Source organism: Haliotis rubra, unplaced genomic scaffold (genome assembly GCF_003918875.1).
Source record: "Haliotis rubra isolate DU_JTF1 unplaced genomic scaffold, ASM391887v1 Scf382, whole genome shotgun sequence".
Taxonomy (NCBI): domain Eukaryota; kingdom Metazoa; phylum Mollusca; class Gastropoda; order Lepetellida; family Haliotidae; genus Haliotis; species Haliotis rubra.
Genome location: NW_025767060.1, coordinates 973,992 through 1,046,080, shown reverse-complemented (window position 1 = coordinate 1,046,080; position 72,089 = coordinate 973,992). Strand labels below are relative to the sequence as shown.

Sequence of the window (72,089 nt, the reverse complement as noted above, 5' to 3'; positions counted from 1 at the left end):
TCCCTTCCTGGTAGACGAGAATGAGTGCATCAGATCCATCCTGTCGGAATCCCTTCCAGACGGATATGTATGGCAATTAGGACCTATCCTGTCCGGAATCCCTTCCTGTTAGACAGAGCATGATTACTAGGGACTCATCCTCTTGTCGGAATCTCCTCCCAGATTTGAGAATGAGGTACTGAGGATCTATCCTGTCGGAATCCCTCCCAGCGAGCATGATACTGAACTATCCATGACAGAATGCACCACCATCCTAGCCATTATACTGGGACTCCATCCTCTGGAATCCTCCTGCACAGAGTGGCACGCACCAACCCTGAAATCCCATCATACAAAATCATCCCCACCTGTCCTCCCAGCAGCCATTCATGAGTGCATCCTCTGTCTCAGAATGAGGCACCATCCTGTCCTCCCACAGTGATTATAAATCAAACCCTTCCATGCACTGAGTACCATTCCTCCATGTCCCATCCTGCCGGAATCCCCTAATGCAGATTATATGCACTGTGACCTATCCCAAGCCTCCCGTTGTATACGAGCATGAGGTAATGTGGACCTATCCTGTCGAACTCCCTTCCTGGCAGACGTGAGCATGAGGCAATGGGGATCCATCTCTGTCGAACTCCTCTCCTGGTAGACCTATAGCAGAGTACTGTGACCCTGTCCTGACGGGAATCCCTTCCTTGGTAGACGAGAGAGAGTACTGGGGCTTCATCCTGTCAGGAATACCCTCCTGGTAGACGAGAATGAGGTACTGAGGGATCTATCCTGTCGGAATCCTTCTTGGTAGACGAGAGAATGAGGTACTGGGGACCTATCCTGTCAGGAACCTTCCTGGTAGACGAGGAGGAATGATGTACTGAGGGACCTATCCTCGCTCTAGCTTCCTGGTAGACGAGAATGAGGCATTGGGGACTCTATCTCGTCGGAATCCCTTCCTGGTAGACGAGTATGAGGTATTGGGGACCTATCCTGTCCGGAGATCCTCCTGAGAGTAGCAGCAGTATGAGGGTGCTAGGGATCTCATCTTGTCGGAATCCTTCCTGGTAGACGAGAGAATGAGGTAATTGGGATCCATCCTGTTTGGAATCCCTCCTGGTAGGTGAGTATGAGGTATTGCCTGGGGACCTATCCTTGTCGGAATCCTTTCTTGGTAGACGAGAGAATGAGGAATGGGAATTGGTCCTGTCGGAATCCTCCTGGTTGACGAGAATGAGGTACTGGGGACCTATCCTAATGGAATCCCTTTCTTGGTAGACGAGTATGAGGTGTAATGAGGGACTCTATCCTGTCAGAAATCCTTCTTGGTAGACGAGGCCAGTACGAGGGGTCTATCTCTGTTTGGAATTTCCTTCCTGGTAGGCTAGACAGAGGTACTGGGGACTTATCTGTCGGAATCCCTTCCTGGTAGACGAGAATGAGGTGCACAGGGACCTATCATCTGTCGGAATCCCCTTCCTGGTAGACGAGAGTATGAGGTACTAGGGACCTATCTTGTCCGGAATCCCTTCCTGGTAGACAAGAAATGAGGTACTGGGGACTCATCCTCAGGGATCTCTTCCTGGTAGGCAGGATGAGGTACTGGGGACCTATCTTGTCGGAATCCCTTCTTGGTAGATGAGAGAGAATGAGGTAATGGGGACCTATCCTGTCGGAATCCCCTCCTGGTAGACGAGTGAGGTACTGAGGGATCCCTATCTGTCGGAATCCCTCCTGGGTGAGCATGAGGTAATGGGGACCTATCTTGTCTAGTCCCTTCCTGGTATATATAGAGAGTGAGGTAATGGGATCCTGTCGGAATCCCCTCCTGGTAGACGATTATGATAGTGATGGGGACCTATCCTGTCGGAATCCCTCCTGGTAGATGTTTATGAGAGTACTGTAATGGACCTATCATGTCTAAATCCTTTCCTGGTAGACGAGAGATGAGGTACTGGGGACCTATCCTGTCGGAATCCTCTGGTAGACGGTTATGAGGCCAATGACGAGGACCTTATCCTGGTCAGAATCCCTTCCTGCAGACGAGAATGAGGTACTGGGGACCTATCCTGTCGGGAATCCTTCCTGGTAGACGAGTATGAGGTACTGGGACCCTATCCTGTCGGAATCCCTTCCTGGTAGATGAGAATGAGTGCTGGGACCTATCCTGTCAGAATCCCTTCCTGGTGGAGACAGAGGTGAGGTACTGGGGACCTATCTGTCGGAATCCCCTAATGGTAGATAGTATGAGGTACTGGGGACCTATCCTGTCCTGGAATCCTTCCTGTTAGACGAGTAGAATGAGGCAATGGGGACCTATCCTGTCGGGAAGTCCCATCCTGGTGCCGCAGGTGAGTATGAGGTAATGGGGACCTATCTTCGGAATCCCTTCCTGGTAGACCCGAGGTATGAGACTGCGGACCCATCCTGTCGGAATCCTTCCAGTGTAGACGAGTATGAGGTACTGGGGGCCCTATCCTGTCCAGGAATCCCCTCCTGGTAGACGAGAATGAGGTACTGGGGACCTATCCTGTCGAAATCCCTTCCTGGTAGACGAGAGAATGAGGTACTGGGGACCTATCCTGTCCGAATCCCTCCTGGTGCCGATTATGAGGTGGGGACCTATCCTGACGGAATACCCTCCAGGTAGACGGCGAGAATGAGAATACTGAGGACCCATCCTGTCGGAATACCCTCCTGGCTAGACGGAATGATTTATACACTGGGGACCCATCCTGGCTCTGAATCCTTCCACGGTAGACGAGAATGAGTACTGAGGACCTATCACCAGTCCAGGAATCCTTCCTGGCAGACGAGTATGAGGTACTGGGACCCTATCCTGTCGGAATCCCCTCCTGGTAGGTGAGTATGAGTACTGGGGACCTATCCTGTCGGAATCCCTTCCTGGTAGACGAGGATGATGAGGTACTGGGGCCCCTGCCCTGTCGGAACCCTTCCTGGTAGACGAGAAGATGAGGTACTGGGGACCTATACTGTCCGGAATCCCCTCTGGTTGACGAGTATGAGGTACTGGGGGCCTATCCTGACGGAATATCCATCAGGTAGGCGAAAATGAGGTACTGGGGACCTATCCTGTCGGAATCCCCTGCCTGGTAGACGAGGATGAGGTACTGGGGACCTATCCTGTCGGAATCCCCTCCTGGTAGACGAGGATGAGGTACTGGGGGCCTACCCTGTCGGAATCCCTTCCTGGTAGACGAGAATGTAGGTACTGGGGACCTATCATGTCCGGAATCCTTTCTTGGTAGACGGAAAGATGAGGTAATGGGGACCTATCCTGTCGGAATCCCTTCCTGGTTGACGAGAGGTGAGGTGCTATGAGGGACCTATCCTGTCCGGAATCCCCCAGACGAGGAAGGTGAGGTAATGGGGACCTATCCTGTCCAGGAATCCCCTCCAGGTAGACAGAATGAGGTACTGGGGACCTATCATGTCGGAATGCTTTTCTTGGTAGACGAGAGGAATGAGGTACTGGGGACTTATCCTGTCCGGAATCCCTTCCTGGTAGACGAGAATGAGGTACTGGGGACCTATCCTGTCGGAATCCTTCCTGGTAGACGAGAATGAGGTACTGGGGACCTATCCTGTCGGAATCCTTCCTGGTAGACAGTATGAGGTACTGGGGACCTATCCTGTCGGAATCCCTTCCTGGTAGACGAGAGTATGATTACTAGGGACTTATCTTGTCGGAATCTCTTTCTGGTAGAACGAGGAATGAGGTACTGAGGGACCTATCCTGTCAGGAATCCCTTCCTGGTAGACGAGAGTATGAGGTACTGGGGACCTATCTCGTCGTGAATCGCTTCCTGGTAGACGAGTATGAGGTACTGGGGGCCTATCCTGTCGGAATCCCCTCCTGTTAGACGAGAATGAGGTCCTGGGGACCTATGCTGTCGGAATCCCCTCCTGGTAGACGAGTGTGAGGTAATGGGGACCTATTCTGTTGAAATCCCTTCCTGGTAGACGAGAGAATGAGGTAATGGGGACCTATCCTGTCGGAATCCCCTCCTGGTAGACGATTATGAGGTACTGGGGACCTATCCTGACGGAATACCCTCCAGGTAGACGAGAATGAGGTACTGGGGACCTATCCTGTCGTAATCCCCTCCTTATAGACGAGGATGAGGTACTGGGGACCTATCCTGTTGAAATCTCTTCCTGGTAGACGAGAGAATGAGGTACTGGGGACCTATCCTGTCGGAATCCCTTCCTGGTAGACGAGTATGAGGTACTGGGGACCTATCTCGTCGGAATCCTTCCCACTGTTGGGCAGACAGTATGAGGTACTGGGGGGCCTATCCTGTCGGAATCCCCTCTGGTAGACGAGAATGAGGTACTGGGGACCCCTATCCTGTCGGAATCCTCTCCTGGTAGACGAGTGTGAGGTACTGAGGGACCTATCCTGTTGAAATCCCTTCCTGGTAGACGAGAGAATGAGGTAATAGGGACCTATCCTGTCGGAATCCCCTCTGGTAGACGAATTATGAGGTAATGGGGACCTATCTGACGGAATACCCTCCCGGTTGACGGTAGACGAGGCAATGAGGCATACTGAGGGACCTATCATGTGACGGAATCCCATCCTGGTAGACGATTATGAGGTAATGGGGACCTATCTGACGGAATACCCTCAGGTAGACGAGAGGACGAGAATGATACTGAGGACCTATCCTGACGGAATACCCTCCAGGTAGACGAGAATGAGGTACTGGGGACCTATCCTGTCGGAATCCCCTCCTGGCAGACAGAGTATGAGGTACTGGGGACCTATCCTGTCGAGTCCCACTCCTGGTAGGTGAGTATGAGGTACTGGGAACCTATCCTGTCGGAATCCCTTCCTGGTGAGACGAGAGAATGAGGTACTGCAGGACCTATCCTGTCAGGAATCCTCCTGGTAGACGATTATAAGTAATGGGGACCTATCCTGACGCGGAATACCCTCCAGGTAGACGAGAATGAGGTACTAGGGGACCTATCCTGACGGAATACCCTCCAGGTGAGAACAAGGAATGAGGTACTGGGACCTATCCTGTCGGAGATCCTCACTGGCAGACAGTATGAGGTACTGGGGACCTATCCTGACGAATATACTCCAGGTAGGCGAAAATGAGGTAATGGGGACCTATCCTGACGGAATACCCTCCAGGTAGGCGGGAATGAGGTACTGGGGACCTATCCTGTCGGAATCCCCTCCAGGTACACGAGTATGAGGTACTGGGGACCTATCCTGTCGGAATCCCCTCCTGGTAGACGAGTGTGAGGTACTGGGGACCTATCCTGTCGAAATCCCCTCCTGGTAGACGAGAATGAGGTACTGGGGACCTATCCTGTCGGAATCCCCTCCTGGTAGACGAGTATGAGGTAATGGGGACCTATCCTGACGGAATACCCTCCTGGTAGACGAGAATGAGGTACTGGGGACCTATCCTGTCGGAATCCCCTCCTGGTAGACGAGAATGAGGTACTGGGGACCTATCCTGACGGAATCCCTCCAGGTAGACGAGAATGAGGTACTGGGGACCTATCCTGTCGGAATCCCCTCCTGGTAGACGAGAATGAGGTACTGGGGACCTATCCTGACGGAATACCCTCCAGGTAGACGAGAATGAGGTACTGGGGACCTATCCTGTCGGAATCCCCTCCTGGTAGACGAGAATGAGGTACTGGGGACCTATCCTGTCGGAATCCCCTCCTGGTAGACGAGTATGAGGTACTGGGGACCTATCCTGTCGGAATCCCCTCCTGGTAGGTGAGTATGAGGTACTGGGGACCTATCCTGTCGGAATCCCTTCCTGGTAGACGAGAGAATGAGGTACTGGGGACCTATCCTGTCGGAATCCCTTCCTGGTAGACGAGTATGAGGTACTGGGGACCTATCCTGTCGGAATCCCTCCTGGTAGACGAGAATGAGGTACTGGTACTGGGACCTATCCTGATAATGTGTCCAATAGCGCCAACTCCACACCTGGTAGGCGAGAACAAGGTCACTGGCCATTATCCCCCCTGAATAACCCTCCTGGTAGGCGAGAAATTAAGTCATGGGACTTTTCCATCCTGGTACCCATTTTCCTGCTGGACGAATGAGACACTTTTGAACAAACCTGTCAAATGCCTTCCTGGTACATGTCATCATGTGCTTGTTGTGGGGCAGGACTCAAGTCCTAGAAATCCCTCCTGGAGTCAAACTGCCAGGTACGGGGACCTATCCAAGTCGGAATCCCCTCCTGGTAGGTGAGTATATGATCACTACTGAACACCTATCCTTGCTTAAGGTCGGAATCCCTCCTGGTAGACAGGGAATGAGGTACTGGGGACCTATCCTGTCAGAAATCCCTTCCTGGTAGACGAGAGATATGAGGTAATGGGGACCTATCCTGACGGAATCCCCTCCTGGTAGACGAGAATGAGGTACTGGGGACCTATCCTGTTGGAATCCCCACCAGGTAGACGAGTATGAGGTACTGGGGACCTATCATGACGGAATCCCCACCAGGTAGACGAGTATGAGGTACTGGGGACCTATCATGACGGAATCCCCACCAGGTAGACGAGTATGAGGTACTGGGGACCTATCCTGTCGGAATCCCCTCCTGGTAGACGAGAATGAGGTACTGGGGACCTATCCTGTCGGAATCCCCACCTGGTAGACGAGTATGAGGTACTGGGGACCTATCTCGTCGGAATCCCTTCCTGGTAGACGAGTATGAGGTACTGGGGACCTATCCTGTCGGAATCCCTTCCTGGTAGACGAGTATGAGGTACTGGGGACCTATCTTGTCGGAATCCCTTCCTGGTAGACGAGTATGAGGTACTGGGGACCTATCCTGTCGGAATCCCCTCCTGGTAGACGAGTATGAGGTACTGGGGACCTATCCTGTCGGAATCCCTTCCTGGTAGACGAGAGTATGAGGTACTGGGGACCTATCCTGTCGGAATCCCTTCCTGGTAGACGAGAGTATGAGGTACTGGGGACCTATCATGACGGAATCCCCACCTGGTAGACGAGTATGAGGTACTGGGGACCTATCATGACGGAATCCCCTCCTGGTAGACGAGTATGAGGTACTGGGGACCTATCCTGTCGGAATCCCTTCCTGGTAGACGAGTATGAGGTACTGGGGACCTATCATGACGGAATCCCTTCCTGGTAGACGAGTATGAGGTACTGGGGACCTATCCTGTCGGAATCCCTTCCTGGTAGACGAGAATGAGGTACTGGGGACCTATCCTGTCGGAATCCCTTCCTGGTAGACGAGTATGAGGTACTGGGGACCTATCATGTCGGAATCCCCACCTGGTAGACAGTATGAGAGGTACTGGGGACCTATCATGTTGGAATCCCTTCCTGGTAGACGAGAATGAGGTACTGGGGACCCATCCTGTCGGAATCCCCACCAGGTAGACGAGTATGAGGTACTGGGGACCTATCCTGACGGAATCCCCTTCCTGGTAGACGAGAATGAGGTACTGGGGACCTATCCTCGTCGGAATCCTGTGGAACTGGGACCCCTGTCCCTTCCTGGTAGACGAGTATGAGGTACTGGGGACCTATCATGTCGGAATCCCCTTCCTGGTAGACGAGTATGAGGTACTGGGGACCTATCCTGTGGAATCCCCACCAGGTAGACGAGTATGAGGTACTGGGGACCTATCATGACGGAATCCCCTCCAGGTAGACGAGTATGATGAGGTACTGGGGACCTATCCTGTCGGAATCCCTTCCTGGTAGACGAGAATGAGGTACTGGGGACCTATCTCTGTCGGAATCCCTTCCTGGTAGACGAGAATGAGGTACTGGGGACCTATCCTGTCGGAATCCCTTCCTGGTAGACGAGTATGAGGTACTGGGGACCTATCTCGTCGGAATCCCTTCCTGGTAGACGAGTATGAGGTACTGGGGACCTATCCTGTCGGAATCCCTTCCTGGTAGACGAGAATGAGGTACTGGGGACCTATCCTGTCGGAATCCCCACCAGGTAGACGAGTATGAGGTACTGGGGACCTATCCTGTCGGAATCCCTCTCCTGGTAGACGAGAATGATGTACTGGGGACCTATCCTGTAGGAATCCCCACCAGGTAGACGAGTATGAGGTACTGGGGACCTATCATGACGGAATCCCCACCTGGTAGACGAGTATGAGGTACTGGGGACCTATCATGACGGAATCCCCACCAGGTAGACGAGAATGAGGTACTGGGGACCTATCATGACGGAATCCCCTCCTGATAGACGAGACTGATGTACTGGGGACCTATCATGACGGAATCCCCTTCTGATAGACGAGTATCGGCTACAATTTTGAAACAACGGTTACTAAAAAGGATTGTTGCATTCGCAATATACCAGACAATATTATCTCGGATCTTAGACATTAAGTGCATATTATTTGTAAAGTGCATTTTCGAAATACAGACTTATTCCAATCTATTCACCCTTTTAAATACCAGGGCGGTGGGGTAGCCTTGTGGTTAAAGCGTTCGTTCGTCACGCCGAAGACCCGGGTTCGATTCCCCACATGGGTACAATCTGTGAAGCCCATTTCTGGTGCTGGAATATTGTTAAAAGCAGCGTAAAACTAAACTCATTCACTCACTCTTTTAAATACCAATCTTCATAACAAACATACCAACAGAAGGTCTGGACGGGAGGTTGAGTATATGACAAATATAGTGGTAACAGATAACAGGCAAAAGAATCTGATTCATGGGCAGAACGACCACAACAATACGAAAGTTTAAATGAGCAACTTTGGTAGCATATATATTTATTTTAACCGAAATTTCTCGTTATTTCAATTATATTCTTGTTTTGATTTTTTCTCGAAAGTTAAATCATTTTTATCTCTACTAAAACCATATTATTGTAAATTTGATTGTTTTCTCGTTATTTCTAGTTTATTTCAAACTATAAACAACCAGAAAATAACGGAGTAACGAGAAAAAAATCGTTTGTGAAAAACGCTTGAAAGAAGAAGAAAATAATCACAGTAACGTTAAAAAAATGGCGATATTTACAAACAATAACAAAGAAAAAAACAACCCATGAAATAATAAGAAAATAGTTGAAATTACGAAATAGTTGTCGGAGAATAGACAACAAATTCGAAATTTCGAGTAAATAATTAAAACATCGCGAATAAAATCGAGGCAACGAGGAATATACTTGGAAAAAAATGAAATTACGAAAATATATACGAAGTAAAACAAAAGAAACTGGTAATATTGCAATAATAGATAGTGTTTTTTTTATAAAATAACTGAAATTGCGGATTAGGGAATTTAGATTTATGGCACGAATATGCTTTCATACTACGTCATCGGAACACCGAGTTCACCTCTTGTCACGGACGTCACAAGAAATAACCCGTTGGCACCGACAATCCCACAGCAATCTCCTACCCAGTCCTACTCCAACTGTATATGGGTTACACAGTGTATATCTGTTGCATATCGATTGTCTTTGGTAACACAATGTATTTCAGGCATAAAATCGGCTCGATATTCATAATGATTATTTTTCGAATACTAACCCGTACTCGACAGTCTGTATGCCATGCATACATGTGAAAATATTTGTTTGAATGCATTTGCTGAGTAAACCTTCCTGCAGCCTTTTTTTATTGATCTGATTCTATTTCAAAGAGCACCTGTCAACTTGAGGGTATTTTGATTGACAGATTACATAGCTTACACCCCCTTGGACAATCATGGGAGCCAATGCGTATATTGCCCACAGGTTAATATATAAAATAGTAAAACGTTTTAAAGTCAGAACCACAAGCTCGTCCCCACCGTCTGCACAGGTGAGGCATTTCTTTATACAGGGTTAGGTGTTCTTAATTAGCAAACAGGAACTAAAGGTTTTATCCATGTCATTCTACAACACTGATTTTTAATTATGTATTTGCAATGTATTTATATAACGCACATATCCACGCAACTAGTACATGCTCAAGGCGCTGGTGTTTTTTCAATCAGTAAAGGGATCTATGAAGGCCCGCAGCAGTTGGGTAGCCTCAGTCACTGATTCTAAACCGTTAAGGGGCGGTGGGGGTAGCCTAGTGTTTAAAGCGTTCCTTCGTCTCGCCGAAGACCTGGGTTCGATTCCCAACATGGGTACAACGTGTCTGGCCACTTACTGGTGTCATCAGGTGTAATATTTCTGGAATATTGCTAAAAGCAGCGTAAAACCATACTCATTCACTCACTGAGGGACCGAAGTGTACCCCTGCGAGTAAGCCTTCGTTGGTCGGGTTTGTTTTTTTACAACGATGACACTTTTCGCAAATAGAAGTGTGCTAAGACTTACCCATAACCATACATAATCACTGACTGACTGAGTTTGGTTTTTACGCCGCTTTTAGCAATAATCCAGCAATATCACGGCGGGGGACACCAGAAATGGGCTTCACACATTGTGCCCATGTGGGGATTCGAACCCGGGTATTCGGCGTGACGAGCCAACGCTTTAACCACTAGACTACTCCACCGCCCCACATAATCACTACTAAAAGCAGAATCCTGTGTATAGCCCCGAAAATAGCATGTGTTTATAATTCACTATCAAATACTGGCAATACCAGATGATGAAGGAGAGCACATTTTGCCCTTTCGACGGCACCCTTCACAGGCACTTAACCCGCCGTGATATTGCTGGAATATTGCTATAAGCGGCGTAAAACCAAACTCACTCACTCATAGGCACTTAAAAAACGGAAGTCCATTGTTAACCTTAAAAGTACACAGAAGCTGTTGGTGCAAGTCAGAAATTACAGGGAGTTACATGGGACACTCTGTCCTTGGTCCACCAGAAGAACTTTCGGTACAGTTACGAAAAGTCCATAAGGTTGTATGACAAGACTTTCCCTGTATGTCGAGCAATATATTAACGGGTTCAGCCTTTCGTGGTTACATGTCAGAGCTTTCGAGGTGTAATCGAGACAACATCTGAAACAGCATCACACGACACATGCTCAAATGTTGCTTGATAAGGCAAAAGGCCTCCCAAAAGCTTTCAAGACGTTTAATCGTAGACATTTACAGAATTGATATATGTTTTATATACAGTGCCATTTCCGATGTATGTATGTATGTATGTATGTATGTATGTATGTATGTATGTATGTATGTATGTATGTGTATGTATGTATGTATGTATGTATGTATGTATGTATGTGTGTATGTATGTATGTATGTATGTATGTATGTATGTATGTATGTATGTATGTATGTATGTATGTATGTATGTATGTATGTATGTATGTATGTATGTATGTATGTATGTATGTATGTATGTATGTATGTATGTATGTATGTATGTATGTGTGTGTATGTATGTATGTATGTAGGTAGGTATGTGTGTGTGTATGTATGTAAGTGAGGTGAGGTGAGGTGAAATTGGGGTTAACGTCGTGCTTGAGAATATTTCGCTCATATGACGACGTGCATGCGTGTGTATGTGTATGTGCGGCTGCTTGTACTAGCCCAGGCTGAAGCTGGTTTTATAGTGCTAGCCCACTGAGATACCATGCCGCAGTGAAGCATGAATACCCCACTCAGACACTTTATACTGACTCCGAGCCGACCAGTCCCTGATGTACCCATAATGCCGAGCGCCAGGCAGGGACCAACAAGTACCATATTTTAACGTCTTTTGGTATGACGCGGTCGGGGATCGAACCCGCGACCTTCCGCTCTCCGGGCGGACGCTCCAACCACTACACCACGGAGGCGGTCGTATGTATGTAAGTATGTATGTATGTATGTGTGTGTGTGTGTGTATGTATGATGTATGTATGTATGTATGTATGTATGTATGTATGTATGTATGTATGTATGTATGTATGTATGTATGTATGTATGTATGTATGTATGTATGTATGTATGTATGTATGTATGTATGTATGTATGCATGCATGTTTCTATGTATGTATGTATGTATGTATGTATGTGTGTGTGTGCGTCTGCGTGTGCGTACGTGCGTGCGTGCATTAATGTATGAAGCCAACTGCGTGAAAGAATTTTTATCGACCCCTTCATATCATTGGAGTCTGTTTCGTCGTATAATCGCGACTGGTTATTGTCTGACCATGACGGTATATAATCACTTTATTTTGACAGTTACTCCTAAGAATGAAGGCTGTTCTCCTCGTTTTACTGGCCGTCGCCGTGACAACAAACGCTCAAATAGGGCTCTTTAACCGGTATAATCGCTTTGGCGGCCTTTTAGGACGTGGAGGAGCCCGTGGCTTTGGAAACTTTGGCAGATTCAACAACTTGGGTAATTTCGGTTTCCTTGGCTTCCCAGGAACCGGGTCAGTAGCGGGCTTCGGATTCGGCTTTCCAACAACTGGTAGGACCGTCAACGGTTTCAATAATTTCCAGCCGGGTCTGAGTGGTTTCCAAGGATTTCCAACCTTCTCCGGTTTCACCGGTTCCAACAACGGATTCACCGGTTTCAACAACGGACTCAATGGATTCAACGGGCTGGCCGGACTGAACGGATTCAGCGGGCTGAACGGACTGAACGGATTCAGCGGACTGAACGGGCTGAATGGACTGAACGGATTCAGCGGATTCAACGGGCTGAACGGATTCACCGGATTTAACGATCTGAACGGATTCAACGGGGTGAACGGACTCAACGGACTCAACGGACTCAACGGAGTTAACGGATTCAGTGGGTTCACCGGATTGAACGGATTCAGCGGATTTCCAAACAATGGTTTTACATTCCCAGCGGCAACCAGTACCGGAAGTGGATCAGGAACAGGAGACAGCGTCACTGGGTAGAAGTGGTTGGACAGAGGTGACCTTTGCTTTATCGTTGGTATCGTTGGCATAACGTTGGTTGGTTGGTTGGTTGGTTGTTTTTACGCCGCACTCAGCAATATTCTAGCGTTATGGCGGCGGTCTGTAAATAATCTCGAGACGAATCCAGTGATCAACATCATGAGCATCGTTCTACGCAATTGGGATACGATGACATGTGTCAACCAAGTCAGCGAGCCTAACCCATACATGGGTTACTGAAGATCAATATTCTAACCCGGACCTTCACGGTATGGCATAAGTTGATCTGGTCTAAGCTCGATGCACACAAGCACAGATATTGGATCTGTTGGCATTATCCAGAAACAGTTCTTGACGTTGCTTGAATTAGCTGTTGGGCATTGAATGTCTCTCGGGGCGGTGGGGTAGTCTAGTGGCTAAAGCGTTGGCTCGTCACGCCGAAGGCCCGGGTTCGAATCCCCACATGGGTACAATGTGTGAAGCCCATTTCTGGTGTCCCCCGCCGTGATGTTGCTGGAATATTGCTAAAAGCGGCGTAAAACCAAACTCTGTCAGTCAGTCAGTCAGTGAATGTCTCTCAACAAATTTACAAACATTTTCATTATAATTTTTACCGTGTAAATAGATATTGATAAATGACGATCCAAATGATTTTAAGGCTGTATTTTTTATAAAAGTCTTTGAATGACATTCAGTGATACACATAAGGAAGACATTTATGGATGTCAACTTTCATTTTAAGGCAGTTTTCTTTCATTATCAAAGTCTTTGAATGGCATTCAGAAGTGATAGACATAAAGGGGAAATTTATGAATGCCAACTTAAATATGAAAAACACGACGTTTTGGAGTAAATCCTACTCCTTCCTTCATCGGGTGAATGAATATTTTTATTTCTCTTGAAGGTTTTCCTCTCCTGGATGTTCTTGGCAGTGCTCTGTAGATCGTCAGACTGGCTTTGATGTAGGGTCGGAGAAAGAAAATAAACCTTTTCAAGAATGATACGTTTTTGTCGTTTTTTACATTCTCGGATACAGTGCCCTTTTGAAGACCAATGAAACCTCTGGTTGTCTTGAGAGGAGACTACTTAGGTGTATCGGGTGGCCAGGTTCGGTGAATCAGTTGGTTGTATGTCATTATTCTTCGGAACGGTCATAATATCAACATATCGGCTTGAAACAGCTGAACTAGTATTGACTATGTCGTGAAACCCACTGATTCTAAAGGGGCGGTGGGGTAGTCTAGTGGTTAAAGCGTTGGCGCGTCACGCCGAAGACCCGGGTTCGAATCCCCACATGGGTACAATGAGTGAAGCCCAATTCTGGTGTGCCCCGCCGTGATATTGCTGGAATATTGCTAAAAGCGGCGTAAAACCAAACTCAGTCAGTCAGTCAGTCACTGATTCTAAAACGTTCAGGGGCGATTGGGTACCTTAGTGGTTAAGGTGTTTTGTTCGTTACGTTAAAGCAGCTAAGCATCTGAAGAGAGTTGTTTCCCTTAGGCGTTTCCGGTTCCTATAATGATTTGTTTGATATCCACACACCCCTGAATTAAGATACTTAGTTTCACAGCATCATACAATAGTGATTGGTTTCACCTATTGCCAACATGACGCTGAAATGCTGTTAAAGGCGGTGGCGAAACACATCGCAAAGACAAAGAGTAACGGGTGGCAGATTCATTCTTCTTCCAGCAATTAGCAGAGCGATGAACACACGGAAAAAGAAAAAAGTCAAATCTAGCTTCAAACACACGAATAGGAAGATATGTAATGCCAATTCTATTCATATACCGATCCAAAGAAGGAATCAAGAAAGTTTCGGGGAATAGCTTTTATGAAACTGTCTTTGTTTGTTGTTTAACGCCGCACTCAGCAACATTCCAGCTACATGACGGCGGTCCGGACCAGACAATTCAGTGATCAATATCATGAGCATCGATCTATGCAATTGGGATACGAAGACATGTGTCAACCAAGTCAGTGAGCCTGACCACTGATCCCGTTAGTCGCTTTTTACGACAAGAATGGGCTGTTGACGACCAATTCTAAACCTTATCTTCATTCTTCCCTACAAATATATTCTCCAAAATGTTTATGATCCGTAGCATTTTCTCAGTATACACTAGTATACTAGCAGAGAGAAATGCTAGTGCACAAGCAAACATATGCACTAGTATACAAGCAGAGAGACATACTAGTATACAAGCAGAGAGACATACTAGAAAACAAGCAAAGAGACGCACTAGTATACAAGCAGAGAGACAGACTAGTATACAAGCAAAGAGACGCACTAGTACACAAGTAGAGAGACATACTAGTACACAAGCAGAGAGACATACTAGTACACAAGCAAAGAGACATAGTAGTATACAAGCAGAGAGACGCAGACACTAGTATACAAGCAGAGAGACATACTAGTATACAAGCAGAGAGACAGACTAGTATACAAGCAAGAGACGCACTAGTATACAAGCAGAGAGACATACTAGTACACAAGCAGAGAGACATACTAGTATACAAGCAAAGAGAGACATACTAGTATACAAGCAAAGAGACGCACAATAAGCTAGTAGAGACATACTAATATACAAGCAGAGAGACATACTAGTATACAAGCAGAGAGACATACTAGTATACAAGCAGAGAGACATACTAGTATACAAGCAGAGAGACATACTAGTATACAAGCAGAGAGACATACTAGTATACAAGCAGAGAGACATACTAGTATACAAGCAGAGAGACAGACTAGTATACAAGCAGAGAGACAGACTAGTATACAAGCAGAGCAGATATGCTCTACATACTAGTATACAAGCAGAGAGACATACTAGTATACAAGCAGAGACAGACTAGTATACAAGCAGAGAGACATACTAGTATGCAAGCAGAGAGACATACCAGTATACAAGCAAACAGACTAGTATACAAGCAGAGAGACAGACTAGTATACAAGCAGAGAGACATACTAGTATACAAGCAGAGAGACAGACTAGTATACAAGCAGAGAGACATACTAGTATACAAGCAGAGAGACAGACTAGTATACAGAGACAGAATAGTATACAAACAGAGAAACACACTAGCATGCAAGCATAGATACATAGCAGTAGAGACATACTAGTATACAAGCAGAGAGACATCATAGTATACAAGCAGAGAGACATACTAGTATATAAGCAGAGAGACATACTAGTATACAAGCAGTGAGACACACTAGTATACAAGCAGAGAGACATACTAGTATACAAGCAGAGAGACATACTAGTATACAAGCAAAGAGACATACTAGTATACAAGAAGAGAGACATACTAGTATATAAGCTGTGAGACACACTAGTATACACGCAGAGAGATATACTAGTATACAAGCAGAGAGACATACTAGTACACAAGGAAAGAGACGCACTAGTACACAAGCAGAGAGACAGACTAATATACAAGCAGAGAGACAGACTAGTATACAAGCAGAGAGACAGACTAGTATACAAGCAGAGAGACAGACTAGTATACAAGCAGAGAGACATACTAGTATACAAGCAAATAGACAGACTAGTATACAAGCAGAGAGACAGACTAGTATACAAGCAGAGAGACAGACTAGTATACAAGCAGTGAGACAGACTAGTATACAAGCAGAGAGACATACTAGTATACAAGCAGAGAGACATCATAGTATACAAGGAGAGAGACATACTAGTATATAAGTAGAGAGACATACTAGTATACAAGCTGTGAGACACACTAGTATACAAGCAGAGAGATATACTAGTATACAAGCAGAGAGACATACTAGTATACAAGCAAAGAGACATACTAGTATACAAGAAGAGAGACATACTAGTATATAAGCTGTGAGACACACTAGTATACACGCAGAGAGATATACTAGTATACAAGCAGAGAGACATACTAGTACACAAGGAAAGAGACGCACTAGTACACAAGCAGAGAGACAGACTAATATACAAGCAGAGAGACAGACTAGTATACAAGCAGAGAGACAGACTAGTATACAAGCAGAGAGACAGACTAGTATACAAGCAGAGAGACATACTAGTATACAAGCAAATAGACAGACTAGTATACAAGCAGAGAGACAGACTAGTATACAAGCAGAGAGAGAGACTAGTATACAAGCAGAGAGACATACTAGTATACACGCAGAGAGACATACTAGTATACAAGCAGAGAGACAGACTAGTACAGAAGCAAAGAGACACACTAGTATACAAGCAGAGAGACAGACTAGTACACAAGCAAAGAGACAGACTAGTACACAAGCAGAGAGACATACTAGTATACAAGCAGAGAGACATACTAGTATACACGCAGAGAGACATACTAGTATACAAGCAGAGAGACAGACTAGTACGTTAGCAAAGAGACGCACTAGTACACAAGCAGAGAGACATACTAGTATACAAGCAGAGAGACAGACTAGTACAGAAGCAAAGAGACGCACTAGTATACAAGCAGAGAGACAGACTAGTACACAAGCAAAGAGACAGACTAGTACACAAGCAGAGAGACATACTAGTATACAAGCAGAGAGACATACTAGTATACAAGCAAGGAGACGCACTAGTACACAAACAGAGAGACATACTAGTATACAAGCAGAGAGACATACTAGTACACAAGGAAAGAGACACACTAGTATACAAGCAGAGAGACAGACTAGTATACAGGCAGAGAGACATACTAGTATACAAGCAGAGAGAGAGACTAGTATACAAGCAGAGCGACATACCAGTATGCAAGCAGAGAGACAGAATAGTATACAAACAGAGAAACACACTAGCATGCAAGCATAGATACATACCAGTATGCAATCAGAGAGACAGACTAGTACACAAGCAGAGAGACATACTAGTATACAAGCAGAGAGACAGACTAGTATACAAGCAGAGAGACAGACTAGTATACAAGCAGAGAGACAGACTAGTACACAAGCAAAGAGACAGACTAGTATACAAGCAGAGAGACATACTAGTATACAAGCAAAGAGACGCACTAGTACACAAACAGAGAGACATACTAGTATCCAAGCAGAGAGACATACTAGTACACAAGGAAAGAGACGCACTAGTACACAAGCAGAGAGACATACTAGTATACAAGCAGAGAGACAGACTAGTATACAAGCAGAGAGACAGACTAGTATACAAGCAGAGAGACAGACTAGTATACAAGCAGAGCGACATACCAGTATGCAAGCAGAGAGACAGAATAGTATACAAACAGAGAAACACACTAGCATGCAAGCATAGATACATACCAGTATGCAATCAGAGAGACAGACTAGTATACAAGCAGAGAGGCATACTAGTATACAAGCAGAGAGACAGACTAATATACAAGCAGAGCGACATACCAGTATGCAAGCAGAAAGACAGACTAGTATACAAGCAGAGTGACATACTAGTATACAAGCAGAGAGAGAGACTAGTATACAAGCAGAGAGACAGACTAGTATACAAGCAGAGCGACATACCAGTATGCAAGCAGAGAGACATACTAGTATGCAAGCAGAGAGTCATACGAGTGGATGTCCAGGCTGAAGGGACCTGCGCAAATACTTCGCGTTATCGACACAACCGGAAATCTATAACTGAAATATGAATTGGCAAGGACCAGACTTACACCTGGTGTCATCGTTGTTGATAGTCGCGATATATAACACCCACATACCTGGTAATAATTGTGAGGGGTAATTGTTGTGCTATTACACGTCAATGACCATGTTTGAACATGGAGTTGGTGACGGACATTATTTATTATACATTGTCGTCACAGCGAGTGACGTTATAATGTTAGCAAACACAATGGAATGCAAGCACATAGACATTGCAGTAACACACATAACAATTGCAAGTGTAATCGAAGTTTGCCGCCACTCACAAATCAGCAACGCTAGCATGCCATTTGTAGGTCTAATGCTTGAAGCAGTTGCACGATCCCTAGTCAGTTGTTGTGTGGTGCCCATTTCTGGTGTCCCTCGCCGTGATATTGCTGGAATTTTGCTAAAAGCGGCGTAAAACCATACTCACTCTCTCACTATTCAGTAGTCGCCAGACTATACCCAGTCTGCGAATCCGTGTGTAACAGACTGGTACTAGTGCAGATCGCCCAAAGTTTGGGACTCCACATGTTAAGTGACATCTAGATAACACAAATCGGGTTACGGCATCTCCAAAACAGATTTGTGGCTGCAACCTCCACTACCAGACAGTTGTTCAGGGGTGGTGGTGGAATTGGGTTAAACGTCGTGCTTGAGAATATTTCGCTCATATGACGACGTGCATGCGTGTGTAGGTGTATGTGCGGCTGCTTGTACTAGCCCAGACTTGAGCTGGTTTTATAGTGCTAGCCTACTGAGATACCATGCCGCAGTGAAGCATGAATACCCCACTCAGACACATTATACTGACTCAGAGCCGACCAGTCCTTGTTGTACCCATTAATGCCGAGCGCCAGGCAGGGACCAACAAGTACCATATTTTAACGTCTTTTGGTATGACGCAGTCGGGGATCGAACCCGCGACCTTCCGCACTCCGGGCGGACGCTCTAACCACTACACCACGGAGGCGGTCTGTTCAGGGGTGATGTATCAGCACAGAGTATTCGGAATCGAGCTCAGTTGCCATAAACAGGGACTCCATGGCGCCGTGAATCTGCAGACATCCCAGAATCAGTGTAACAGGATTGTCTTTAGTGACAGGTCCCGCTTCACAATGCGCTATGCCGACGGAAGGGTACGGGGGTGGTTGGTTGGTTGGTTGGTTTGTTGTTTAACGCCGCCCTCAACAATATTCCAGCTATATGGAGGCGATGTGTAAATAGTCTGGACCGGACTACAAAGACTACTCAGGGTCAACAGCATGAGCATCGATCTACAATTGGGATACGATGACATGTGTCAACCAAGTCAGCGAGTCTGACCACCCGCCTCTTATGACAAGCGTTGGTTGCCGAAGACCGATTCTGTTCCGGATCTTCACGGGTTCTCAACTTCACGAGGGGTTGTGTTCGTGAGGCTGACAGATTTGGAGGAGGAAGCCTAATGATAAAACATACGACTTTCAGTAATAACACATGGCTCTGTGAAACAAACAAAAGGTGTCATCCACCAACTTCTAGAATGCCGATCAAACAAGTTGAAATGGTAATGGTTTGGGGAAATGTTTGTACCTGTGGTAGATCTCACTTGATTGTCTTACTGGCCTACAGTACCGGGACAAAGTTAGGATCCAATTCCTTCTGCTATTCATGCAGCTGTCCTGACATTTTATCTTGACAATGCTACGCCCCATACTTCAGTTCTGACGGCGACAAGGGCCGGTGGGGTAGCCAAGTTGATAAGCGTTCGGTCATAAGGCCGAAGACCCGGGTTCGATTCCCATTTGTGAGACCCATTTGAGGTATTGCACGCTTGGTTGACACACGTCATCGGTTCCCAATTGCTCAGATCGATGTTCATGTTGTTGATCACTAGATACCTGGAATATTGCTGAGTGCGGCGTAAAACTAAACTCGCTCACTCGCTCACTCACTCACTGATCTTTATGTTCCCCAGACTGACTGACTGACTGACTGACTGACTGACTGACTGACTGAGTTTGGTTTTACGCCGCTTTTAGCAATATTCCAGCAACATCACGGCGGGGGACACCAGAAATGGGCTTCACACATTGTACCTATGTGGGGATTCGAACCCGGGTCTTCGGCGTGACGAGCCAACGCTTTAACCATTAGGCTACATCACCGCCCCGTTCCCCAGACATTAGCCCGACTGATTTCAGATGAGCTGGGAAGACGAGTGCAACAAGTGAATCAACCCTTGACGTTGCAAGAACTTGGGCTAGCACTCGTTGTCCAAAAATGACTACTCCGGTTAGTGTGCTCCGACATGTTCTCTTCCATGTTCTACACACTCGTTATCGGTTTCTTCTCTTCCATGTCTTCACACTCGTTATCGGTTTCTTCTCTTCCATGTCTTCACACTCGTTATCGGTTTCTTCTCTTCCATGTCTTCACACTCGTGATCAGTTTCTCCTCTTCCATGTCTTCACACTCGTTATCGGTTTCTTCTCTTACATGTCTTCACACTCGTTATCGGTTTCTTCTCTTCCATGTCTTCACACTCGTTATCAGTTTCTTCTCTTCCATGTCTTCACACTCGTTATCAGTTTCTTCTCTTACATGTCTTCACACTCGTTATCGGTTTCTTCTCTTCCATGTCTTCACACTCGTTATCAATTTCTTCTTCCATGTCACTCGTTATCAGTTTCTTCTCTTCCATGTCTTCACGCTCGTTATCTTTCTTCTCTCCATGTCTCATCTCGTTATCAGTTTCTTCTCTTACATGTCTTCACACTCGTTATCGGTTTCTTCTCTTCCATGTCTTCACACTCGTTATCAGTTTCTTCTCTTCCATGTCTTCACACTCGTTATCAGTTTCTTCTCTTCCATGTCTTCACACTCGTTATCAGTTTCTTCTCTTCCATGTCTTCACACTCGTTATCAGTTTCTTCTCTTCCATGTCTTCACACTCGTTATCAGTTTCTCTCTTCCATGTCTTCACACTGTTATCAGTTTCTTCACTTCACGCTCGTTATCAGTTTCTTCTCTTCCATGTCCTCACACTCGTTATCAGTTTCTTCTCTTACATGTCTTCACACTCGTTATCAGTTTCTTCTCTTCCATGTCTTCACACTCGTTATCGGTTTCTTCTCTTCCATGTCTTCACACTCGTTATCAGTTTCTTCTCTTCCATGTCTTCACACTCGTTATCAGTTTCTTCTCTTACATGTCTTCACACTCGTTATCGGTTTCTTCTCTTCCATGTCTTCACACTCGTTATCAGTTTCGTCTCTTCCATGTCTTCACACTCGTTATCGGTTTCTTCTCTTCCATGTCTTCACACCTCGTTATCGGTTTCTTCTCTTCCATGTCTTCACACTCGTTATCAGTTTCTTCTCTTCCATGTCTTCTTCCATGTCTTCACACTCGTTATCAGTTTCTTCTCTTCCATGTCTTCACACTCGTTATCGGTTTCTTCTCTTCCATGTCTTCACACTCGTTATCAGTTTCTTCTCTTCCATGTCTTCACACTCGTTATCAGTTTCTTCTCTTCCATGTCTTCACACTCGTTATCAGTTTCTTCTCTTCCATGTCTTCACACTCGTTATCAGTTTCTTCTCTTCCATGTCTTCACACTCGTTATCAGTTTCTTCTCTTCCATGTCCTCACACTCGTTATCAGTTTCTTCTCTTCCATGTCTTCACACTCGTTATCGTTATCGTTTCTTCTCTTCCATGTCTTCACACTCGTTATCAGTTTCTTCTCTTCCATGTCTTCACACTCGTTATCAGTTTCTTCTCTTACATGTCTTCACACTCGTTATCGGTTTCTTCTCTTCCATGTCTTCACACTCGTTATCAGTTTCTTCTTCTCTTCCATGTCTTCACTTCACGCTCGTTATCAGTTTCTTCTCTTCCATGTCTTCACACTCGTTATCAGTTTCTTCTCTTACATGTCTTCACACTCGTTATCAGTTTCTTCTCTTCCATGTCTTCACACTCGTTATCAGTTTCTTCTCTTCCATGTCTTCACACTCGTTATCAGTTTCTTCTCTTCCATGTCTTCACACTCGTTATCAGTTTCTTCTCTTCCATGTCTTCACACTCGTTATCAGTTTCTTCTCTTCCATGTCTTCACACTCGTTATCGTTGTCAGTTTCTTCTCTTCCATGTCTTCACACTCGTTATCAGTTTCTTCTCTTCCATGTCTTCACACTCGTTATCAGTTTCTTCTCTTCGAATGGTGGTTTCACTGAAATGGTATAGTTGGAAAGGTCATGGATCGTCTGTATTGTCACCTGATATGCAGTATGCTACACATATATGTTCTTGATAATGCACACACTACTTCATTGTGGGATTCAATTTAACAAATATTACGTTTTTTAAACTTTTATCAGAGATATCTAATTTTGGAAAAGGTGTACAAGATGTTATTCGGATTGTTTCCAGTAAACACTTGGGACACGTTTATATTGTGCAACGTGACCTAGATTCCGTATTGCTGAGATTTGAAAAGGGTTTTTACGTCACACTATCATGGCTTCGTCTCAGATGTGACATGATTGATGGCTGGACATATTCTTTACCTTCAAGGAGAAAATAGATGATGCTTCAGGCACAGGACTGGGTGGGATTAGAGGTGTTGCAAATTCTGTATCCCGGGTGTTATTGCGTAACATATGGCTTTAAGGAAATGTATTCTCGCCCTAATCTTATTTCACTTCAATTTAGCGTCAGAAATTATATGTTTTTGTTTCAGCATATATATATATATATATATATGGAGTTGGTTGACACGAGTGGCCTTTTGCCGTTATGAATTTTCGGCGATCCATTCATATAATTGTTAGTGTAAATGGGGGAGTCCAGTGGATTAAGCGTTCGCTCGTTATGGGTACATGTATGAACCTTATTTTTAATGTGTTCCCAGTCTTGATGTAATTTGTAACATCGGTCGTAAAAGCATAGTCACTGGCTCATACATTTTCTGTTTTGTCTCTTTGGAATCTGTTCCAACAGATAATCAAAAAATGATTATTGTTTATAGCGTTGACATTACATAGTGCTGTTATAATGATGAAATGAGGTAAAGTCCGTTTGCATATAGCTAATGCTGTGGATTTTAGATACACTCTTCAAATAAATAAAGAAACGCATAAGCTATTGTTAGAAGAATTTATTGCGTTTGCTTAAGAGCAATTATTTCATGTAATTTCAGGGGCGGTGGGGTAGTCTAGTGGTTAAAGCGTTCGCTCGTCACGCCGAAGACCCGGGTTCGATTCCCCACATGGGTACAATAGGTGAATTCCATTTCTGGTGTCCCCGATGTGATATTGCTGGAATATTGCTAAAAGCGGAGTAAAACTAAAACTCACTCTCTCACTCATGGAGTTTCAATGGTAAAATGGTGAAAATCCACGCGTCTATAGACAAAGAGTTCGCCAACACAACAGTAGCCTGTTTTGTTGTGTTTCTGTTTACTTGAGTCTACAAGATGGCCTCAAAGTCCATACTTTGTGTGACGAGCACTGTTAGCAATAACTGCTCGGCTTTGCATGTTTTCGTGGTGACGTTTTGGCGAAGATTTCTTCAAACGCTTCTAAGACAAGGGAAAACGTTAGTTAAAATTACTGCATTTTGGCGCTGAAGTTGTTTACAATCACACACAGATGACGTTTAGGAAAGAAATAGTATATTTGTATTGTTTTTGCCACAGCTACATGCGTCAAATAATCTCAAAACCACCTATGCGTTTCTTTTTTTGTGTGAAGAATGTATATTGAAGACTTAATTTTAACCAAACCTTCAGAGTAACCCTATAAATTAACATTAATGTTAAATTTGAAAAGTATTGTAAAATGTGACTCTCCAACCACATTGTCCTTAATGTTACTTGGAAATCCAGATATGACTATTCAACAGAAAGAATATGTTTTCAAATGTGTACAAACTTTAGTGTATCAATCAATGATCACATAAGTTGTGTCCCTTCCTCTATTCTCTCTTTAACATGCCTATACATTCTCTCCATTCCTTCCTAAGACAGGACCTGTGAAGGTCCAGGTTAGAATATTGATCTTCAGTAACCCATTCTTGTCGTAAGAGGCGAGAAACGGGATCGGGTGGTCAGGCTCGCTGACTTAGTTGACACATGTCATCGGTTCCCAGTTACGCAGATCGTTGCTCATGATGTTGATCTCTGGATTGTCTGGTCCAGACTCGATTATTTACAGTCCGCTGCCATATAGCTGGAATATTGTTGGGTGCGGCGTAAAACTAAACTCACTCACTCAGTCTTAAGATAGATAATATTGACAATGCATGTATGTAAAGATCAGGGAGGGGGGTATATTAAGTTGGATAACTTGTCCCCAATCCCTTTTCACAGTGAATAAAGTATATATGTTGAAATCAAATGTACCCTTTCAAGTGCACTGAAACAGAAATTGAAGGTGCAAAATATATTTCTTTTATTAAAGAATGTCCAGCACAGATAGGTTAAAAAAACATTCCCACACCTGAGGGTAGAGCAACAGGGATGTTGCGATTGATCACGCTATTTCCATCGCCTGTCAAAATGACCGTATAAACCTCAGGAAAAAGGAAGAGTTTCCAGATCTTGTAGCAGATTCTTATCTGATGTTCAAGATTGCCGGAAATCTGTGAGTAAAAAATTGCCTTTTAAATTTTTTAAATTACTATTTTTTGGTTTCGTAATCTCAACCATTAACGAGTGTTGAGGAAATGAAATGACATACACATATTTGTGGTCATTGACCTCAAGGCGGTCTTGCTTGTCTTTTTAGGAATTGCATAAGTTTAATATCTTTATAAAGATTTAAAGTGCCAAGATGTTTAGATACGAGGGGCTATCAAAACGTGTTAATCTCCTGATAACAGTTTTAAAATTTACTCTTTTTAAAATACAAATATATACTTGTACACCAAGTTTCGATATGATCAGAAATGAAATAAGTAAAGTATACAATATCGAGAGAACACATGCCATCTCTTCTTGTAATTTTACCAAATTTGTTGGATTCTGGTCTGATTGTCACCAACTGTTTGATTAATACTAACGTACAACCGACCCATTTTCCTACAATGTCATTTGTTATAATATGCTTGCCATACTCTGTATACAGATGCATGGTTATATTTGACTGTTTTTTGATGTCATGGTTTTGTACCTAAAAAATGATTTATAAAAAACCCCAAACATATGTGCATGATAAAAATTACTGTATGATATTGAAGAATGGTTTATATCTTTCACATAACCGTAATATTGACATGCACATGTCGCTAGTTTCCGGTCACGTGACATCTAATCACATGTACCCCTACTGGAACGGGAGAAATGGATAAGCTTGAGTACAGAGGAGTACAAAGGTTTTGGTCCTCGAGGGCCACCGTCGAGGCACTGTGAAGAGCGATTGACAGCAGCACGAGTACTGAGTCCCATTGGGTACTCGTACTGCTGTCAATCGCTCTTCAATGTGACCTGTGAAGGTCCGGGTTAGAATATTGATCTTCAGTAACCCATGTTTGTCGTAAGAGGCAACTAACGGGATCAGGTGGTCAGGCTCGTTGACTTGGTTGACACATGTCATGGTATCCCAATTGCGCAGATCGATGCTCATGCTGCTGATCACTGGATTGTCTGGTCGAGACTGGATTATCTACATACCGCCGCCATGTAGCTGGAATATTGCTGAGTGCGGTGTAAAACTAAAGTCACTCGCTCTTCGCCGTTTCGTGTAGTGAGTGAGTAAGTTTACCAATATCCCAGCAACAGGGATGGGCTTCACACACTGGGGAATCGAACCTGGGCCTTCAGCGTGACGAGCGAACGATTTAACCAGTAGGCTTCCCCGCCGCCCCACACTTTGTGCATTACCTATAGAGAGGTCCATTTATATAGTTATCACTGTTATTTTTCCTTCTACGCTCAATGGAATCTGTTTGGGCGGATAATCGAGACTGGCTATTCTCTGGCGTTGACGTGTCATATTCACATTATATCATTTTAGAATGAACGCTTGTATGCCCAACGAATGTTTCTAACACATTTTAGATTAAATATTTGGATACTTTCATGTTCTTTAGAAATAACAGTAATTGAAGGAATGCTAACAGCCTAAATCGAATGCACATTAAAACGGCAAGCTATACCCTATGCATTGACATAACAAGCAGACTCGAATGTTGCGTCATCCATAGAAGTATAGTTATTTATAATTTCAGTTATCAGAAACGTTTTGTGATGATTAATACTGATGTATATAGTATCATGGGTCATCCTTACTACTACGACTGTGAGTGAGTGAGGAGTGAGTTTACTTTTACGCCGCTTTAAGCAATATACCAGCAACATCACGATGGGAGACACCAGAAATGGGCTTCACACATTGTACCCATGTGGGGAATCAAACCCGGGTCTCCGGCTGGACGAGCGAACGCTTTAACACCACTACGCTACCCCAGCCGCCCCACAGTGCCTTACAGTGGTCATAGCTAAGATTGCATTGTGAAACAGAGCCTAAATTTTCGAAGCTCTCTTAGCGCTAACATAGTCGTAAGTTAATTTTAATGTATACCACTTACGACTATCTTAGCGCTAAGAGAGCTTCCAAAATCTAGGCCCAGGGCTCTAGTTTCAATATTCATTTGATTGTTTTGAATTTTCATTTAAATTTTCTAGTTTAGATTTTCATCACAACCGTGCAACATTAAAAGTGGCTTTAACCGAACTCCTTTTACAATTTCAGCTCAGCCATGAAGACAGTCCAAATCCTCCTCGTGTTGATGGCCGTGGCAGCGATTGCCCGTGCCCACTACCCTTTCCGATACTTGTCCGGCATTCATGGCCTTCTTGCAAGGGCGAGTCTCCACAGTCTTCACAGCCCTTACATGAGTCACGGAGTCTCATATCCTTACTATGGCGGCGCCGCCTCATATCCCTACATACACCAAGACGCTCCATACGCCGCTCACGGTGCATCCTATCCCTACGCCGGTGCAGCTGGCTCATATCCCTACGCAGGCTCAGTTGCTTCATATCCCTACGCTGGTGCAGCTGGCTCATATCCCTACGCAGGCTCAGTTGCTTCATATCCCTACACCGGCGCAGCTAGTTCACTTGGTACATATCCCTCCGCCGGTGCAGTTGGTACATATCCCTCCGCCGGTGCAGTTGGCACATATCCCTACGCTGGTTCAGTTGCCTCATATCCCTACGCCGGCGCAGCTGGTTCATATCCCTACGCCGGATCACTTGGTACATATCCCTCCGCCGGTGCAGTTGGCACATATCCCTACGCCGGCTCAGTTGCCTCATATCCCTACGCCGGATCTGCTGGTTCACAACTCTACCCCGGATCACTTGGTGCATATCCCTCCGCCGGTGCAGTTGGCACATATCCCTACGCCGGCTCAGTTGCCACATATCCCTACACTGGAGCTCAAAGCGCCGTATATCACCTCAGCAGCCCATATGCTAATGGGCACAGCATGATCCATTAGATTCCCTGGAGACTACGTCAGGTAAGCACGTCCACGTCATCTTCATTTTCCGATGCCTTGATCAAATCATGTTAACATCAAAATCGTCCAGTTCAATATAACCTCATAATATTTTCTACAGATGCAATAATCTGGATGATTAAAATTGCCTCAATATATATCTGATGTACAATAGTCTCCACTCATTTTCTTCATCTCATATTTTAAGGAAATTAACTTTCTCGTTATTGTAACATTATGACGTAGAAAAAACCCAGACGACTTTTGATCCAGTTGGCTGTGAAATATAAAGTGGCAACCGTTTTAGATTTAACACGTGTTGGAAATACGGTTAATTCATGAATTCGAAATCGTTTGTATCGTCCTGATAAAATAGTTTGAGAGATATGAGTTATTCTCGTAAGTAGCGTCATTCTATGGTTTTATTTCAGTGAAAGATCAAGGCCGAAAATGCCAGAGATGTACGCAAGAAGCAAACGCACCAGATCAAATTTACCTCTATCTGTTCAATAAAAACGTTTAATTATATTCGTCTCCTTCTCTTGCATTGCTACAATTAGGCAATAAACATTGGGACACACAGATGTTTTGGTATATAAATGGTTTTAATTCACAACGCGTAACGGGGCGGTGGGGTAGCCTAATGGTTAAAGCGTTGGCTCGTCACGCCGAAGACCCGGGTTCGAATCCCCACATGGGTACAATGTGTGAAGCCCATTTTCTGGTGTCCCCCGCCGTGATATTGCTGGAATATTGCTAAAAGCGGCGTAAAACCAAACTCAGTCAGTCAGTCAGTCACAACGCGTAACGAATACAAATAAACTCGTCTGGCATCCATATATTATCGTCGTTAATAACTCTTTCACCGTGTGTAGAGGTGAATTGGGCTGTTCCAGCCACTTGCCATGTAGTGAGACCTGAATGTGACTCCTTTATCGACCCGTGCAGACCCGGGTTGAAACAGGTCTTCAGCAACCCATGCTTGTCGTAAGAGGCGAATATTGCCTGTTAAACAACAACCAAGACAAACCTTAATTTTATCCGGACATAAGCCTGTTTTATAGTGTCAGCTATTGTTGATGAGTTAGTGAGTGAGTTTAGTTTAACGGCGCCCTCAGCAATATTCCAGCTATATGGCGGCGGTCTGTAAATAATCGAGTTTGGACCAGACACTCCAGTGATCAACATCATGAGCATCGATCTACGCAATTGGGATACGATGACATAATATAGTCTTTGAAAATACTGGTAAACTAAAGTCACAGAAACAATGCTGTTCAAATAAACACAGTGGCACCCTGTGTTACACAAGGACTACATCCAAGACGTTTGTACCATCGCCATCAAATGGCATTCGGAGAACCCATGGTGGGGTAGGTGCTGGGAGATCAAGGATGCGAACTGAGACGAATCGGGGATTCGAACGACGATCCTGGTAAATAATAGAGTCTCTCAAATCTATAATTCGTGTTCCGTCGTGAACAAATGTGAGTCAGTTAGAGAGATTGTGAGTGAGTTTGTGGGTATGAATGTTAGTGAGTGAGTATTTCAGTGTGTAAGGGATTGATTGAGTGAGTGAGTTTGTGGGTATGAATGTTTGTGAGTGAGCGTGTTGGTGTGTATGTGAGTGAGTGAGTTTGTGGGTATGAATGTTAGTGAGTGAGTGTGTTTGTGAGTGACTGAGTGATTTTGTGGGTATGAATGTTAGTGACTGAGCGTGTTGGTGTGTATGTGAGTGAGTGAGTGAGTTTGTGGGTATGAATGTGAGTGAGTGAGTATGTCAGTGTGTAAGTGAGTGAGTTTGTGGGTATGAGTGAGTGAGTTAATATGATAGTGTGTATGTGAGTGAGTTCATGGTTATGAATGTGAGTAAGTGAGAGAGTATGTTAGTGTGTGAGTGAGTGAATGAGATCATACGTGTTTCGACGTAGAAGGGTAGTGGGCATGAGTGAGTATGTGAGCATGTTAGAGTGTGTGCGAGAGAATGAGTGAGTATGTTAGCGTGTGTGTGTGAGAGAGTATGTGTTCATGGGTGAGTGAGTATGTCAGAGTGTGCGTGTGTGTGTGAGTGAATGAGTATGTTAGCGTGTGTGTGTGAGTGAGTATGTGTTCATGGGTGAGTGAGTATGTGAGTGTGTCAGTGTGTGTGTGAGTGAGTATGTTAGCGTGTGTGTGTGAGAGAGTATGTGTTCATGGGTGAGTGAGTATGTCAGAGTGTGCGTGTGTGTGTGAGTGAGTATGTTAGCGTGTGTGTGAGTGAGTGATGTGTGTTCAAGGGTGAGTGAGTATGTCAGAGTGTGCGTGTGTGTGTGAGTGAGTATCTTAGCGTGTGTGTGAGTGAGAGTATGTGTTCATGTGGTGAGTGAGTATGTGAGTGTGTGGTAGTGTGTGTGTGAGTGAGTATGTTAGCGTGTGTGTGTGAGTGAGAGTGATGTGTTCATGGGTGAGTGAGTATGTCAGAGTGTGTGTGTGTGTGAGTGAATGAGTATGTTAGCGTGTGTGTGTGTGAGTATGTTAGCATGTGTGTTCATGGGTGAGAGTGAGTATGTGAGTGTGTCAGTGTGTGTGTGTTAGCGTGTGTGTGAGTATGTTAGCGTGTGTGTGAGAGCGTGAGTATGTGTTCATGGGTGAGTGAGTATGTCAGAGTGTGCGTGTGTGTGTGAGTGAGTATGTTAGCGTGTGTGTGTGAGTGAGTATGATAGCGTGTGTGTGTGCGTGTGTGTGTAGTGAGTATGATAGCGTGTGTGTGTGAGTGAGTATGTTAGCGTGTGTGTGTGAGAGAGAGAGTTCGTTGTGTGTGTGTGTGAGTGAGTGATATGTAGTGTGAGTATGTGTGTGAGGTGAGTATGTTAGCGAAAAGTGTGTGTGTTTCTAGATTCATCATGCGGTTATGTTATGATGACACGAGAATGCATCCTATGATAAGCGTGTGTGTGTGAGTGAGTATGTTAGCGTGTGTACTGAAACCATGAGATCCTCAGTATGTTAGCGTATGAAACCATCAGGTCCTTATTATACAGCCAGGTCACACATTGAAACCATCAGGTCCTCATTATACAGCCAGGTCACACATTGAAACCAACAGGTCCTTATTATACAGCCAGGTCGCACACTTGAAACCATCAGGTCCTTATTATACAGCAAACCATCAGGTCGCACATTGAAACCATCAGGTCCTTATTATACAGCCAGGTCGCACATTGAAACCAACAGGTCCACCAGGTATTATACAGCCAGGTCGCACATTGAAACCATCAGGTCCTCATTATACAGCCAGGTGACACACTGAAACCAACAGGTCCTCATTATTATACAGCAGCCAGGTCACACACTGAAACCATCAGGTCCTCATTATACAGCCAGGTCACACACTGAAACCAGCCAGGTCACTCATTATACAGCCAGGTCACACACTGAAACCATCAGGTCCTCATTATACAGCCAGGTCACACACTGAAACCACCAGGTCCTCATTATACAGCCAGGTCACACATTGAAACCATCAGGTCCTTATTATACAGCCAGGTCACACATTGAATACCATCAGGTCCTCATTATACAGCCAGGTCACACACTGAAACCATCAGGTCCTTTTTATACAGCCAGGTCACACACTGAAACCATCAGGTCCTCATTATACAGCCAGGTCACACACTGAAACCATCAGGTCCTCATTATACAGCCAGGTCACACACTGAAACCATCAGGTCCTTATTATACAGCCAGGCCACACACTGAAACCATCAGGTCCTTATTATACAGCCAGGCCACACACTGAAACCATCAGGTCCTTATTATACAGCCAGGCCACACACTGAAACCAACAGGTCCTCATTATACAGCCAGGCCACACACTGAAACCATCAGGTCCTCATTATACAGCCAGGCCACACAATGAAACCAACAGGTCCTCATTATACAGCCAGGCCACACACTGAAACCATTCTGTCTTCATTATGAAGTCAATCAGTATACAACCAATCTACACAAACCTCCAGATCCTCACTATACAGCCAGGCCACACACTGAAAACAACAACCAGGTCCTCATCATATAACAGTCCCAAATTTAAACAACTATGTCCTCGTTATAGAGCAAAAACCCCACAACAGACTGAAAACACCTGTTTCACTATCACAGGGTGGAAGCGCTGTCCACGCGAAATGTGGAGTTGCCCCAAAAGCAACTCCATTTCCTCGCTGGACAGTGAAAGATGAACACGTGGCGCAAGAGTAATGGTAAGTTTTCCCTCGCTTTTGCATTTTTTGCAAGTATATCAGGTTTGGCCATTTGGCAGACGGGTCTAGAAAGTTACAGATCTTTCAGTAATTGTTTGACACCCTCTATATTTATTACAATTGCGCGTTAAGCGAGGGCACCCTCCTGAGTATCGAAACAAAATCGCGGAAAATGATCGTTTCAACACGAAAAATGACATCCTCATCAGCAGACAAACCTTTTTTGCTGTCAATTCTTAGATATAGTGATTTTAGGTCTTCATTCTCGGTTTAGGCTTTAATGCGTCAGTATTTTTGTCAATTATCGTCGAAAAATCAATCTGTACATTTTATATGGAGTTGTTCACGTTTAGCAAACAAACTGTCCATTGCGTTGTGATTTTACTGTCCAGGAGTTGACAGTTTCTAGTTTTGACCGTCAGGTCATCAAACGTTATTCTAGAGATATTTGTTGTGAAGAAGAGTGTTTGTTACTGCCTACCTGGCGTATTTATTACGATTTTTTATCTTCAAGTACAATTGTACACTCTCATTGCAGTTTGTACCCTGTCTGGGATTTATTGGATGCAAACCTATAAAAACACATATTAATTTGTTTTAAAAAACATGCATTCGTTTCACTTCAGCTTTACTTGCCAGCGTAAACACGACATGAAAACGAAGCTAAACAAGAGTGACCTCCCTTTCAAGTCACTTTCGCGCGTACAACCGAAAGTTAATTTATTCAAAATAGTGACCGTAATGTATGTTCATTGGATGATAGATATAGATCAAGTACTACGGTAGATGCCGTGAAAATACAAAGTAATCTGATCGGCTGATTTTTCCGGTCTTTATCGTCGGGTTCCCTCGTATTTTCCCGGTTTCTACCCATCTTATCCGATTGCTTCCCAACCAGTGGCATCATGGCGGAGCGTTCATCGGGCTCATATGGGCCATAGGATTCAAACATTTTACAAAATCATGTACGATCAGAAGTGTATTAACAAATACACAAATATACATCTACCCCAGGAATAACCAAGACCAGGTTATTCTAAAGTATGTACATTGTTCATACTGTTATATTCAGATATAAGTATTGCACATTCGGGTAAAGCACATCACTAAGCATCTGAAAACCAATGGACATCTAACCAATTTTGAATGTGCGAAATCAAATACAATAGTGACTTCCTTTGTTCCCACCGGTGGCACCAACAGCGATATGGACAAGTCAATGGCAGAAATCCAAATGACACAATTTAATGAGAAAATGAACTTGCCGATCATATCTGCAGACCTCCTTACGAAGACAGTCAAAACTGTGTTGAATTTGATTGATAAACACCATTCTGGCATTCAGGAATGTGTCAAATTGTTTTTCTTAAAAAATAGGATTGTACACTTTTGACACTTCAAACCACCATGAATACACTTTGCAGACAAAGAGGGTAGGCAGGTCTGTTATTGTTCATAGTCTGTGGTTAATACATGTATTAGTTTGATATGTTTAAGGTTTCAGGAAATGAATTTCGAAATTGAACCAGTGGACGAGTCGCACATATCCTTCAATACCAGTCGTTTGTTATCAAGCACACCGAAAAAGAAGAAGAAACAGAATGGAGACCGAGTCAAAACACTGATTTCACAACAGTCTTGTTTCCTGCTGACTGCGGTCCGTCCTATTGCGCAACTTAGTACAATAACCAGTTCAGAATTTTGAGACCAACTCATTCAACTGGATATATAAATATTAATCAGTATTATTTGATACATCTAATCACTTGTATATTGGACACTACTCTCCTTCTAATCCGTACAAACGGAAATCTGGAAATCGTGGAAATCTCAAAACGATTGAGTGAGTGAGTGAGTTTAGTTTTACGCCGCACTCAGCAATATTCCAACTATATGGCGGCGGTCTGTAAATAATCGAGTCTGGACCAGACAATCAAGTGATCAACAGCATGAGCATCGATCTGCGCAATTGGGAACCGATGACATGTGTCAACCAAGTCAGCGAGCCTGACCAACCAATCCCGTTAGTCGCCTCTTACGACAAGCATAGTCGCCTTTTGTGGCAAGCATGGGTTGCTGAAGACCTTTTCTACCCCGGATCTTCACGGGTCGGAAATCTCAAAACGAGAGAAAAGTTTGGCGGACTTGTACGGACTTGATATTTTATCAATCACATTGTATGTTACAAAAATACACTTGATAAGCGCAAAGAACACATAACAGGTGTAACCGGTGAGCCAGATGAATTATGAAACATTTTTACGACCTCGTCAAACATGGGCAGTCTGTGACGTCTTAGTTAACGTCATGCTGCCTAAACCTCGCCATATAATATAGAAATACGATTTTATTAAAGTTCATTTGTAAATACCAATTTCTTATCAAACAAGGAATTGGGATTTAGTGTAACCATAGTTGTCTGTAGTGTCTCTTTTCACTTTCACGCGAGAAAATTCAGATCGGCTGAAAAGTAGGTCATTGTCTGAATTGGTTCATGAGACTCATGTTTCGGTTTGACCGCTGCCACATATGCGGCAAGTTCTACAAGTCTTCATTTGGCCTCAGACTGCATGTAAGGGGATCCTTCACAACAACTACCGTTTCCATTGCCAAGTCTGTGGAAAAGGGTATCAACAACTGTGGGATTTCAACAGTTAATGCTCTAAAATGCATGCAACTACATGGACAGTTACTTCAACATAAAAATTCAAAGCAATGGACAGTTTCAAAACAACTCCATGTAAAATGTACACTTTTTTCGACGATAACTGAAAATTACCGATGCATTAAGGCTTAATCTGTAAATGAAGACCTAAAATCACTATATCTAAGAACTGACAGCAAAAAAAGGTGTGTCTGCTGATGAGGATGTGATATTTCGTGTTGAAACGGTCTTTTTCTTTCGACACTCAGGAGGGTGCCCTCGCCTAACGCGCAATTGTAATAAATATAGAGGGTGTCAAGCTATTACAGAAAGATCTGTAACTTTCTAGACCCGTCTGCCAAATGGCAAAACCTGATACACTTGCAAAATTATGCAAATTCGAGGGAAAACTTACCATAACTCTTGCGCCACGCGTTCATCTTTCACTTTCCAGCGAGGAAATGGAGTTGCTTTTGGGGCAACTCCCTGATTTCGCGTGGACAGCGCTTCCACCTTGTGACTATATATAGTCAGGTCTTACGACAAAGATACAAGTGTAATTTGTGGCACGAAAGGGTTACTTACTACACAAGACAAACCAATAGTTTGAAGAGCTCAATGTTCGCTGTGCGTACAGCGCACCCAATGAACAAGTCTGACTGTTACCACAACATCCTTCAGTCTGGTTTTGTTTAAAGTCGGAAACATGCTTATGTTTGAGAGATCCCATCCCAACTTTCACAAAATGTTTAAACATTATGTAATTGTTTGGACCAAAGTAATCTTTCCATACTTATGGGAAAATGACAACCGAAGATTCTATAGAGATAGTGAGTTGGGTAAAACACCACTTTGAACAGGATTCCATATCACGGCATTTAAGAGGAAAGCCCGATGTAATTACACAATGCCATTTAGAAAGTGGTCAAATGTAACATGTTATATTTGGGATTACACTTTCTTAGTAAAGTATAGATACCAGTACTTTTGTTGGGTTGAGTCCCAACCGGGTCAAACACCTAATCGCCAGCAGCCGCCTAACCCCCTCAGCTACCGCGACAAGTGGCTCACTGACTTGGTTGACACATGTCATCGTATCCCAATTGTGTAGGTCGATGCTCATGCTGTTGATCACTGGATTGTCTAGTCCAATCTCGATTATTGATATACAGCTGGAATATTTCTTAGTGCGGCGTTAAACAACTAACTAAAAACAACATTATGGATATCGATATACTCATTGGTGATGCTATGACATGCATCAACCGAATCAACGAGGCACGTGACTGTCACGTGACATACCACGCACCACCATAAAATTACCTCTGACGTAGGTTGAATGTTTTTGGTTTCGCAATAGTCGATTTCAGTTTATCAGGAATTCCTCTGGGATTATACTTTCTCAGTAGAGTACAGATTCTATTGCTCTTTGGGCTGAGTCCCACCCAAGAACCATCTACACTAGAATCTACTTTACTGAGAAAGTATACTGACAACAATAAGTTAAGCGACATCGGATTAAAAGAGGGTGTTCTTCGATTATATGAAGCTCAGACTGATTTCTTGATACCTGATACGCAAAAAACGGACACACCTTTGACAACGAGTGTTTACTCAACAAAATTGACAACATGAGTTGGATGACAGCTTTTTATGGACTTTGTAACCAACCACAAATGAAAACAATGTGTTTTGTATCAATTTTTCAATGTGAAACACTATTCCCACCGGTTGAATCCAGGTCATTGTTAAAGCAGGAAACTGTCTAAAAATGAAACTTTCCAACCTTGAGAAGATTTTTAACCACTTTACAGTCAATAGCGTGTGTAGGTTCCGTGAAAATCAATGACTACATTAACCCTCCTCGACATGCTAAATCTAAGTCTCTGTATGGTCTACTGAGGAACCTGTTGCTGCTTCCAACTCTGCCACAGTTTGTACAGGGGATCTCTTTGGCGTATCCGACGCCCTAGAATGTCCCGCAGATGTTCTGTGGGGTTCAAATCCGGGCTGCACGTGGGCCATGGCAGTGTGGTTATGGCTTCTTGCTGAAGGATCTCCGTTACTACTCTCGCTCTATGGGGCCTGGCATTATCATCCATGTAGACGGGTCTAGAGCGAAGAGGATGATTGTCGAAATGTGGAATTACCACAGGCTGGAGGATTTTATTCCGATATTTCTCCCCAGTTAGCGTGCCCGGTATAGTCACAAGGTCTATTTACTCCCGTAGGACACACGCCCCATATCATCACAGAACCTCCACCACCCTGATAGGTCGGTTGGGCATGCCTAGGTGCAAAACGGCTGTTACGTTGCCTCCAAACACGAACTCTGCCGTCCACAACATGGAGTAGCATTCTGCACTCGTCAGACCAATGGATCCTGCGCCATGATCAAGCGCACCCTCGCTCTGCATTATACCAAACCATTACGGATGTGTCCTTGTGACAATTTCGGACGTTTGAGTGGTCTACGTGCCCTATATCCAGCCGCATGAAGATGATTCGTGGTCCTGGTCTCTCAGTACAGGAGCACTTGTAATGGGGAGTCGTCTTACGAATCGAAGTAATGCTCTGTCCTCTCGTACAGATTCTCTAGGTCGTCCTGATCTGACACGGTCTTTAACTACATTGGTTTAAGCGTGTTTCTGAACCAAACGTGTGATAACACTGTGGTGATACCCCAACTGCGTGGCAATAGCTCTACAAGACATTCCGCCATCTCGCATTCCAATAATCCGCCATCTCTCACAAGTAGACAATTTTGCGCCTTGCCATAGCCGAATTTCTAGGCAAAATCTAATGGTCTGTCGGAGATATCAGTTGTCAATGAAGTCGTCACAAAAGTTGGTGTCTCAAAATGCACGACCCCACATTTACTTTTACATGCAGGACATTCACGTGCGTTAAAGAGAGTTTCAATCAATGTATGGAAGCCTGTTTATGCCATCGGTTATCTGAGGTCTACCAAATCTACCAAAATAACTTTTTATTCTAAGTATATAATCCCAAGGAATTCGTGATGCTACATTGGACCTCTTTCTAAATGACATTGTGTATTCACGAATTTTGACTAGCTCGGTACCACATGGCTCAGATTCAGAATCCTGGTTTATATTCCTGGGTTCGAATCCAAACACTATTTCCTGAAATAAAAGAGGACAACTAGAGACTTCATAGTAATGGAAGGTTTTTTGGCATCCTATATTTAATTTCTGAAGCATATAATTATTGAGAACTCTTTTTCATAATTACATTTCTGGTATTTAACAAAATAGGTCAGACTACTGGCCAGTGGCCCGCGGCCCCTGAACACCTGCACAGACTGCTAGGGGGACGCACGTGTTACCAGCACTTCTACCTGTGAATGTTTCATATTGGAAATATCAGAAGTAGAAGCTAATGAACACACACAATCATATAGACGTTTGGCCTTCATTGTGTTACTAACATGCATAATACTCATTTGTACTACCAAGTGATAGTCAATTAATGCTGCACTATATGAATATATATATGTTAAACCAAACGGTTAAAGCAGACTAAACTGTAGAGTAATACGTCTTTACGATACTGTAATAGTCACGTTTTGGTAGAGATCCTTTTTCGGTTGTCAGTCAAGATAATGATGTATGATAGGTGAAGCAATTATAGGAATAAATATATTCATATGTGAGAGTGGTCAACATTAGTTGCTTAGCTGATAACAAGAGGAGGATAATATTGAAACAACATCACAATCAGAGACCCAGTCTAAGTAAACTTAGGCTCAGTATTATTCGTTACACTGCTATACTAACAAAACCTTGTAGAAGGTCGCGTCAGCTAACCTTTTGGACTGACCAATCAGATCACAGCTTACCAAATCGCGAAAGTTCACATTCGCACATACCGTTTGAACCTTTACCTCAAAAACTCGAACGATTCCGAATGCTCTATTTTCCGCACAATCGCTTCCGAGTGATACACGCAATGAGTAAACAGTCGCTGAAAATAGCGTTTTTGTCAATATTCAAGGAAGTCATCTTGCAAAAATATAAGCAAATAGTAACCATGTCATTAGAAACCCATAAGCGTATATACTGCAGGTCAAATATCTGTGTTTTCGTTTGTTGATAGATCAGTGTCAGCGATCAGGGAAGAGAAAATTCAAAAACCGTTTTGTAAGTCCCGCCGAATCCTAACAAGTAGTCTGTCTCATAGTCCCTGAACCACATTATTTCCCCTACTGCCAAGCCCTCTCTGCAGTGCTAAAGCCCTAAATAAAGCAAGTCTAGATTTCCTCAGGTTCTGAATCTCTGGTCTCCCTAGGGCTCCTTTTCAATTTAAATGGGCTTGTTTGTTACTATCAAAATTATATATATTCAGAGACTAAGCCTTAGTCTACCTAACAAGTAGTCGTTGTCTGATTGGTTAAATCCGTTCGGCCGTCTCGCGTTTGATTGGACGGTCATAGGTCGCTCAAAGGTTATCTGACGCGACCTTCTACTAGGTTTTGTTAGACTCAGTATAGCAGTGTAACGAATAATACTGAGCCTAAGTTACTTAGACTGAATCAGAGACCATACGACGAGGAAGGCCACAGTCACGCTTCCCGACAAATAAGTTTGTGGAGATTTCCAAACAAAGTGACATTAGAAGAGGTGAAGCCTGCTGCACTTGCCTCTTTTGATTTGCATCATTTGTTTACTTGTCTGGTGAACAGTTGAGTTGCCCTTGCATGTGTTTGTAACGTTGCCACCGGTGAACAGGATACGTTCACTTTTTCGCGAACAAAGTACATGCAATAAACGAAAGTCATACACCTCAGAGATTTGTTATGAAAAGGGTTTTTTCGCTTCTATTTATGTCAATTTACTTGGTTATACCTTAATGTTAAAACCCGCCTCCGAGGTGTAGTGGTTAGAGCGTCCGCCCGGAGAGCGGAAGGTCCCCGGGCTCGATCCCCGACCGCATCATACCAAAAGACGTTAAAATATGGTACTTGTTGGTCCCTGCCTGGCGCTCGGTATTAATGGGTACAACAAGGACTGGTCGGCTCGGAGTCAGTATAATGTGTCAGAGTGGGGTATTCATGCTTCACTGCGGAATGGTATCTCAGTGGGCTAGCACTATAAAACCAGCTTAAGTCTGGGCTAGTACAAGCAGCAGCACATACACATACACACGCATGCACGTCGTCATATGAGCGAAATATTCTCAAGCACGACGTTAAACCCAATTTCACCTCACCTCACCTTAATGTTAAAAGATTAAAACCCACAAATTTACTTCATCTGAAGTAACATAAAATGAAAATACACACACAGTCGTTCGTCCATCAATGCAAAAAGTTCATCATCATTTAGAATTATCATTTTGGCAGAAGTGTCTGTTTTGTTGATGGCCACTTGACGTGTCAGAAAGAATAACTGTCTTTTAAACATAAACCCTTCTGTGGAATAGCTGCCGAAACAATTTCATTGCATGGGTGCAACCGGCAAAGCAGTGGAAAATCATTTAAATGGATCAGAAAATACAGAGATGTTATATCGAGTTATCAGAGTTCGACACAACGTTGCTCGTCAGTATTAGTGAACCTGAACTAAAGCCCTCCCAATGTTGAATATTACATGGTGTGACCCTTATCAAATTTTCTTATCAGCTATTTCAATATAAGGAACTTATTTTCTCATTTTTAAACACCTGTTTAGAAAGTGCATCAGAAGTGGTATTTATTGTTTTTACAAAAATTGATTTGATTTTATTGTCCTATCACATATACTTGAGCACCGGTTCTCAATATGATTATTTATTCATTAAAGTGCACCCCGTCTGGGAGGTTCTGCATAGGCGGATCCAGAGGGGGTGCAGGAGTGCGCAAACCCCCACCCCCACCCGCCACCCCCTGTGCTGAAAGTTTGTGAAATGTCCAATGAAACTAGGGTGAAAAAGAAGTTTGCACCCTTCCTTTTCTAAATAGTGTGCAACCCTCTACCACCCCCACCCCCACACACCCCCATACCCCCCGCCCCGCCCTCCCCTTCTCAAAAGCTGTATCCGCTGTTCTGTCACTTGATTGGGCGGTATAGATCAACACCGAGGGGCGCCTTGATAAACGTCCCGGAGACGACATGACCTTCAGAGCAAGGCGTGTGGAAATGGACTCTACAGGATCATTGCTAATGAATGACCTACCTGAAACTGAAAGAGGAAATAAACTCACTGACTCTCGCCCTACGCAATCACGGGACCGAGGACATGTATACCTGTGACCTGTTTTCATCCAGTACATCCGGAGAAATTATTGTTTAAGTTGGATCTAAATTAACTGAAAAATATTTGTAGGAGCAAAATATCTATTTAATTTAAATTAGAAATTTGTACGGATCTCCAGTGACGATACATGTATAACGTTATGCTTCGACAGGTACCAAGGAGAAAAATAAGGAATAATTTAAAAGAGGGATGAATATTCTGAGCAGAAACTGACATGAACATGCTTCAAGCCGGAAGTAGAAACATCTGATTCACGAAGTGCAGTGAAGTCTAGAAAATGACCAACCCATAGCACGATACAGCCTTGTACCGCAGACAGTACAATTCAGCTATATATGTTGCAGGTGCAATCCATGAGACGGACTGTTTGACAGTGATTCTTAAACGCAGGCTCTTGATATATTTGGAATTGTATAATGGGTATGGCGTTTTTTGTGATTATGGAAATGATTTTGAGGCGTATATTTTATGTATGCCACTTGAGTTAAGTTTTGACGATAAGAAAGTCATCAAACAAAGGATAAAATATCCCGATACACGATGACCCTGTAGGACCCCAGTTTCATGATGGACCCTCGGACAGAGGCACGTAGTCATGGTCACAATGTGAAGAGGTGCTTCAAAATCTGATTTGGATGCATTGTGGAAGAAGAGTTGCACAATATTATCACAGAGCACAGCAACATCTGTTCCTGAAGGCACTCAAGCGCCGGAAGACGGCGTTTGACGGCCAGTAATTAGGCAGATGCATAGACATGCTTGAAAATGGGTCAAAAGAAAGTCACGTTGCGAATGTATTTGGTGTCAGCTGAATTGTGATCAGCAGGAATGGATATTGGATGTTTCGATCAGTTAACCAGCGACACGCAGGTGGTCGACAGCGTTCAGCCATACAGCGGGAACACATAGCTTTCCTGATTGCAGCAGAACGTCATCACTTAGTTACTGCCACCATCTTCGAAAAAGGGGCGGTGGGGTAGCCTTGTGGTTAAGGCGTTCGCTCGTCACACCGAAGAACCGGGTTCAATTCCCCACATGGGTACAATATGTGAAGCCCATTTCTGGTGTCCCCCGACGTGATATTGCTGGAATATTGCTAAACGCGGCGTAAAACCAAACTCACCTCACTCATCTTCGAAGATGACCGGTAGCGCTATGGGGATGACATTCTTGGTGTCCGCGTATGGCGACATGCTTGTTCAATCGGACCGGACTTTAATTTCATGGACCATTACGCACCAACGTTTAGCGCCATAACTCTACCCTATACTGATCGAGCTCTCTCATGACGCCCTGTCTTTCCAGCATCTCTACGGGAACTCGGAACCGCTGTTAGTGAGGAGTGGAATAATCAACCCTTGGCAACAACTGCAAACACATATTGGGAGCATGAGACGTGAGTGAGTGAGTGAGTGAGTGAGTGAGTGAGTGAGTGAGTGAGTGAGTGAGTGAGTGAGTGAGTGAGTGAGTGAGTGAGTGAGTGAGTGAGTGAGTGAGCGGGGTTTTACGCTGCTTTTAGCAATATTCCAGCAATATAACGGCGGGGGACACCAGATGTGGGCTACACACATAGTACCAATTTGGGGAATCGAACCCGGGTCTTCAGCGTGACAAGCGAACGCTTTAACCACAAGCTTACCCCACCGCCCTAGAGAGCTGCTTTTGAATTTATGGGACACAATTTATTTTCTATATATTTTGCCGTTTCAGCTTTGGTCAGACACTCTCTGGCTGAGTATTGCTCACATTTTGTTTGTTGGAATTTCATAATACATGTCAACGGAGTTAACTAAGTATACATTGCCGTTAAATGCCACCACCTCTAAGTTGGGATGTTAATTACTGAAGTAGAAATCATTTAGCAATGTGTAAAAACTGTTTAATTACTACCTTTTGCAAACGTCTGGTGATATTTGATATTGATTCATAAACTCATAGTTGTGATATAGTCTGGTCGTACAGTAGACTCTGTTATTAGAACAAATTTCTAATGATTATAGAAGGGGTTTTGACTCTGAATAAATATCCCCCAAAATTAATCTAGATTTGAAAGAAAGTTCCTTTGGAGTCCAGTCATCTGTTTTCCAAGTTTGTAAATGTCGTTTTTTGGGGGGGTTGTCTTGATATATCAACGTTATGTTGTTTAGCTGTGGAATAATCTGAGCTAAACAATATAACCGGCATATATCTATATATCCAAGGCTTCTTTCTGGAGATTCCGTCGAAAATCATTAGCTTAACTGATATTCAACCAACCACTGAAACCCTTTCATTACTCATGAAAACATATCTGCAAAAAGCAGAATAGGTGGTAACCATTCCGACTATGTGACAAATGTAGGCAGAAACGTTTGTACAATTCCAAGTAAATAATAAACTTATTATAAAAACACAGCCCACTGTACGATTCCGACTATGTAACAGATGTTGTTGCACGAAATCAAAATCTCAAAAGAGAAGAAACATTGTGATGTGATTGCAAAATATATGTAAATCTTCTAGTTTGACTATCAAAAGTAATATATTGGAAATATTAGAATTCTGCACCTCACTAATGGGTCATTTCCTTGTGAGAGTCACACAGTGCATTCCTCTCACGGGCTGTAGTAATTATCATCCAGATGGCCGGAATTGGGCAGTGGTTGTGGTTTTTTGATTGATGCTACAAGAAACATCAGGGTAGGGATGAAAAAACCTTCCAGGTATGAGTAATTGGATAAGGGAAGAGAGTGCATAATTAGGGTCAAGCTTTTGGTATAAATGGCCAAAATCGGTAGCTGCGCTGACCATTTTCAGGATTCATCTTGTCGGGGCATGTAAGTTCATAAATCTTAATGTTGTCGTTTTCATGTTATATATTTTTCCGAATAGTATTCGTATTAGTTACAGTTTCGTCTATATGAATTGGATATGTCATCACCAGCTGGATATCTTCTGGAACCTTTCAATGTAGCTTAAGGTGCCATTGAACTGCAGAGAGGATTCATACTTTGATGTTTTTAGTGCTAAAGTTTGTTTTCGCAAAATAAGAGAAAGCTGCGATGTCATATTTATACATGGGAATAATAAGGGTCACTACCGGGAGGATGTTGATGCTTCAGTCAAGTCGTTCAAGGATACAGTAAGATTGGCCACATCTGTACGCAAAGATCATCTGGCACTTCATTGCAGTTCTCTTCTGTGGTTCAATGTGTAAACGTCGGCTTAAGGAGAGGGTATATAGAAAACAAATAGAGTATGAATTATTACAACTGTCGAAGTGGTACTTGGTGATGTGACCGCCTCCGTGGTGTAGTGGTTAGAGCGTCCGCCCGGAGAGCGGAAGGTCCCGGGCTCGACCCCCGACCGCGTCATACCAAATGACGTTAAAATATGGTACTTGTTGGTCCCTGCCTGGCGCTCGGTATTAATGGGTACAACAAGGACTGGTCGGCTCGGAGTCAGTGTCTGAGTGGGGTATTCATGCTTCACTGCGGCATGGGATCTCAGTGGGCTAGCACTATAAAACCAGCTTAAGTCTGGGTAAGTACAAGCAGCCGCACATACACATACACATGCATGCACGTCGTCATATGAGCGAAATATTCTCAAGCACGACGTAAAACCCAATTTCACCTCACCTCACCTTACTTGGTGAGTTACCTTTGACCACACTACTCATAGGTTTCGAGACTAGTTTCTTCGTGTGTTTTTTTTTGAAAAGTGAAAATCTGAAATATTTTCTCTGTTTGATCTTCGAAACGTCTTCTGACGACCCATAATGTGCTCTGTAGCACAAGTTGCGGCCCCTTAAATACTTGGCAACATTGATCCTGACCATTCAGAAGTCACTGGATATGTAAAAGACAAATGGCTATAAAGAGTCCGCCCGGGTTCGATTCCCCACTTGGGTACAATGTGTGAAGCCCATTTCTGGTGTTCCCCGGCGTGATATTGCTGTAATATTGCTAAAAGCGGCGTAAAACCATACTCACTCACTTCAAAGGAAAACAATCAATTCATCAGAACGTATTATGTTATTTTACCAGGTCCATCACCATGAAGACACAGCTTGTCCTCGCTCTTCTTGTAGCTCTGGTTGCTATGGGCAACACTGTCCCCATCCATGGAGGCCTATATGGTCCGTCTCAACTTTACGGCGGAGGTCTATATGGGCCATCTCAATTATTCAACAGCGGCGTCTATGGACCATCTCACTCATTTGGCGGCGGCCTTTATGGACATTCTTCCTTACTGGGTGGCGCCCTCTATGGACATTCTCCCTACCTCGGTGCAGGTCTGTACGGTTTATCTTCCCCGTTAGGAGGCGGGCTGTACGGGCAATACGGGGTACCTCCTTACGGGGTACCACCTTACTTTGATGGTCGTGGAGGCTTCTTCCAAGGTATACCGGGCGCAGGGTTTCAGTTGCCCGGCAACTTCCTCACCCAGTGAACGTGCAGCGTCCGGAAGCGAGGTGAGAAAATGAACAGGGTTTCAGTTTTCATGAAATCTTTATGAACCACAACGCCACTACTGCAGAAAACGTGGTTTAATGCATAATGTAAAACATCACACTTGACATAGTCTGTAGGTGAGTCAATAACATAATATAATCTGCATAATCAAAGTGACATTCGCCACCAATTTCAATGCCACACAGTTCAGATTTTTCAACACAAAGTTACAACCCAAAAACACAATTATCAGCCCTCTTCTGTTTTTGCCGCTTTCTGCCTGGCGGTCAGGGTGGATACTTCAGAAAACGTTCTTGCAAATGACCGGCAACTTCACCTGGTGAACGTGCAGCGTCCGGAAGCGAGGTGAGAAAATGTACTAAATTTATTTAATCTGTAATTATGTCTATAGATTTTATAGACTTTCGTATACCAATATCTCCAAATTGCCTCAACTCTATGTTACAATATGTCATGAAGGAGCGTCGTAAAAACGTATTCAAAAATCCCACTCTCCTACCCAGAGTTCCATGCGGCAAGCCAGCATAGTACCTCTGCCACAGGCCAGAAAAAACTGTGACGATTCGCCACATCTTGCAATGTCCATTCAATATAATGTACAGATTTCTTTTACTCTGTTATTTTTGACGAGTCTACACATCTAACTAAACATCTTTAATAGAATGGTATACTTCACTGAGAAAATATCCAAAAACATGTAACACTATTTCGATTTGCGTAGCGATCCTTTGTTTACATAGGTTGTACGGCTCCACGTGCTGTCATGGAAGCCGACGGAGAGCAAACGATGCAGCCAGTTTGATATCTAAATATGTAGGGGAGACCGGGGTCAATTGTAACACTTTTTACTTAACGTTTTGTAATTCGATACTAGTCGACCGCTCACAAAGTTAATCGGTACTAACTAGTACATTGGCATCTTGGTTTTAAACCTCAGTGCCATTTAAAGTTCACTATCATGTCGTTACAAAGTTATTACGTATAAGATGCAATGACTGCAAGTGTTACAATTGACCCCTAGCACGGGGCAATTGTAACAGGCGGATGGGGCAATTGTAACAAAGAAGATTCAAATGTAACAATCTGTTTATTTTCCAAATAAAATCAAAATAAAATGTGGAAAGATGTTATCTTGATCAATTGAGGTGGAAATGGATTAACATTAAACCTTTATCACCATCGACATTTAAAATGTTTTTGGTTTACAATTCTTGTATTGGTATGCCCAAAATATAATACTAACACCAAAATGTGTCACCCGAGGGCTAATACTAACAACATTACACTAGACATATTCTACTATGATAAAACTAGTAAAGAACTTATATAAAACCTTCATCATATTTTGCTTCATTATCCTAACACAAGGGAAAATTACATGGGGGCAATTGTAACGATGATGGTAGCCATGTTTCATGCCACGTCAGACGTTAACAACTTTGGGTTTCTCAAATATTTCTACTTCAAAATATGTCGTAATACCTCAATTTTACACTTGTTAATTAGTTTCATACCAAGCAACATTTACTGCATTAAGAACCTTTTATTACGTTTTGTGGGTGGGGTGGTTGCACACTTCATGTACACGAGCGTTTCAATGGTCATTTAATAAAATATCAGGACAAAAGGTGGGGTGCGCCCCCACCCCTCTGGATCCGCCTATCTCTGTAATGCAAAGTCCCCAAATGAAGCAAGTCTAGATTATCCCCAAGATCTGAATCTTTGGTCTTACTGGGGCTCCCTTTCAATTTGAGTTACTAGTATTTGTTTCTTTCCGGATTAAGTGTTCAGAGACTTAGCTAGTCAAATACTTCCCGGGGCGGTGGGGTAACCTAGTGGGTAAAGCGTTCGCTCGTCAATGCGAAGGCCCGGGTTCGATTCCCCAGATGGGTAAAATGTGTGAAGCCCATTTCTGGTGTCCCTCGCCGTGAAATTGCTGGAATATTGCTAAAAGCGGCGTAAAATCAAACTCACTCACTCACTCAAATACTTCCCTAACAACTATGATAATATTCCATGCAGAAGGAACACATTATCAACTCTCGTAATGATTCTATGCTGAAGATGGGCGCAAACAACAATCGCACTCATTCTTTGTTAAGTAGGACAGAAACGACAACCGTAATTATTCTGTTAAATATTGTCACCGACGTCTGAAGTTGACGAGTGATAAATGTAAATTTTCCTGTCATTATACCACGTCATTTTTTTTCTACCGATATAACTGCATATTTCATAATCAAGCATGCTAACAAAACACACTGGAAATCAGATGCAGTACACTTAAGAGACCCGTGAACTTATAGGTTAGAACCGATCTTTAGCAACCCATGCTTGACACATGTCATTGTATCCCAATTGTGTAGATGGATGTTCATACTGTTGATAACTGGATTGTCTGGTACAGTCTCGATTATTTACAGACCGCCGCCATATAGCGTTGTTAAACAAACAACAACAACATACACAACAACACAAACCGAAAACATTTGAAGAATAAAACTTTCTGCAGTTTAAGATATATTGTTCCTTTTGAGAAATATTATTCGACAATAAACAGCTGTTCGGGAAAACTCTGTAAAATGGTGGTACTTTTTTAACCGAACATATTTCAGCATTTATCTTTTTCCTGATTTCATTTTTAAAACAAATATCCATAAACCAACATATAAAAATGGTTATACCATATATAACCATCACATATTTTGTTGTATTTCCAGTTGATGGCAGTCTACAAGACATGAATTCCTGTAACCTCCCCGTGTACTACGGCTGGTCATGTGATGGTTATATTGAAATACATCGGAGATTTTGGATTGTGCCCGTGTTGTCATTTCATTACATTGTCTGATCTATGTTAAAAGGCACGTTAAAAGATAGTCACCGGTCGTTCATTCTAACGATCCTTATGTGAACGTGGGGAATCGAACCCGGGTCTTCGGCGTGACGAGCGAACACTTTAACTACTTGGCTACCCACCGCCCCGCGAGGCTTGGAAGTCAATGATGTCATCACTGCTATTGGCACATTAGTCGGCTCAGTGAGTGGTTTTTTATTGCTTCTGGTTTGAACAAGCGATTGCGTCATGTTTATAACTTGGAACAATATTTCGGTTTTATCACAGCTTGAGAGCCTGGAATGGAAGGAAAGAAGGACAGCGATCTCGCATGTTTTCCCATATTTAGCTCGTTTCGAAAGGTTGGGATCGCGAGAATGTCCCTTACAGTATCCCATACTTATCGTTATGTAAACCATTTAAGCTACACGGTTCGGGTATAGCGCCTTGTGTAATTCTGCTAGGAGCTATGTTACTAAAAAGAGCGAGTGGTCATGAGTGATATTTTCCCACAAGGCAGAAATGCCATTTCGTAGCAATTTGTATATGTCACCTTCAGTGAAAAGGGGCGACATCGTCGGCAGACAGTCTGTCTCTGATGTCTGTGTTCGTTCACCTTAAGTGAGTGACCCTGGTGCCCTTGAGGTGCAAGACACGGAAACTCGCTGAAAAGAGTTGCGTCTCTTGGCTGCCAGGATCCGCTGCTCGTGGACTAAATCACTGATTAATTTCGACATCGAAGCTTTTCTGAAGTGTCCTGTAAATGTGGTATCTTTTGTCACAAAGTTCGATTCTAATCTTTATTTGAATGGATAGCCATCTTCGCGTCATCGTACCCGTGAAGATCCGGGGTAGAATTGGTCTTCAGTGACCCATGCTTGTCGTAAGAGGCGACTAACGGGATCGGGTGGTCAGGCTCGCTGACTTGGTTGACACATGTCTTTGTATCCCAATTGCGAAGATCGATGCTCATGATGTTGATCACTGGATTGTCTGGTCCAGGCTCGATTATTTACAGACCGCTGCCATGTTGCTGGAAAATAGCTGAGTGTGGCGTTAAACACCAGCCAACCAGTATATATAAGCCATTCTTGTCGTAAATGACCACACACGTCATCGTTTCCCAATTGCATAGATCGATGCTCATGCTGTTGATCACTGGTTAGTCTGGTCCAGACTCGATTACTTACAGACCGACGGCTATCTGGAATATTGCTGAGTGTGGCGTTAAACAACAAACCAACCAACCAACCAACCAACCAAGTTCGCGTCATTGGAATCGTCAAAAGGACTTTATTGTGTCGGATGGGTGTGGGGTATTAATCTTACAAGGAATAATTTTTGTCTTTCCTTCCTCCATATGTATCATGTATATAACTGAATTAAACCGACGTAAAGGGCACTCACTCACTACTTACATAAAACATAGCTGGCTCTAATGTTACCGTGGAAAAAAATATTATTGAAAATAATAAGCAGAGATAGTCCTGCGTGCTTGTATAGAAATGCACACATCTAAACAATCGAAAATACATGTACACATCGCTGGTGAAAGTAAACGTACGACGCAGTTACACAAAGATCTCGAATACGTGTTGTAATTGTATTATATTCATATCGATATACATTTTTTAATATTATGAAACACCTTCCTGATTTACCGAAAAATGATGGATGACACAAGAGTAAACATGACTCGTACTGCCCTGGAGAAGACGACGGGAGATGGGTTGGATGTACAAGAGGGTTGACAAGAGGAAGAAGTGGGGAAGGGGGGTGCAGAGGAGGGGTATTAGAGGTCAGCTGCGATTTCAAAGAGACGTGATATGTAGGTCAACGGAATACAGTATAAATGGTGCCAAACTCCTCATTCTGATCGCCCAGTCTGTCTTTGACTTCAGCTCGTCTCTGCGGTGAGTGGGTCTTTTCTTAAATTCCTTTTTTAATATTCTGTGACTTTTAAGCAAAATTCAAGAATCATCTCAAGAGAAACATGTCATATTTGCCACAAAGCCGCGGTGTCTGAGCGGGTTAGACGGTAGCCGAGAGCCGCGATGCGGTCCTATACAGTCAAGACATGACCCTGCATCACGATGCAGGGTCATGTCTTGACTGTATAGGACCGCATCGCGGCTCTCGGCTAGTTAGACGGCTGACTTTGCGTGCTGGCGAATAGGTGCCTGACTCTGAGGGCATGGGTTCGAATCCCGGATGGGACTCAACCCAGCATCGTACTAGAATCTGTACTTTACGGAGAAAGTGTCTAAATGGCATTGTGTATTCATCAACTGAAGAGGTCTGAGTATAATTTGCAAGCATGCTTCTTAACGTTTATAATGCTTATTGCTGTAAATGCATGGGGAGGAAACCTGTTCTCATCAGAATTCGTGCATTACACGTCCAAAGGGGGCATGGGTGGTGTAGTGGTCTCAAGCGTAACATGCGCCATTTGCCCGTATCCGCTGCTATAGTTTGGCATGAAATGCATGTGGACCCGGTTTTTTGTAAATATCTCATCATCCAATGACCTAATCGATCTCAAACTGTGCAAGTGGATGTTTTGTCAGACAACCTAATCACATTGTAAATCACCGATTTTATGCATTTGTATTAAAGAATCTGTCTATGTAACAGTCAACAAAATAAACAGCAGAACGCAGAAGGCTTGCAGAGGGAGGGAGCCAATGACCTGTAACAGCGGTAGTGTTGGGTCATACAGGTAAATGCACGTGCAGTTCATGATAGTTACCTGTGCACTACACGGTGATAGACCGTTTGGATCATTCACATTGACTACTTCTAGCTGTCATCATGAAAGCTTATTTAGATGATACTAAACGTTTAATTAGCAATGTGTTTAATTTTTTTTAAAAGAGAGCAAACGTAGCAAACCGATTTATAAGGTGTCGGATTACATGAAACGTACAACTTTTGCTCTTGGCATGAAATAGAACATCGTGCTAACAATTGTGAAAAATAAACCAACAACCAATAAACAAAACCTTGTACAAGAAGGTGCATCCAAAGTTAGATTCTTTTGACATCAGGGTCATCAGCATAGCTGACCTACATTGACGAACGTTGACCTTTATGACCCAACACTGCCGCTGTTACAGGTCATTGGCTCCCTCCCTCTGCAAACCTTCTGCGTTCTGCTGTTTATTTTGTTGACAGTTACATAGACAGATTCTTTAATACAAATGCATAAAATCAGTGATTTACAATGTGATTAGGTTGTCTGACAAAACATCCACTTGCACTTGGATGAAGAGATATTTACAAAAAACCGGGTCCACATGCATTTCATGCCAAACTATAGTTGGCTCGAATCTCAGATGGGACCCGACTATATGATATTTGGCCGTCAGCAACATCATTTTTTCCTTTCCTCCAAAAATATACTGGCACACCGTGTTATAATTGAAACTATTGTAAATTGCCTTTATTCCGAGCTTTAACATATGTTCACTTCATATAAAAATTGATTATCATTTTATGTGGTGTAGTTAAACCTGTCCAAAGACCCATCATTGTGCCGTCCTTCCCAACGATTATCAGCAAGTATATATTCATGATAGGATCATGGATCAACTTAGTGACTCCCCTTTGGGAGTTGCCTCCCTTAGCTCACAGGATTTACTTGAAGGGTTCGGATCTCTAGCTCAGTCTGTCAGCATAAACCCAAATTCGTGGTAATAGCTTGAACCGTCCTGATTTAACTATGACCACTCACAAGCACTATTTTACATCAAAGCTGTGTACACTTTTGTGTTTTGTTTTGGCCGACAGGTACATCTCATGATGAAGACTCTACTTGTACTACTCGTGCTTGTTGCCGTCGTTGCTATGACAACAGCAACTTTTGGTCACATTGGACTTCTTGGCCATCCCTTCCTTGGCAGATTTCCTCTGTTTGGTGCTCGTTTTGGCATTCCTTTCCGGTACCCATTCTATGGTCTCCCATTCCGCCGCTTTGGATTCCCCATATTCTAAGATCGTACCAAAAGAGGTGAGTGTAACATTCCCGAGCTATGGTCGAAGAATTCTTTTGTTGCAACATTTATCCACAACGGGTGACATGATCACCACAACATTCACTCTTGTCGGTGCTACCATAAAGGCGGGACAAGCTCATCCTAACATTAGCTCCAAGAGTGTTACCTGTAGTGCAGTACATACTCATCCCAAAATTCACTCAAGACGATGACGTTGGGAACACTAACAAGATTTAATGGGTGGTTCTTTTTTTTTCTTTCAGAGAGGACAAGAGCATAAAATTCCCTGTGACCATCGTAAAGAACTTGAAATGGCTGCACAGCTAGTCAAGATTCTGTTGACAGTTGCACTGAAATAAATCGGGCAAACCATAACTGATCGACCTTGCTTTTCTTTCAATTGAGCAAGTAATGGATGTCTTCAGATTGACATGGTATTAAAGGCATTGCTTTCTTTGTCTTTGTACAGCAGCAGTCAGCAGTATTAAGGCCATGTTATTGTGGATTGGTATTAATCAGGTTTATGACTACCCCATGTATGGTATGATTACATATAACCAGCCAAATCACCGATAACGCTTTGAACGTTACGGCTCAGCGTAACGTTGATGCATATTTCTTCCAAACATACACATATCAGACAAGAATGGGAAGAAATAATAACAATTTACATCTAGGGTCTTGTTGAACGCAGATACGACTGTTTGATGATTGTATGTTAAATGGCACGGACATATCTATTTTGCTCAAGTTCAGGGCTTTATTAGCTTCAGATATTGAAATCACATTCTATAGTTGAGTTGAGTTGAGTTGAGTTGAGTTGGGCTTTACGTCACATCGGCATTATTCCAGCCATATAATGACGAGAACAAGTCTGCATTAATATACATTGTAAGTACAAAGTGGTTTCGTTTCAAAGACATACATTCATTACGTTGTCATTTTAGAACAGAGAATGTCATAGCACTAGATTGAAAAGCAGATACATTCGTTATTGACATTACACAGTTACATTTTATGATATAGATCGACTTCCCTCAGGTAGTTTGGTATCAGATCAGCGCTCACGCTGGAGAACAGATCTTTCAGATTGGTTGCGTGATAATGCGAGTCCCTTGCAGATGTAAAATCCACACAGTCAAGCAGAATATGCTTGACGGTGAGAGCCTCATCGCAGGAGAGACATATGGGGGGTCCATCCCCATCTGTTTTTAGCAGATAGTCATGTGTAAACCGACTATGGCCAATACGACATCGTCGTAAAATTACTTCATCACGTCTTGACTGGCAACCCAAGCAGGTATAACCGACTGTTGGCTTCAATTCATGGAGTTTGTTTCTTCCTACTTGGGTGTGCCACCTTTTTTGCATCAAGTCCCGAGTACACATTCTATAGAGGGCTTAAGTTTCACGTTCTGTTCGATGCCTGGATATTTCCGGTAATATCTGTTCCGGCTCCACTAACATGGCTAGAATTATATTGATGTTGCTGTCAGATTCTTAAGCCCCCACATTCTATAGAGGGCTTAAGAATCTGACAGCAACATCAATATAATTCTAGCCATGTTAGTGGAGCCGGAACAGATATTACCGGAAATATCCAGGCATCGAACAGAACGTGAAAATACATGAACCCACGTAAATCCCTTACGTGACAGACGTTTAGCACTTTAGTAAACGCCAGGGTAGCAAAATGACAAACCAATATACACATTTTAGGGCTTATTTTAAATTCGAACCCTTAAATATAGCACGCTAAAGGAGCGCAACTCTGCACATTACAGCACCTGAGGCAACTGGGATACCAGTCTTAAACATGTAAGCTAATGGTTGAAGTGACACCATCTGAAATGAAATATGGTCTCTGTAATTAGAGTAACCCGTGTCCCGATCCACAAAGCGTTCGCAGCATTACGTGCTATTGTAACTGTATGTAGTTTATCATAGCTTTCGAGTGTTTGTACGCCGCTTTTAGCAATATTCCAGCAATATCACGGCGAGGGACATCAGAATGGGCTTCACACATTGTACCCATGTGGGGAATCGAACCCGGGTCTTCGGGGAGACGAGCGAACGCTTTAACCACCAGGCTACCCACCGGCTTACGAATGATGTAGTACTACGAACGCTTTGTGGATCGGGATCTAGTAACACAAGGATACACATCACAACAGAGAAAGCTGATAAACTGAGTGGCTTTTTTAAATACTCGAGTAAAACTTGTCAGGCATGACATTTTGCCGCAAGTTCCTGTACTTGAAACTTTAACAGTGAGAACAAAGACAGACGTTCATTTCTACCAACTTTATTTCTGCAGGTAGATGCAGGGGATGTACATTACGTATGCTTGCAGGAAGCAGCTATCCCCTGCCCGTGGTTTGATTAACACCTCAATACAATGAATAGAGACTAAACATTAGTATGAGGACACACCACACAAACCACCCGGAAAGCCAATGTGCCAACTTGTGATGGTAAACTCGAACTGCTTCCAATACACGCTCATCATCAACTCCACGCAACACTTGTATAATGAGCATGAATATTCTTTATACAATGATGTACAGGGAGGTGAACTTCAAACTCCTCACACATCAGACAGGTCCATGAGGACCATGTTTCAAGTCCAAAGTTGACTACAACTGTGACTTGATTTGCCCACTTTGGTGTTAAGATGGACATAATACGACCTGAAGTAATGTGACAGGTCAGTGTAATACTTGGTAAGTGTGAATATGGTAATATGACAAAATACACGATTTCATGTTTATGTTGTTTTACGAACCAGCAATACATGAAGAAATTCTTGCTTCTGAAACAGCTTTGATGAAAAATCTGGGTGTTTTTTTTATTTATGCTCATTTTTAATATGAACCAGTCATATATTATGAGAGGACATGATCACACTCAAATTGGAATAAAGAATTTGATAAACTGGATACTGCCTACATGTTTCTAATCTGGTTATTTCTTTTAAAGTATTTTAGTTTTAAACGTCCATTACAGATTCCATAGGAACTGAACTTGACTGCTTCAAGTCACTGCTATTGTCTTTTGGCAATCTTATTCAAGATAAAATACAAACAATTATCCAAAAACAATAGAAAAGCAACAGTAATGTCAAAACTCATAAAACAACATTCACACCATTGTAACATTAATTATCATTTGCATTTTAAAACAAGTTGGATTTAAAAATGTTCAACCCAGAAAGGAAAACATTTAAAATTTCAACTTGTCAATCTGCAGACAAAAGAAGCAGAAATTTGCAAACACTGGAAATTGCCACTGCACACCCTAAAGAAGTGATACACCGATACAAGTTGTCATAAGAACAAGGGCGATAAAACATGACCAAATAATGACTTACAACTGACACAAAGGAGCTCTTTCACTTCTATCAAATAATGTCCTGGGTCTATCATCATTTTGGATCATGCTGGGACATGCTTGTGACTGCTGAAGCATTTGCCCAAAATATTTCTGTATTAACAGTGACATGTAAATACAATCTCAAAGAGCTCCTTCAAAGAGGTAGATTTAGCAACTGTCGCTAACCTTCTCTTACTGACTTGGGACTTTTGGAGATCTTTACCCTGTTGAAGATGATTGAAGACATCAAACAGCAGTCTGAGTCTATGTTAAAGGCAATAACTTAGTTCTCAAACTGTGATCATGGTCAGAGGTAAGTCATATTTTTATGAGACAAACATTTGAACTTCAAAGGATTTCACTGTGCATAGATTATTTTAGTTAAAATATTACTTGATTTGAACCTAAAATGAATTCACAAAATGATTGTTATAGTAACTTAAACAATATGTGTCACAACATGAATACATGAACTTTTTCAAATGAATATACGCAGTAGCAGTACAGATCTAAGTTGCAGTAATTCCGATTGAAATACGGATATCGTGTTCTCGCATTTCTTAGGATATGCATCAGAGCAAACACATAAACGACACCTTTCATATACAATGGGAAAATACAACATAACACACATTCTTGCTTAAATACACTTTTCATACCTTTGACAAGCTCTTCATCCTAAACAAACTAACATTTTGACATTCACTAAATATTTAGTACAGGGGAGGAAAAACCAGTGTAAGTGTTAAGCAGACATTGTATTACCTGCAAACTAGGACACAAAATAACTGCAATAGCTAGGCTGTTTATTACACAAAACACAATCAAGTAGTGCCTCGGGTTTTGTTTAACCTTTACTGATTCAGTCCCACTAAACAAACCTTTCACAAACATTCAAATTTTGCCATGGTATGTTCTCCAGGTCTACATACAACGAAATACCTTGACTGTAAGCAAGATGAGGAAGTACATTCCTTTGCTATGCATGTAGTTCAACCTGAATCAGTTGGAGGAGATAAACATACCTGACCTAAATTACTCAATAAAGGTCCTTGTGATTACACATTAATTCAATGATCTCACCATCAGGAACTGTAATGAAAAGTTTCAAAAACTGCATGGCTTCCATTAATGTAACAGTGATACATATGTTGCCTTTTGATCTTACATACTGGTGTATCAAGCTACTGTGTGATTATACCTTATACTCACAGTGGTAAGTGAAGCAACCATATAAATTGTATTTAGTTTGTGCATATTTAACAGCATGACATGGGTCATGTAACAATTGACTTCATTTCAGGAAGTTGTGAAATGATACTGATAATATCATATTAATGACGAAGGTATTCAGTGCATTTGTACACTAAATTATTGACATCCAGCACCACAGCCGGTTTATTGTTCTTAAAAATTGTATTTGTACACTCAATGCATTTGTATGCAATAGTTGCTGAGAGAACTATGCTGGTGTACTTGTACATCCAAAGTTTGGATGTGTGCCTGGTTCAACACCCACAGCAAATTAGTTGGGAATGTATGATGGCTGTGTCCAAGACATCCTCAGTTGTGCTAAGCAGCCTTAAGATTAATGCCAGCAAACTAGCATGTGCCCACTAACATTCAAAATGCTATTTGAGTGTGGGATACAAGCCCTTCTGAGTGGGTTCAATCTACCACATAGAATCTAAATTTTACCACCTCCATGACAATAATCTCCATGTGATGTCTTCTGTACCTCCATGCAACTACTCATGTTTCACAACACACAGTTATGTGTCAGCAAGCAGGACCAGATTACTCCATTTATGAACAAACAACTGTATGTGTTTTGGATGTTCAACAAAAGTATAATTGTTTCTGATAGTGGTAAATGTCCAACATCCACCAATGTTACTTAAAACCAGAGATGCCAACTCTAATCTACCCCAATTAGTATCGTGGCTGAAAACCGATGCAAAACTTCTTTTCCAAACTATTTTCATATTTAATAAAAATATACAGATATTCTAAGAACTTGTTATTAACATTGTACTCACCTAAATCAGTAGTAAGTATCCACATACAGCTTGATACTGAATAAAATGTCGTTGAAATTTATTGTGTATGGTGCATATGCTATTTGATAAATTATTTAATGTATTTTTTGGAAAAATTCGGATATTTTTACTGCTATCATAGTTGCATATTTTCTGTTGATTTCATAACAAATCGTATGGGTTGGCTTCTCTGCTTAAAACCGATCTGGTCAGAAGTCATATTGACTGACCTAAAAAATATTTCTTTATTATGATGTTATTTTTGTATGTGAATAAGGTCTAAAATGACCTAACTCAAAGATGACTGCCACTTTGGTCCTGGCAAACTTAAGTTCAATATCAGGGCAAATCTAGGATTCAAACCCACAATCAGTGGATCCTGGCATGACTAAGGGAGACAATTCTGCATAACCTTCAGGAACTGGAACACCTTGTGCCTATTACAATGTAAGGCTTAACCAAATTGATGTTTAAATACTATTGGTTGTTAGTCACTATATTTCACACAAAACCTCCATTTGTAAACATATCAATCATCACTGAGAATAATTCAAAATAGGGAACACTGAATATTTTGGGGATGATATCTGGATACTCTATCTCAAATAGAACAAACAGTATGTGATACCTTGTACAAAAACAATTTGTACACTCACTCTGAATAAGTACACCTTGAACAAATTCTGTAACCATGGTAACACATTAACAAGTATCAGCAGAATATTCATCAATATTTGGTTTAACAATTTTAACAATTTAACAAGTCTGTTGCACACAACTGGGAAACAATGACATCACAGTCATCTTCCATTACAGAACAAAGGATGGTGAAATGCACTGGAAACTGAACTTGCATACAAAGTTTCTCGTATTTGAAATAGACATGAAAAACAGACCTGTGAATTAATAGAAAAGAAGACCGTGATTAGTTAAGAAAAAAGTGTTCTCTATCTACTTCTCACACAAGGAATTTACTTTCCTGGAATGAATAAGTTTAATGAGTCTCATGGATGAAGATATGATTCATGTCAAAATTAAATGTACTGCCTGAATAGGTTATGACTTAAAACCAGATCAAACTACCACAACATTAACAGAGAATAGTTGATGAATATCATAAACAAACACGACTCAACATATACATCATGTTGTTGGTGATTTTGAATTAGTAATCTTAGCAATATATGAAATATGGTGTAATGATTATGAATTATTAAAACCTGAAATGAGAAATATTAAGTTTAAGAGGAATAAATTAAACATTCGCACAAGACCCATTCTAATCATATGTAACCATGGTAACTAACATCAATCACACTATCATCAGGACGAGTTCTTCATTCACCTTATTATGACCACTTCAAATATACATCTGTGTTATATATACACACATGATTAACATGAGACGCACTGTTCTGGATGACATATAATGGATGTTTCATATGGTGCACTGAAGGACATAATAACACAATGATCCACACAATAATATTCCCTTCAATGGGTATTACACAAAAAGCTGAACTAAATCATTAATAACCTATGAAGCATTCTGAAAAGAGGTTATGGATTAATCAGTGGCAAATACTTGAAAGCTATGTTGAACTATTTCAATTTTGCATGGACGTGTCAATAAAAACTTAAATCTTGGACTTTGCTGTATTCAAATGAGTGTTAAAACATGGATTCAAGAAAACAATGGTTATAGACAAATACACACATGTCCCATTTTGGCTGTCTCATCAAGAGCCTAACAGATATGCCTTCAAATCAGCATTAGATTTCCACAAGCAAAACAAACTTGTTAGTTCATAATTTCAGACATATTTTAAGCACAAAATGAACCTCTCAACTGTGCCCATGTCTAATATTACATTCTGATATTTTCTACACATAATAGATAGCATAAGCAGCAATGTGTAATTAAATGTGACATTGAAAACAACTGTGCAACGGTGGGTTTTGATATTTGAGGCAAAATCTGAAAACCTGCCATAAACAACTGAAAAATAAAACTTGTAACAAAAAAACAAAAAACAGTAAAAGAAATCAGTACAAATATTGGCATGTGCCCCTTACTTGTGTATTCAAGGTCACTATCAGTCAGTCAAATATTCTGGACTTAGTTGCGATCTCCTACAGTAGTACCCTGCATGCAGATCTTTGCAACTGACAGAAACCTATTGCTAAAGCAATGTTTAGTTTCTGCGCTCTTTATTGAAAATTGTCAAAACATACTGACAAGATGTAATCCTTCGTTGTCAAGAGGACCATACTACTGAAAGAACTTTTACCTATTTTGTTTAACATCACATGATGTATGTTGGAAAAAAATCTGTCAAGATCATAGGACAGTTACAATTCTTTACAGTACATGTTTGCCAAAATATCTGCTGAGTTTAACTCACTGTAAAACTACATGAATGATCAAAATTCAGTTAAGAGTTACACGTATACTTAAGAACATAAAATATATATTCTTTACTTGTCTAACATGTCCTCATACCTCATTATCAGTGACCACACAGTACAAATATTCATCTTTTCTCCTGAACTGGATATCTACTCATCCCCGCAAGAATTAAAATTAAGTTTACTATAACCTACTAACAAAATAAACATGCATGATAAAGTTTTGAAAATTCAACAAATAAATAACAGAAAATAAATTAAAGAAATTAAGTGGTGCAATGCTAAGGCTATCAAAAATAGAAAAACAAACATGAAATGTTATTCTCTTCAAATCTTGGAAATAAGCATATGAGGTTGCATGTGAGGATTTTGTAAAACTGACGACGCAGTTCCTGCAAACCGTATTTAAAATCCTTATGGAAGGTATTCACCTAAATTAGTGTATTTCCTTCAAGATATTAGCCTGTACTTTCATAGCAACTTACACAAAAGCAGAGTCTAAGTGTGAGTAATTGGGAGCATAAGACAAATGTAAGCTGAATAACTGACAAAATAAATTACTATTTAACACACAGTGACAGAACACAGAAAGTGACAGTTTAAAAGCAGTTGATCATGAATGAACAAAATGGACACTTGTTAATTTACTTTTACAATTAGATTGATACACAAAGCACTGCAAGCATTTACTGAGACCTACCTAATAAGTAACCTAGAGATCGTTTAAGAGAATCTTATCGGGACTCACAACTTCCAACTAAGTCGGTAGCTCTGTAAAACTACTGTACCATAAGATAATACTTCAGCAATATTTTGATCAGTGCTGAACCATACAGAATTAATACAAACTTATTTCAGCATATGGATATTTTTATGAGATAGATTGTTCAATTAAGCATATCCTATATTCTACAATTTCTTTGTGAATACAACACATCAAACCTCAAAATACCATGAATGAACCGTAACAAAGAAACATGAATGTGATTGCTTGCAATAAACCAAAAGAAATTATTTGTCTAAATCATTGTTTTTCAAACAATATTCTATGGCTAAAATGATTCTATGATTAATTTCAAACTCTTAACTTCAAATCCTGTAGAACAGTTAGGAAATAATGCACAACACTTTGTGTCAAGGCCTGTGGGTAAATATACCTTCAAAAGAAAGCTGGGGATATTCCATTTTGCAAGCATACCACTAGCTACTACCAATGCATATGAGAAAAAGTAATATATATCCATACAGATGAAACATTTCCAAAGGAATGGAATAAATTCTCACATTTTCCCTTAATTTCTCTTCATCTGTTTCCTCCTTGGCTTCATCATTTGCATTTTATCAATCTTGTAAATCCAATATCCCCTACTTTTTCTTAATGGTATATATTGGGCTCATATGAGGGTTTCTTGACTAATGATTAATATATTGACTAGATATTACAGTCCTATATCTGAGTAGCAACTGACTTCGTACACTGGCTTCTTCAGAGCAATGATAGGATGTAAACGTGTGGATTTGTAGCAAAATGCTGTTTTGTACAACTGAAGGTACAGATCTTATCATTTTGTGGTACTTTGATTCTTTGTTGTCTGTTCTATTCTATTTCTGTCTGCAAACACAATTTGGCTAAATTTGTACATACATCAGGAGCAAATGTGGACAGGAATTTCAGCACTAAATAGCTACTGTTTCAGTCTATAGGTTAAAGATGTATGAAACAGTAACTATTTCCTGAACATTGCTCTGAAGAAAGTTTCTGAAAAATGAAAGAAGGCTCCATGCATGCTGAAAACACTGACCCCTCAAAATCAACTGCTCAAAGCTGTTAAATAACTTGCTTGAAAGGTAGAGATCCTGAGAAAGATGAACAATGATTTAAAAGTGTAGGTAAAGGCTATGTTGCAATAATTAAACATGGATATAAATTCAATATGATTTGGAAAGGTTTTCTTGTCAAGGCACCTCAATTATCTGTGTAACATCATTAAAATTAAACATTGGAAAAGAAAAACTTTCGTGTGTTTTCAACAGCTGCTAGCTTGAACTGTCCTGGTCTGCAATTTCTTTGAAGGTCTATTCTTTCTCCGATTGGATAAAGTTTTCTTCAGGAATTCTTTGTGTGCTTGTCGTTTCCTATTTATCTTTTGGCTGTGTAGTTCTTTATGCTGAAATAAAGATCATGTATACTTACTAAACATTAATGTATGATAATGCATGGCTACACAAGGTAATTAGGAGAAACCTCTGAGAATGTGTGCACCACTGTATAAGATCAGAGTACAGAAATATTCATAGGTTGGACAAGTTATTTTGTTTCTAATCTGTGGAGATTCAGATGCCCCAAGATGCCTATTACTTCCATTTCCATTCTAAACACACAGGTTTTTGATGTTGTGCTAATAGGAAAATGGTTATGAGAAGCAACTCAAGTAAGTTGATGTTGGCAATAAAACAACCTCATTGCTAGTTAGACAAGAGCCATCAGAAGATGACATATCCCCAGGCCCCCACATATTTGAAAGAACAAATCATCTGACAGTTACTTAAAGTCAAAATCGTTTCCATGGAAATCATGAGAAATATAAATGCCAACAAGAAGACAAAGTCATCAATATCCCCCTCAATGGCAAAATACTCTTCTTGATTATGTCTATGAGTTATGATTATGTCAAATATTTAGGTGTGTATATAGAAAAGTGGAAGGAGAGTATTGAAAGGTTTTTAAAGTTCTGCTCCAGAAAGGAGCACTATCACCAATTTCAGTCTATGTCAAACATGTTGCCATGGAAATGCCAAAAATATTTTATTCAGAAATCCAAAACTACCAAAAGGCACCAGTACACCACCAGATCTATGTATGTGCCAAGTTTGGTGAAGAAATAGTGAACGGTTTTAGAGTACTGCTCCGGAAAAGACAAATGTGCACGGACGGATGGACGGACGGACGCACGCACGGACAGAGTCCATTTTAATACCCCCCGCAAAACGTGTTGCGGGGGATAATGACAAACTCTGTAAATAGCAAAAGACACCTCTTCAAGATCTGTCTCATATATCTGCCAAGTTTTGCTGAGAGATATTAAGAAGTTTACGAGTTGTGCTCTGGAAACGAAGCCCACCCCTCACTTTTGGGACTAAGTTTGAATCGTTTCCATGGAAACCACGAAAAATTAAAAATGACAAAAATCTGCAAATAGCAAAAGGCACCACTTAAGGTTCTGTTTGATATATCTACCAAGTTTGTTGAAAAATATTGAACGGTTTTTGAGTTATGCTCTGGAAACGAAGCCCACCCACCCCTTTAAGACTAAGTCCAAAACATTTCCATGGAAACCGAGAAAAATAAAAACGACAAAAATCTGTAAATAGCAAAAGGCAACGCCGTAGGTTCTGTTTGTGATATATCTACCAATTTCTGTTGAAAAATATCAAACGGTTTTGGAGTTATGCTCTGGAAACAAAATGATTGGACAGACAGACGGACGAGGCGTCGACTATATCCCCCTGCATTACATGCCGGGGGGATAAAAATATAAACGACAAAAAATCTGTAAATAGCAAAAGGCACCACTTTGGCATCTGTCTCATATATCTGCCAAGTTTTGCTGAAAGATATTAAGAAGTTTTCGAGTTGTGCTCCGGAAACGAAACCCACCCTTCCCTTTTGGGACTAAGTGAGAAAACTATAAATGCCAAAAATCTGTAAATAGCAAAAGGCACCACCTTAGGTTCTGTTTGATATATCTACCAATTTTTTGTTGAAACATATTGAACGTTTTTTTGGTTATGCTCCGGAAACAAAATGATTATGGACGGACGAGGCGTCGACTATATCCCCCCGCATAAAAAGATTGAATTTTTTTTAAAATTCACTGACGGAAACAAAATCAATTCATAGAAGAAACAAAATATTTAATTCCTTACCACACTTTTACCAAAGTTGTCAAGTTCTGGAAACTCGTCCTTCTTGAATTCATATCTATCTCCAATCTTCCCATCAGTAGTCAAGCTCGTCTCAGTATCACTGTAAGAACAAAACAAAGTCATTTGTAGCATGATTTTGGAGACCTTTCCTTATTACAAAACATTCAAAGGACCAAATCAAATTTGTTAGTTTTGTGTCCCATTAAATGTTACAAAAATATTAGTGCACTGAAGTGGATATCCATAGATTTTCTTTACTATGGCAAGACACAAGGTTTTTTATCGTATAATCTGTAACTACAATCTGACAGAAAATGTCATTCTCAATTCTTAAGCTACAACACATTAACAATGGTGATTGTTTTATTGTTTTGTACAGTTGACATGAAGAATAATGTTATAGTTATTTAGCTGGGAGTATGGGCTATGTACAACCAAAGGGGGGTAACTCAATGTTAGCCACTGTCACCAGCTGGCCAGTATAGTTGTTTTCATGGTAACCACGGTAGATGGGGTTTAACTTAATCTCATTTCTAAACCTAAAACTTATGAAAAAACAACTAGTGTCTACATCTGGTTAACCTTAGTTTTCAAGATCTACATGCTCTTAACTGAGCATATACATTAAATCAAGTATATTTAACTGGGTATATACATTAAATCTAGTATAGACTCAATTAATTAAGCACTGGTAGAACATTTTCATGTTCGTATAGCTGAGCTAAACTTGTCCATAAAAACTGACAAAACATACCTTGGATAACCATGGTAAAATGGACAGAGTGAACCTTTGAAACAAAGGCCTTCTTCCCAAAATCTGCAAGTGATGCTGGATAAGTCATGGGAAAATTTGCAGTCAGATCGTCGACAATTACCCTCCAGGAAAAAACTGCAGGGTTTGCGCTTGATTGAATCTAAAATAGAAAGTTTAAATGTTGATTGCTTTTATTAATACTACAAAGAAAACTGTAACGTATTACATCTGAGACAATTTATGCTATACTCCACCCAAAAAAATTATGCTGTCGATTTGGAAAGCGTAATAGTTTGACTTTTGATATTTGTTAAAAAGATTAAACAGCACATCATGCCAGGACTCAAGACTGCATGTTATGAGGCTATTGAGATGGTCTGTGGAGGAACGTCTCAATATCAGGCTGCGCATTTCCACTCCCACCCAAACACCATTTCAGAGGGAATCAGAACAATAATGACATGCACGCATCATAACATTCCATTCCTGGACTTAGGGTATCCACCCAAACACAGTTACAGGATAAGATCATGTCGTCCTGCAACATTACTGATTTACTGCTAAAGCTGTTTAGAACCATACACTCACTCATTCTCTAAACATACCTCTCCTCAGCTTCAGTTTATGTGATTTCCTTTTGGCATTCCTTCCACTGAGGGCCTTTTTCTCAAGCCACTGCTTCTCAAGATCTGACGAGTACACAGCCTGGTGTGGGATTGGCATCAGACCAGACACTTCATAACTCTGTCAATTACAAACAACATACTGGCCATCAAAAGAAGAATTGACCAGAAGCTGATAATAAAATGTCGTTTATAATTCTTAATGCATAATGCTGAGTCAGTGTGTGTTTGGGTCACATTGTAGATGTTAACTTTAACTGTAATACTATTTCTGTCTGCGACCATTGTGACCAAACCCTTCCAGTTTACTTGACCAAACATATATAACTTGACATTATTTTCTGCATATTTTACCCTTAACACATAGATTAGCATCAGTTTATCTAAATGGAATGTTCAAAACAATTTGACTACTATTTACCAACAATCATATGCATATACCAGCATTTAAGTGTTAAGAATTTTCCAAAGAACAATGCAAACCCATTCTTACCTGTGGGCCAGAGCAAACATCAGATGCACTTAATATGTAGGAATCATATTCCGGATAATTTTCCAAGTAATATAAGTAGAGTTCATCGGTTTTGTCAGACTCCTCTTTTGACTTGTTTTCTTCATCGTTTGTTGTGACCTCTGAACTGCAGAGTGTCTCATCAACAGCACATGGCAAGTACAAAGTCTCATTATCAACACTGAAAGGATGCAAGTCCATTTCATATCCTGCACTCCATATGTCATGATAGTGTTGCACATCTGACAAATGCATTTCTTTGATCTTCTGACCATCCCATTTAGAATCATCTGGGACTTTTGAGTCCACTCCTTGACTTTGTTTTGTTATTTTCCTGCTCTTGTCTGCTTTCTTTTCACTGTACAAGTCTCTTAGACTCGTACATAACTGCAGTACAGATTCGTCCTCCACAGATGGACCTACACTTTTGGAAAGTGAAAGGTTCTTGACGCTGTCTGTTTCAGCAATCTCAGGCTCAGCAACTGCTAGGTAGCTTGAACTTTGATCTACGACGTCCGGTTCCAGATTTTCTTCTAAGACGGAACCAACAACAATTTCTTCAATGAATTCAGTTCGACTGTTTTTGGCTTGTTCACAATGTTGCTGTCTAAATCTCTCGTAGTCAATATCTGATTCATCTAGACTTCCCCCAGTTTGAATATATTTGTCCAAATCTTTTTGTATTTTAAATTTGGGCCGAAAGTTGCTTTCTTCTTCTTCTCCTGGACTAAGAAACTGTTGATATGGAGTTCCACTGTTGTCTGACATTCCACCAAAGAGATCCTTGGGCTGGAACTCGACATCTTCATCTGGAGTTGCAACAGGGGTTTGGATAGGACGAAAGTGAGTTTTAGCAGAGAAATACAAATGTTCAACAGGAGATTCAATACTAGCTAGACCAGGTGGATGGAGATCATCTTCCCGAACCATTGACACTAATGACTTATAGCGGAGATTTGGAGCACTTCTGACATGATGCAATTGCTTTGGAACAACACCCTGGAAAGCAGAATTTTCAGATGGAATCAATTCATAACTTATGTCTAGATTTGGTTTTGACATGTCCTGGAAAGGGTTGTCTGCCATGCTTTGTAAGTCACTCTCCGAAACGCTTCTTTCATATCGTGGACCCTTTCCTATTCCATTGATCTCTTCAAGAAACTGAAGCCCTAACACTGCATCTTCTTCATTGATGATTTCTGAAAGGAAGACTTCATCATCGTTGTTCCATTCTTCTTCCTCTTCAACCTTGTCAGGAGCATAGACAGAAAGACTAAGGATACTGTTCCAGGTGCAAGTATTTGTATCAGTGTTTCTTGCACACATATCAGCCATTTTCTTCTGACTGTTGACATCCCAAAGTTGCCACAGCTCACCTTTCAAAGTTGGAGACCTAACTGACAAATTTACAGGACTTCGACTCATTGCTGATGACCAAATATGTTTCTTTTGACTTAATACTGCGTCCCATGTGAGTTCAGAAGAGCGTTCTAAGCTCCCAAATGTAAAAGTATCTCCATAGTCATGTAGCAATATCTTGCTTTGCCAGCATGACCCGCCAGATCCAGATAGAGGGGAGAGATGAACAAAATATGAAGAGGAACATTCATTTTGTAGACTAACTTCTCCAGAATCAAGCAGATCTAGGACATAACTGTGTTCAACCAAGCCTGGTTCTGCCAACAGAACTGATCCACCAGAACTTTCTCCTACAGAACTGAAAGAATTAAAGAGATCAGAAGGAAAACAGGCACTTTCATCTCTCTCATCTTCAGAGGTAGAATCAGTAAATTTTGACTGAGGCTCAAGCTGACTTGAAGACACTGATGTCGATTTTTCTTCTGTTTCTGTTTCAGAATCTTGTTTCTCCTCCGTGTTTGATGATGATCCTAGAGGATTTCCATTGGATGTGAAAAGCATTTGGGAACATATTTCTGGTGCCATACAATATACAATCTTCCTCTTCGGCTCCATAAAGAAACAGATCATCAGCACAAAAATCGAATTCTGGTTTTGCCTCTGAATAGTCAAGTTGTTGAACCTCGCTTTTTTCCATGCTCTCCAGAAGATCCTGTCTAGAAGATTCAAACAGACTCTCCAACCTACTCCCTTTCAAGCTACTAGCAGTACTTGTGGTCATCTGGCCTGTGTCATCATCTTCTCCATAGTTCATCAGGAGCAGCATGTCAGGGAATGGACTGCTGTGTCGGCTCATGTCAAAGACGAAGGATGTCTCTGTAACGTCACTGAAATAACCTTTTTCCACACTAGAGACAGTGCTACTGGTATCACTGGCTGGGACAAGGCAGTCAGGGTCTGTACCGGGGAAAAGACTTGGTAATGTAAGTGGCAAGGCACTGGTGTTAAAGTCAACCTTGGACTTCCCATCTACATTGGTGGCAAAGTTAGCAAATTCGTCAAAAGGAAATAAAACATTTGGGGAAGTAGGGGCTAGGTCGTCGTTATACCAAGCTGGGGTTTCATCAGTTTCCTTTACGGCTTCATCGGTTTCTTCAACAATTCGTTCTTCTTGATCCTTAACCACTTCTTTTGCTTCTTTACCTTTTTCTTCGGACAAACACTCTACTCCTTCATTATTGATAGCCTTCTCTTGCTCTCCACTAAACTGCAAATCCTCATTCAGCTCAACCACATCAGACACTGCTTCCTGTGGATGGCTCAACAAAATCTCCAAAACATCTTCTTTTGGAACGTCCTTGTTTGGATCAAAAACATCTTCCAATAAAATATAATCTGTTGTGGTTTTCTTCAAAGACAGAATAGTGTTCCACTCAAACTGTTCACCAAAATTCAGCATTGGTGGATAGCTGTGCCTTTTGTAAAGCCGTTTTGTCTGGGACACTGGTGTGTAGAAAATATGCTCCAGGGGCTGTGTGTACCAATCATCATTTTCAGTGAATTCTGGACTCTGACTGTCTTCTCTAAACCATTCTGTGAAGCATCCTTCCGTGAACCCTTCTGCTGGAAAATAGGCCCACATTGGCAGGTCTGTTGGAGCCTGAACATGTTTCCTGTCTGATAATAGCATTTCTTTCAACATCTGCTCAACCATACTGCAGTATTTCTCTTCTTCTGTTTCTTCAGGATTGGCTTGTTTCTCAGTATCTACTTTTCCATTTTCTTTCTTCATGTGCCCTGGTGGTGGCCAGCTTAGAAAACGAACTGCCTTGCTCTGTGCCTCAATCTCTTTCTTCCCCTTCATATTTTTCTTTCTTCCTCCTGCACTAGGAGACATCTTTTGACTGGAATCTCCTCTTCCTGATCGCCTCCTTCTTTCAGGTGCTGATGGTGAATTTGTGGATGACTTCGAATCCACCGGAGATTTCTCTACAGTTTTGACTTCTTGTGTGAAAGCCTCTGCATGTTCAGGAGATACATTCCGAGGAGATCCTTCTTTACTCTCAGATGTTTCCCCAGCAAGAGATCCACTTTTCCTGTTTTTCCGCCAAATATTGTCATCAGATGACGGGGATAGTTGTGGTGGGGTGCCATCACCAGGAAGAGCTGGAAATGCTGCATAGTACCTACAAAACAAAGGAAATGTTTTAACAATTACTTCACATCACTAACTTAATGTTTAACATATAATCATGTAAAATGTATGTAATTGGTCACATTTTTTAAACATTGTTAACATTCTATGCAATGGTTTGGGCCAAATTGTCTATAACAGTATTTTAACAAGCATATCCCCAAGAGTGTTGGTATTATACTAAGCATGGTAAGTGAAATGTAGAAACCAAAGGCACACAGAAAAAAGTGTGTGTTACAAATGCATTTCCAGGGACTATACAGATTTTTGGACTCTAAATTCAAGCAGCTTTTGTGCACTTTCAAAGAAAAACATTATTTTTCAAGGACCGCTTTTACTCAAAATGAAAATCAAGATGAGAGCCACATTAGCATGCAACATCAATGTCACTACACAGTGTCGCATACACATTGACACATTTTGAGCTTTTCACACAAATAGTTGGCTTTCCTTTCATAAACAAGAGTCATCAGAATATGACAAATCCCCCGGCTCCCACAAATTTGAAAGAACAAATCATCTGACAGTTACTTACACTTAAAGTCCAACTAAGTACATATCATTCCCGTGGAAATCAGGAAAAATATAAAAGCCTAAAATCTGTAATGAGCAAAGGCACAACCTTGGGATCTGCCTCATATATCCGAGATTTTTAAGTTATGTTCCAGAAATGAAGCCCACTCCTCCCTTTTGAGACTAAGTCCGAATTATTGCCATGGAAATTAGGATAAATATAAATGCCCCAAATCTGCAAATAGCAAAAGGCACCCCTTTGGGATCTGCTTCATATATCTAAGAAGTTTTGTTGAAAGATATTGAAAGGTTTTCGGGTTGTGCTCCGGAAACGAAGCCCACCCCTACCTTTTGAGACTAAGTCCAAATTGTTTCCATGAAAACCAAGAAAAATAAAAATGCAGATGGACAGAAGGACGAGACGTCGAATATAACATCTATAAATCCTGGGTGTTCACAGACCAAGTATAATTAACATAAATTCAAATAAATCAAATGTGAAATTGGAACAGCATGACATGTGTACAAGGGGACACAACTCTAGTCATTCACAGTTCATTCAGTTTCATCATAAAACACAGGTTAGATGTAAAGTTAATGCAATTTCTCCAGAGTTCTTGAAAGGTATACAAGCAATGTGGTTCATTTGTTAATTCATTCAACATGATTGTTCAGTGGCCTGAATGTTGTCTTCACATTTTGTCTGTTGTCATTTTACTACTTCAAATGGGATAACTTCAGGTCCTCTAAATCTACAAACATATGTCTTGCACAACTTGTTAAGTCAATATCAAGAAAATATATTTTAAACGGGCTGTTCAAAAGAATTATTTTTCAAAATATATATTAACAACTCTAGAAAAATCCATAATAGAACATCAAAACAATCGGCAGTATTCAATAGTATAAGTATTACATACTTAAAAACAATGAAAAACTTATAAAGATGGTCATTCCTCATACATTAATCATATTAACTGATGAGAGGCAACTAACTATACATGATTTAGCGCAGAAGAAAAGACACTTAACATGCTCAACAATTGAATACTAAAATATCAAACATATAATTAAGAAATACAGTTTGCTCTACCCCCATGTATAGTCTAATAAAGTACAGTTTTGCCCTTAACTACAACAGTTAAAGCATCTCAGATGATGGATGCATTGTGGGACTGGACAAGGCTTAATTAGGGAACATTGCTGTGTTGCTGATTAATTGTGAGTAGAGCTTAAAAAATTTTTCCATCAAAAAGGTTAAACGTAATGTTTCCACCAGTGAAAGCTGGGTAAAGCAACTGCAAACCAAGATGCTACTGTAGGGAACTGCATTCCTCAATGACAACTGACATTCATTGTGATGTCAGTTTACCAAAGGTATATTTGATTACGAGGGGGCAGACTAGAATGGCATAGTGACGTCAATACATTGCAACATAATGCAAAAGTGTACTTTATCGCCTGATAAAGTACTGTCGGTGCCTTTGATCTTTTAGCTTAAGCTTTTTAGAATACTATTAACCAACATGGTGTACTAAGCTAACATATAATATAAATAAATAATTATTACCTTTCAGCAGGGTCTTGGAACTCTTTGACTTGAAACTTTGACTCGTCTTTAGTATTTATAGCAAGAGGAGAAAAACAACCTGAAAAGAAAAACAAACCACATTGAAACAAAATCAACCAATTAGGAAGAAATAATAAGCCATGGGTTTCTCTGACTCATTTATTTACAGACCGCCGCCATATAGCTGGAATATTGCTGAGTGTGGCGTAAAACTAAACTCACTCACTCCAAGAATATTCATATCATTGTTATGAGAAGGAGTGAGTGAGTTTAGTTTTACGCCGCACTCAGCAATATTCCAGCTATATGGCGGCGATCTGTAAATAATCGAGTCTGGACCAGACAATCCAGTGATCAACAGCATGAGCATCGATCTGCGCAATTGGGAACCGATGACATGTGTCAACCAAGTCAGCGAGCCTGACCACCCGATCCCGTTAGTCGCTTCTTACGACAAGCATGGGTTACTGAAGATCAATATTC

The 72,089-nt window shown here is 41.7% G+C and overlaps 4 protein-coding genes across 4 annotated transcripts in view; 2 read left to right on the top strand and 2 right to left on the bottom strand.

The window, feature by feature from the left end:
• Positions 1-12,133: 12,133 nt before the first annotated feature.
• Positions 12,134-12,793, top strand: LOC124286411 (collagen alpha-2(IV) chain-like). Its single transcript, XM_046722778.1, has one exon. The coding sequence runs from the start codon at positions 12,134-12,136 to the stop codon at positions 12,791-12,793; it is 660 nt and encodes a 219-aa protein (XP_046578734.1).
• A 14,367-nt stretch (positions 12,794-27,160) lies between these two features.
• On the top strand, positions 27,161-27,907 carry LOC124286410 (circumsporozoite protein-like). Its single transcript, XM_046722777.1, has one exon. The coding sequence runs from the start codon at positions 27,161-27,163 to the stop codon at positions 27,905-27,907; it is 747 nt and encodes a 248-aa protein (XP_046578733.1).
• Positions 27,908-61,530: 33,623 nt separating this feature from the next.
• Positions 61,531-67,876, bottom strand: LOC124286422. Its single transcript, XM_046722797.1, has 5 exons — positions 65,953-67,876; positions 65,442-65,580; positions 64,837-64,996; positions 64,083-64,182; positions 61,531-62,323 (listed from the first exon to the last, which is right to left on the bottom strand). Exons 1-5 carry the CDS (start codon positions 67,393-67,395, stop codon positions 62,183-62,185), a joined length of 1,983 nt encoding a protein of 660 aa, XP_046578753.1. The 5' UTR covers positions 67,396-67,876; the 3' UTR covers positions 61,531-62,182.
• LOC124286409 overlaps positions 67,823-72,089 on the bottom strand; it is a 5,174-nt gene continuing 907 nt past the window's right edge. Inside the window, exons 3-4 of the mRNA XM_046722776.1 lie at positions 71,607-71,685; positions 67,823-69,515 (exon numbers count right to left, since the gene is read on the bottom strand). Coding sequence (XP_046578732.1) covers positions 67,823-69,226 — 1,404 coding nt within the window. The 5' untranslated portion in view covers positions 69,227-69,515; positions 71,607-71,685. The remainder of the gene's footprint in view (positions 69,516-71,606; positions 71,686-72,089) is intronic.

Bases quoted from the DNA above. Each gene is read 5' to 3' on its own strand.
- LOC124286411 (XM_046722778.1), top strand. From the start codon at position 12,134: ATGAAGGCTGTTCTCCTCGTTTTACTGGCCGTCGCCGTGACAACAAAC.
- LOC124286410 (XM_046722777.1), top strand. From the start codon at position 27,161: ATGAAGACAGTCCAAATCCTCCTCGTGTTGATGGCCGTGGCAGCGATT.
- LOC124286422 (XM_046722797.1), bottom strand. From the start codon at position 67,395: ATGAGTCGAAGTCCTGTAAATTTGTCAGTTAGGTCTCCAACTTTGAAA. The intron at 64,183-64,836 runs GTATGTTTTGTC...TTGTTCTTACAG, and splicing joins TTTTACCATGGTTATCCAAG to TGATACTGAGACGAGCTTGA. The intron at 62,324-64,082 runs GTAAGGAATTAA...TCTTTATTTCAG, and splicing joins ACAACTTTGGTAAAAGTGTG to CATAAAGAACTACACAGCCA.